This window comes from Copadichromis virginalis, linkage group LG23, assembly GCF_057382275.1.
Source record: "Copadichromis virginalis isolate Kocher_CV1m ecotype Utaka linkage group LG23, C_Virginalis_male_GT1.1, whole genome shotgun sequence".
NCBI lineage: Eukaryota > Metazoa > Chordata > Actinopteri > Cichliformes > Cichlidae > Copadichromis > Copadichromis virginalis.
The window spans coordinates 53,097,230-53,169,318 of record NC_140639.1 but is presented as its reverse complement, the minus strand read 5'-3'; the positions used below and the strand labels follow the sequence as shown (position 1 = coordinate 53,169,318).

The 72,089-nt window shown below is 42.9% G+C and overlaps 1 protein-coding gene and 1 long non-coding RNA gene across 2 annotated transcripts; both read right to left on the bottom strand.

Annotated features, from left to right (window-relative positions):
- Positions 1 to 18,281: 18,281 nt before the first annotated feature.
- Positions 18,282 to 19,310, bottom strand: LOC146682263 (uncharacterized). Its single transcript, XR_014918206.1, has 3 exons — positions 18,907 to 19,310; positions 18,640 to 18,788; positions 18,282 to 18,503 (listed from the first exon to the last, which is right to left on the bottom strand). It is a non-coding gene; the product is annotated as an uncharacterized LOC146682263 (long non-coding RNA).
- A 12,085-nt stretch (positions 19,311 to 31,395) lies between these two features.
- Positions 31,396 to 68,608, bottom strand: prkx (protein kinase X-linked). The gene is made up of 8 exons (XM_085447311.1): positions 67,941 to 68,608; positions 55,820 to 55,988; positions 54,618 to 54,881; positions 48,663 to 48,782; positions 41,046 to 41,141; positions 39,164 to 39,221; positions 34,137 to 34,214; positions 31,396 to 33,297 (listed from the first exon to the last, which is right to left on the bottom strand). Exons 1-8 carry the CDS (start codon positions 68,086 to 68,088, stop codon positions 33,172 to 33,174), a joined length of 1,059 nt encoding a protein of 352 aa, XP_085303437.1. The 5' UTR covers positions 68,089 to 68,608; the 3' UTR covers positions 31,396 to 33,171.
- Between the last annotated feature and the right edge of the window lie 3,481 nt (positions 68,609 to 72,089).

The window sequence follows — 72,089 nt, the reverse complement described above, 5'->3', positions numbered from 1 at the left end:
TAGTATTTATGCTTAATAATAGTATTTCTATATATTTCTGCCAGGTCCCCAGGCAGCCAATCCTCTGTGAGGACTGAGACATTCAAATTTTCAAATCAGGGCCTGCACAGTTTCCCAGCCAATCAAATAAGTGTCCTGAGGCATTCAAATTTGCATATTGGGGCCTTCGTGGCTTCTAAGCCAGCCAATCATATCTGAGGGCTGAGGAATTCAAATCCACAAATCAGGGCCTGCACGGCTTCCCAGCCAGCCAATCACATATGTGGTCTCAGGCATTCAAATTTGCATATTGGGGAATTCGTGGCTTCTAAGTCAACAAGTCATCCATGTCATATATCTCTAAAAATTCATATTTTAATGATAAATTGTCAACACTTGAAGATTCCCCCATCTCTTCTGAACAAAACGGTGTAAGAATGACCGTTCTAGCTCCTACGGTTAGAAAATTATGGTCATTTGTTTGAGGGGAGTCGTCATTATGAGAAATAGACTGCAATGATCCTGTGTCTCTCTGTGCTGCGTGTGTAAAAAGGATGCACCTGTTTTGGAGGGAAAGAGTGCACAGGCTCTCTGATTGGTGGATTCAAATTCAGCAGCTCCCAGGCTGACCTAGAAACTCACTTTTCTCTCCCTGTGTGTGTGTGTGTGTGTGTGTGTGTGTGTGTGTGTGTGTGTGTGTGTGTGTGACAGAGAGAGAGAGAGAGAGAGAGAGAGAGAGAGAGAGAGAAAGGCTTTTAATGGGATGATCTCATTCTAAGATTCAAATTCAATATATTTAGACTGGTTGACTGAATTGGATCTTGTGTGTGTGTCTCTCTGTGCATGTGTGTTTTCTTATGTGTACATATTTGTGATTGTGTGGCTGTTATAGATTTTTTTGCTGATTTTTTTCATTTAACAAGTATAGTTGAGGGACCTTCAGCATGTTCATCATTTTTTCTGTTTAAGTTATTACTATTGTGCTAAATCATACTATTTCTGCTATTTTATAAGATTTGTGCCAAATACCGTATTTCTGCCAAATATAGTATTTCTGATTAATTATAGTTTTTTCTACCAAATCATAGTACAGTATTTCTGCTTTTTATAGGGTTTGTGCTTAATATAGTATTTCTGCTAAATTATAGTATTTCTGCTTTTTATAGTATTTGTGCTAAATTATAGTATTTCTGCCAAATTATAATATTTGTGCTAAAACATAGTCTTAATTTAAAATTACAATATTCATAGTTCATCACAGTGTCTCTGGTAAATCACAATATTTCTGCTCTGTTGTACTATTTTTCTAAATCATAGTGTTTCTGTAATGTTTAAGTATTTTTGACTAAATATATTCTTTCTGTTATCTTATACTATTTCTCCTAAATTCTTGTATTTTTGAGAAGTTATCATGTTTCTGGTAAGTTACAATATTTCTGCTAAATTCTGCTATGCTATTGTATCTCTGCCAAGTATTATGTTTCCTCTAAGATATTGCAGTTCTGCTAAGTTATTCCATTTTAGCAAACTTCTTTTGCTTCTGCAAAGTTTTTACAATTTCTGCAACTTTTCAGCTTTTTCAGCTACTTTTTGCATACAGCTTCAGCTTTAAGCATCCACACTGCATTTTCGCAGGAAATGCAAATTTTTCTAGTTATTATTATTATTATTATTTTATTTTATTTTTTTACTATTTAATTTGTAAAAATGTGTATACACACACACACACACACACACACACACACACGTAGGAAAATATTTAGTATACACATCCAGGAATGCATACACTATTATATATTGTACATATATTTATTAGTTTCAGGTTGGCCATTCTTGTATTTTGCTCGTTTGTGTTGTTGTGTTTGCACATCTCTGTTGCTTGTGGGGCTCGCACACAAGAATTTCACTCGCATGTGCTGTGCCAGTGTGCCTGCACATGTGATGTGACAATAAAAAGTGATTTGATTTGATTTGATTTGATTTGCTGAGAGCCCTGCGGACAGGGGTGGGACTTTATTATGATGGGCAAACCATGCGGCCAATCACATGCAAAGACAGTCTGGGATCGTACCATTTTGTGAAAGAAGGAAGGGGGGCAAAGTTCTGAGGACAGATAATGTAGTGGTACAGGCCAGGTCCACAGAGAGACGGGGAGTCGGGTTTAAAAGCATCGCGTCGGGAAACAGTGAAGAAATGAGTGAAAACATGAAATGATGTTGGTGAGTGCAGAACTGATGCAGTGATGCCCGTTTTTATTTTCAGCCACAGGTCTTAAACCTCGTGTGTGTTCTCCGCTGTAGCAGTGAATCCATAAAAGTAAGGCTTTTATGAAAACACTGAGTAAAAATTGCTTCATTGAAAAAGCCTAAATTTATAGTTGAGTGTTGAATATTCCACAGTCAGCATGTACAAAGTGTTTGAATGGCAGAGACGCAGGAAGCACAGAGGCTCAGTGTGAGTCTCACAGGTCTGAATGTGCCGTTCACACTTCTTTGATCTGCTGCTCACTAGTTTTTATATGTTTGACACCTTTTCCTGCCTGATGGCCGTTCACACTACACACAGTCAGTAAGCAATAAACAATTCAAGGACAGAAAAATGTCTATTTTTCGCTTTCTAATATCTAAATTTCAGGCTTTTAAAAACTACAGTTATTAAAAACAAAAACTGGACAGTCGTCTGAGCTCTCAGAACGTTTTCTGTAATTTTGCACATTTATTTCTTACAGTTTAAGTCCAAAGAGTCGTGCTGACAGATTTCTTTCTGTGTCACAGCAGCTTTTTCTTTATCACGTAGAGAAACAATTAAATATGAACTGACAGAAAGAGGAGTTTCACTGGTCCAGCCTACTCAAGATCAAACTGACCAGTAGAACCAGTGCTGCCAGCATGCTGCAGCTCGCATAACTGAACTGGTTCTTAGATAGTGCTTTTCTACTCTACTTTAAGTGCAACTGTGTTACATGCCAAACGTACTTGTAGAAACTGTAGACTGTCACAGTGCCAGCAGTAATCCCTCTTCCCCTCCAGTGTAAGGAATTAGGAGTTAGGCCAGTTCATTGTGCATTATTATAAACATTTCAAATCCAATTGTTTTGATTAGAAGTCGAAGATAACAGAAATTTTGATGCAGTACTGAGCGTCTGGGTTTAGCTGATATTTGCATGCAGAGACAGAAGAACCGAAAGGTGGCATTACTGCTCGGTTTTCCCTAAACTCAAGCTGAATATAAAGAAAATGTAAACTAGTCATTCACACTGACTCATACATATAGGGCACAAAAAAACCCAGCAAACAGACAGACACGCATACAAGGCCTACTAAGAATGGGCCATAAACAAAAACACATAGAGAACACGCTGAAGCTCAGGCTTTGTAGCGTGGTGGAGAACAGTGGAGGTGATGGAGCTCCCTCTGTTCCTGTTGCTTTTCTAACACAGTTGAGCTCATGGTTGATTCTTAACACCGGTGACGTTTTACTTTTAGGTGTGTTTCAAGTTTTCTTACAATCATTTGCAGCAGAGATTAAAAAAGACGACTTTTCACTGCATTAGAATAAATAATCTGACACTGTAAGTTCTTCTAAAAGAAACTGAGAATCATGTTTAGGCTGTACGTTTCTTTTTATTTTAGGGCCCAGTGTTTTCTGGTTTGATTCAGTCCTCTCATCATTCATTAACATTCAGACGAACTACACTGAGTTAGCTCATGGACACTGTGAATTGAGTAGAGCGGTTTTGGCCTCTGTCACATTTATTAGTATTTTTGCATATTTGTCACACTTACATTTTTCAGATCATCAAACTAATTTTAATGATAGATAAAAAATATTAAATCCTGGTTTCAGTTACTATTAAAGAAAAAACAAAGCCATATGTATCCAGCCCTGTGTGAAAGAGTAAATCCACATATGAGGTCTTTAATAATCAGCCAGCATCTTATCCTGTTATTGTAGAAGGTTTTTGCCCGTTTCTTTACTCGAGCTGGTCCCTGCTTGTTTTTAAGATTACGCTTGGCCCTGCTCTTCTTCACAATTACAGAGCAATCTCCAAATCATTGCTACGTTTATTGCTAAGATTTTAGAAAAGGTTGTTGCTGAGCAGCTTACAGATGTTTACTTGACAAACCGTCATGTTTTGTAGCACTCATTCTACTGAAACTGTCCAGTGACATTTTGATGCAAAGCGATGCAGGCGAGTGTTCAGCTCTGCTCATGTTGGACCTGACATCTGCTTTCGATACCATTGACCACCAAATTTTGCTTGATAGGCTGAAATATTGGGTGGGTGCATCTGCTTTGGAGCGGTCCACATGTTATGTGCGTGAATGATGCTTTAAAGTAAAAAACAATATATGCAGCGTTTTCTTCATTCCCAGTGTTTTCTTTTGCGTGGAAACCGGGTCAAATGGCTCTTTGGGTGTTAAAGGTTGCTGACCCCTGAGGTAGAGTATAAAGATGCTATATGAGAACAAGTCACATGATGAAATGAGCATTTCTCTCCCAGGTCTATGTCACTGCTGCATGGAATCACCTTTGATCAACACTCTCGATCCTTTTTCTTCTCCTCACCATAAAGCAGCTGCTGCCCACCCTGGAGCCTGGTTCTGATTAACGTTTTTTCCTGTTTAAAGACTTTTTCTTTCCTGCCACCAACAAGTGGTCGCTCATATAGGAGATCGACTGGTTGCTAGCATTTTCATTCTAATATCATAAGGTCTGCCTAACAGTAATAACACAATGAAGAATCTGTTGCTGTGAATTGTTGGTATATCAGTACAAATAAACTAAACTGATCATACAGGCTCACAATGATCAATGTTCAGATGTTCAATATCTTGATTAAAGACAGTGCAGCATTCAAACTGAATACTTCAATCAAACCAGACAGGCGGTCTTGGAAGGTGAAGCTGGTTTTATGGTCGGCGTGGTGCACTCCCTGCCAATTCAGGGACTGCCAAGCTGCCTGCAGCGAGCTGGTGAAGGCAGTGTAGAAAGTGTGTGGTACAATGGGTGATGCTGCTGTTGGTCTGTCAGCCAGCCACCGAACGGTTCTAACATATAAAGAACTGAAGTGAAATTTAGTGGTATAAAACAATGCAATACCTCTGTATAGTGCACGCAATAAATTAGATTTTGTTTCCTTCAGTTAGTTGGATAATACACGTTTGCATTGAAACTTACAAAAAAATTACAATATGTACCAAGGTGAGCTGTGCGGCAGGCAGGGGTGGGACCCAAACGCAGGACTCTGACAAGAAGAATTAACTTACAGTTTCAGCTTTATCCACTGGGAACTTAAACTCAAAAACAAAGTAGAAAGAAGCAAACAAAGCAAAGACTCTGGACACTACAAGCTCATCACTATACATAAACAAGAGCCCATGAAACACTCACTAAACACAGCTAACGTGGCAAACAGGCAAAGACTGAAGACTTAAGTACACCTACAGGAAAACAGCGGGATGGGAAACACAGCTGGAGATAATCATGAGACAGAGGAAGCAAAGCTGGATACACTGACACAGGACAGCAGACTACCAAAATAAAACAGGAAACACTAAGACAGAAGATAAACAGAGCAAGCCTGAAACAATAATACTAATGCTACTATTATTCTTGCATAAGTTTGCTAAACAAGCCAGCTGTTTGTTCAAAGTGGGAATACTGTTTTAAGTCTCTCCTAAATAGCAAATTACCCGTCGTAACAAACATACACATAAAAGTGAAATCTGAGATACTTTGACTCGAGTAAATTTGGATATTTTTAAGCTTTAATTAATGTCAAAGATGAACCATTTTGGTACGTAAACTATATTTCCTAGTTATTCTCTGTGACTGCATGCAGTGTACTAGTTTGGCATTTTTCCCTAAAAACATCTGTCATGGCTACAATTTTACTTTGAAAATAGTGAGTGAGAATAAAACTCCTGATTGTGGACTGAAAAGCTATAAACCTAGAATGAAAGGAAACTTACTCTAAAAGTTAATAAAAAGGAATGATCATGAAAAGACCAGAAGTCATGTTAGAGAGTTGTGAAGTAAACTGCTATAAATGTCACAGCTTGAGTCGCCTCCTCCACCCCTCCCATTTTAACTGTTATGGATCAGGATCTTACACGAGGTTATAACCAGTCTACTGAAAAAGACAAGGCGGAGAGAGAGAGTCAGACAAGGTCATGCTGTACAAGAAGACATGTGTTAACATTTGAAAGTATGTGTGAGGGTTACGAGGTCCTAGAGAGTTTTCCATCCAGCAGTGAGTCACTTTTTCCTCCCCTCTCCTTCCTGCAAAGCTTTTTTCTGCAATGACTTAAAGTTCAACCAGTCTTATCTATTTCTCTACATTTTTTCTAATATCTGGCTTGGTTGTTGGAGGACAAAATCTTGTGGATGTGTTAATAAATCTTCAAGGATCCTGTTTCACATTATGCTGCTTTTCCTGCAGAAAGAATGATGAAGAACTTATCCCTTTACCTTCTGTTGGCTAGTCATTTTTGAACACAGGAAGATGGGATGCCGTGGCAGAAATTGAGGATTTCATCTTCTAAATTTCCAGCCATTAGGTTTCCCTTGGCGTTTACATAATGGCAAAGTGTCCAAATACTCTTTAGCACATGCTGTGGGACTGTTTTCTGAGGTGAATCGTCATAAAAAAGTCACCCTGAGCATATAGAGTAGAAAAGCCAAATGTCTGAGAGACATTTAGAGTGACTGTAAATGCAGGAATCCTCCTGATGCTCTTCAACTCTATCATTCTACAGGGTGGGCCATTTATATGGATACAGCGTAATAACATGGGAATGGTTGGTGATATTAAAGTCCTGTTTGTGGCACATTAGTAAATGTGAGGGGGCAAACTCCTCAAGATGGGCGGTGACCATGGTGGCCATTTAGGAGTCGGCCATCTTGGATACAACTTTTGTTTTTTCAATAGGAAGAGGGTCATGTGACACATCACACTTATTGGTAATGTCACAAGAAAAACAACAGTGTGCTTGGTTTCAACGTAACTTTATTCTTTCATGAGTTATTTACAAGTTTCTGACCACTTATAAAATGTCTTCAATGTGCTGCCCATTGTGTTGGATTGTCAATGCAACCCTCTTCTCCCACTCTTCACACACTGATAGCAACACCGCAGGAGAAATGCCAGCACAGGCATCCAGTATCCGTAGTTTCAGGTGCTGCACATCTCGTTTGTTTCGCCCATTCATTACACTAATGCCACTCTCCAGTGACATGCGGCGAGTGCTACACTGTGGGCTCTTGCTGAATGAAGCTAGCACAGCCACTGATGTTTCTTCATTAGTCACAGTTTTCTTGCGTCCACATTTTGGCAAATCCAACACTGAACCAGTTTCACGAAACTTAGCAAGCAGTTTGCTGACTGTAGCATGGGAGATGGGTGGTCTCGTAGGGTGTCTTGCATTGAAATCTGCTGCAATGACCCGGTTACTGCGTTCACCAGATATCAACACAACTTTGATCTGCTCCTCACGTGTTAACCTCTTCGACATGTCAATGGCTGTGAACAAAGAGAAACTTGTAAATACTCATGAAAGAATAAAGTTACGTTGAAACCAAGCACACCATTGTTTTTCTTGTGACATTACCAATAAGTCTGATGTGTCACATGGCCCTCTTCCTATTGAAAAAACAAAAGCGGTATCCAAGATGGCCGACTTCTAAATGGCCACCATGGTCACCACCCATCTTGAGGAGTTTGCCCCCTCACATATACTAATGTGCCACAAACAGGACTTTAATATCACCAACCATTCCCATGTTATTATGGTGTATCCATATAAATGGCCACCCTGTACTATTGCGTCTCTCTCTCTTTTATACAAGTGCATATTCAGTCAAACTTTTTCCTTCATTTAAAGCTGAAAAGTTCCTAAATCAAGAAAAACCAGGTAAATAATTCAAAGGGTTACAATAAGTTCCAACTAAGCACAAAGAATGCAGATACCTTAAGTAGGTAAAGTAAATTATACTTAAGTACAGTCAAAAAATGATTCCTACTTGTTACTGTTCTGCTACCTAGCAAAGTAAACTGCAAATAACACAAAAGGTAACTGATCTCATGGCCACTCGGGCAGGTTGAACTCAAATATTGGAGTCTAACATAAAATTTGACAAGTTTAGTAGTTCATACAAAAGGAATCACTGGTTCAGGCAAAGATAAATCCAGAGTTCAGACAGGTATTTTCCACAGAAGCTCCTCTTCATCTGTTGGGTTTAATGGCAGTTGGCAAACCAGCTTAAAGGCGTATTACTGCCACCCACTGGATCAGGAATTTGACAGAAAAACAGACACGCTTATTACAAATCGCAAATTCCATCAGTTGGCCATAGATTTCACATTATATTTATTGTAAAGTTTTATGAAGACCTGAGTCCTATCCTGAGACGGGTGACTGATATTTCTTATTTCGGTTCTTGCTCACTTCCCATGACCATCATGTTTTTGAATTTTGTATGAGTGCGTTCCTGTATCGATGTCCCAGTACTTCTGCCATATTTGCTGGATTTGACTATAACTTTTAACATAAGCTTTGCTCAGTGGTGTCTGTAAATCAAGTGATTGTAGTTTCGATGATTGTTTTGTCAGTATATCCACATCCTTGTTTCCTTCCACACGTACATGTGTGGGAATCCAAAGAAACTCAGTATTTACACACCTATTGTGCAATCTTTGCAAACTATAATATTTTTCATGTTAGCATTTTAGTTGCATGTTTTCCCAGACCCAAATCATTATCAATAATTTTATAACTTTAACTAATAACTTTTTGGATTATTTCTTTCTGCCCACTGCAAACCAAGCATTATGACCACCAGCTCTACTGTTTACACTGATGAATTATCTGCTAGTCTCTTCTTAATAGTTGAGGGATGAATACTGCAGGACCAATCCACCCAGACCTTGGATCTCGTGACCTATTTGTAAATAGGTAAATGTATCACTTTATCTGTATAGTGCTTCTTCATAAAATTCTGTGCTATATACTGAACAAGTGTATAACTGGACTTTCCTTTTATTGCCTTTTGTCCAAGGATGGTGTGACAAACACATAAGGATAAATAGATGAGTAAGTGACTGTTGATCAATACATGCTTTACAAAATATAAAGTAAACATAAGCTTAAAATAAGCATGAGCGTAAATGCAATTTGAAGTGCTGAAAGAAACAATTTTACATGCATGAACTTGTACCTGAGGCCTACAGGCAGAAATGTAGAAATCACAAGAAGTCCAGCAGTCAAACATATGCTGAGTTTGCACATGAAAACGGGGCTCTTTTTGATAAATGGTGTCCTACTAACAGAGTTAGTGATGATTAGTCCCTTTGTGAGTTAATGCTATTGGAGGACTTTAAGAATTCTTTACCTGATGGAGTAATAACGTTCTCAAACGAACAGAAGGTGATGTCAATGTCAAAAGCAGCTGTGGTAGCCGATGAGTTTCTGTTAACAGATAAAAATGTGTTTACCCCTTTTTCTCGTCCAGGCAAACCTGCAGCGTTGTATCCTGCACAGCTTGAGTCTAGTTGCCCCTCCTCTAGGCCAGTAAGACTACCCTCACCTCCACATGGTGAGCGTTAATGCTTCTACTGCCATAAAAAGGATCATCTCATTGCAGAGTGTCTGGCATTAAAGCATAAACAGCAACCCTCCTCACAACCAGAAGGGGTGGGACTGATTAAAGCCCTTCATCCTAAAAGGGAGTAATTTCACTGACTGGGAATCCAAAAGATCAGCAACTGGTGAAAATACTGAGAGACACGGGGCCTCTCAGTCCGTCATTAGAGAAGTGATCTTACCATTTTCTGAAGAGTCATTCTGTCAATCAAGTGTCATTGTCCAGGGAGTAGAACTGGGATCTCCACATTTTGCATTGCCTTTCAAAGGTATTAACTTCATCCTAGGTAATGACTGTGCTGGAGGCAAAGGCATGTCCGTTCCTGAAGTATTAGACAGACCCAACCCGAGTCTGGAGTCTACCTCGGCTCAAGACCAGCCTCTGTACTTACCCAGTCAGAAAAGTGTGACCCTGACTTGGCTGATTCCTTTAAGAGGTCAGATCCCCTCAGCACTTACAAAACATTTCTTCTGGCCAGGTCTAAAATTGGATGTCATTTGTTACTGCCATACATGACAAAACAAACTGACAAACCAAAGAATCCCTCTGGCTCCCCTCGGTCCTGTCCCAGTAGCAGAGGAGCCATTTCAAAGAGTGATTGTTGACTGTGTGGGACCTTTACCTGTCACGGGGTGGAAAGGGACAAGTTATCTAAGTTTTTTTACTGTGCATGTTTTTGTTGTGTTTTATCTTTTTAATGTTTTAATATTGTACATTGGGTTATTTTTATGAGTTTTACTGCATGTTTTAATGGTATTTATTTGTTGACTTGTCCTGGAAAGACTCCGCCCCTACCTGATAATAAACTGATCACACCTGCGAGAGATCCCAGAGAGGCCAATAAGAGGGCCTGGCAGACCACAGGAAGCAGTTCGACCGAGAGGCAAGAGAGGACCGAAGCATGAAGGCACCCATGAGTGTCACGGGAACCCACGAGAGCCTGAAGTGACACGGAGGCTTAGGAGATGAGGCCTGAGACACATAAGACGGGTTGGAGCTTGGCGTTCCAGGGCACGATACAGCACCAGTGACTAGGGACGCGGAGCGAACAGTTGGACGGCAGTAGCAACAAGAGCCCAGCTTGTGCACTGCGGGAGAGCAGAGGCGGCGAGACAGCTGGTGCCGATTTGCAGTTTTAAAGAAGCGGCGGGCGGAGTCGAGAGCTCTGCCCACCCGGGGTAAGTCTTCGACTTATCCCCTTTTATTGAATGAAAACTGCCGAAAAGAATAGTGACTGCCGCTCCCTCCCTTTCTTCAGCGTACCGGGACGCGGAACGCGGGGAGGAAGGCGAGGACTCCGCTGGGTTTCCCTTTTATATCACTTCGCTGGATTTCTTAGTTCTTTGTGACTTTTATACCGTGGCGGATGCCACTGGACTTTTAATGTTGTGTTTTATTGATTTTTATTGTGTTACCCCTTGGCCAGGGTTGTTTTAATTCATTTTACATTTTTAACTATTTAAATATAATAAATTATATTTTAATTATACAGTTTTTTAATCATGTGCTTTCCCTTGGCGGCTCCACTGCTCTGTCCGTTTGGAGGAAGGTTTCCTTCCTTTAGAAAAAACACTGTGGAAATAGAATCACCTTCCCTCCGTTACATACCTAAAACTGGATTTCAGTTTCTGTTGACAGTTATGTGTGCTTCCACCAGGTTTCCTGAGGCAATCCCACTACGGAGGATTACGGCTCAGATTGTTGTCAAAGCTCTGGTGAGATTCTTTTCAACCTTTGGTCTGCCTAAAGCTGTGCAAACTGACCATTGGTCAGTGACCAAGGCACCAACTTTAAGTTGAGTGTTTGACCAGGCCCTTAAAACATTAGGCATTGAGCACATAACCCCTAGTCCTTACCGTCCTGAGCGTCAGGGGGCGCTAAAAAGGTTTGATCAGACTTGATCAGTCCATGTTGTGGAAACACTGTTACAGTTCTCAGCGGGACTGGGACGAAAGTGTTCCCCTTGTGTTATTTGCCTGTCATGAAGCTAAGTTCTTAAAGATAGGCTGGCTACTCCGGTTAACAACACCAAAATCCTCCCAGAGTCTGTCAAAATGCTAAATGACAGGTTGAAGAGAGCTTATTCCCTAACAAGGAATGCACTACCAACTTCACAAGCAAAGACGAAGAGACACTTTGACCAGAGGGCTGTTGACCGTTCATTCCAGCCAGGTGACAAAGTGGTCCTTCTCCTTCCTGTGTCTGGCTCAGCTCTTTCTGTTAAATTTTCTAGTCCTTAAGTTGTAGACAAAAAGCACAGCAAGACCAACTACATAATTCGGACCCTAGATCGTAGACGCCCTGTCATGTCAACATGATGAAGCTGTATGGCCCAAGAACAGGTGGCTACATCACTGATGGCTTCTGTTTCCAAGGTGAAATTTTCCCTGATGAAGATGGGTTGGTGTTACGGGGTGCTGAGCCTCAAAGTGCTGGACTAGGTAATTCGATATTACAGCGGTCCCTCGTTTATCGCAGGAGTTACGTTCCAAAAATAATCCACGATAGGTGAAATCCGCGAAGTAGCCAACTTTATTTTTTACAATTATTATAGATGTTTTAATGCTGTAAAACCCCTCACTACACACTTTTCTCAGACAGGCATGAACATTTTCACTTTTCTCTCTTGTTTAAACTCTCAAAGTTCAAACCTTCGTAGAAAAATAAGTCCAGTATTATAGAATGAAAACAAAGGCTCGACGGTGCAAACCGTTTCATCAACATTTTTGTGTTTGTTGGGGAGAAAACTTGCAAACATACAGTGCAGCACTTCAGAGTCACACTGCTCGTGATCGCAGATTTATATAAATTTGACAAGCTAAACGCGTTCTGTACTGTACAGGCGACACGGCAGGAGATTGACTGACAATGGTCTATACCAGGGGTCGGCCACCCTGGGCACGTGTGCCACAGCTGGCACGCGAAGGGTTAACTGCTGGCACGACCATAGCTGGACTGGCCATCGGGTATTTGCCCGGTGGGTCGATGGTGATTTTTCGTTTTTATGGGCCGATGATTTTTTTTTCTTCTAACGGTATAAACAATGAAAGGTGGTGGATTGGCCAGATGCTGGTCGATGTGTAAAAATAACTCAGTTGTTTGGTGGTGGCTATGGTGGAGCTTCCACAGAGGCCAGCAGGTGGATGAGGGAAGGGGAGACAGGAGGAGAGACTCGAGGCGGCCGCCGGTCCGAGTATCAGGTGAACTGAACTTCAGGTAAGAAGTTATGAGCTGCAGTCTATCTGGGTCAGATATAAACCAAGTTTAGGTGGAGTTTATTTTCGTTGTGCTGACTTTTTACAGTCAGTTACAATAACTCGTACTGCTACTAGCTAGCATGACGGAGTTTCTATACAGCTGGGTGGGTGCTATGATGTTACTGATAGTGAACTTTATTTTGTTCATAAGGTTAGTTAGTAGAGTTGCCCAACCGTCCCGTAAAAAAATGAAATCGTCCCGCATTCAGAGAAATTATTACGCGTTTCGTATTGAAGTGAAAAGGAACAGTTTGTCCCGGACTTCAGCTACAATGGAAAAGACACAAAGCTGGAGTTACTCTGTGTCTTTGCTGCACAGCTGCCTCTTCTTCTCTCATTCTCCCCCCTCCCTCTCCCGTTTCTACTTCAATCATGAAACTGATCAATGATCAGCTGATCGTCTCTCTTGTTTGTTTATCGCTCACTTTGCGCCAGAAAGAAGAAACCAGCAGATGTCGCGCTAAACAACAGCAGCAGGTTTAAGCTTGATCAGCTGTTGTTGGAATTTATTTAATATTAATTTCTAGTATCAGCTGATGTTTGCTGGAGCCACAGCTGTAAAGCTGCTGGTCATGATGTGGGTTTGGATATGTGGTGAGAGGGAAACATGAAGATGAAACCAGGAGATGTCCTTACTGGATCATCAGAGCTGTGATGGAGAAACAGGTTTACCTTTTAGGTGACATGGATGAGTTGAAGTTATGAACTGTTTCTGAGAGACAAATAACACCAGGATCCTTTTTTAGGTAGCTGACAGCTGGTAACTGTGCAGGGGCGGGTCTAGCAAAGTGTTGCCAGGGGGCCAGGTAGGCATTAACAGGGAGAGGGGGGCACAAAGAAATACTTTTCTTTCTTATTCTCATTTAAAATGTCTGGCTGTTATTAAATAATTATCTGAATCTTACAACCAAAGTTTTTATCTGACATAAAATGTATAGAAATCACACATATACCAACAAGACTGTACATCACTGTCATAACAGCATTTTCATTCAAAGGCTTTATGGCTTTAATACCTGGGGGGCCGGTCTCTAGTCAAAATGCTGATTTTTGTCCCAGTCCAGCCCTGGGCACGACACGCAGTGAGTTAATCTGAGCAGGTGCATTAAAAAATAAATGCCCGGGCCAGCGTTGTGCATCGCAAACTAGCTTGCATAGTTGTGCCGCTTCTTAATGACAGTATCTTAACTAACAACCCCAACTACCAGATTCAACTTGTAATTGGCTAAAAATAACTTAGCTACTGGTGAGAGGGACGTTGCTAGCTGGCAGTTTTATCAAGCGATGTTGAAATTTCCATATTCTGACACTTCAAAAGCTTCAGCAGCTGTCTGCTCAGCGCAGCATCAGCACCACGGAGATACACAGATACATCCGTAGACTCGAGACAATTCACAATGTGTTTTTGAGACTTTCAGGTTTATGGACCAATGTTTTACTTTCTGATCAAATCAGAAAGCTTTAATGAGCAGCTGGTTTGTCTCACATTAACTGGCTGAGTTAATGCCAGTTAATGTGAGATCGAAATGCAGCTGACTGAACTGAAAAGCTCGACTCTGTGGGGTCAAAGTTTGCAGAACTACGAACGCAGCTGGAATCCACAGCTGTGTGTGTTCATGGAGCTGCATGTTCACCTGCTGGACATCACTACCTGAAAGTTTAACTGTCTTCAGAACATTGCAGAGGCCTTATTGACAGTATTTGGCTCTAATATCTGTGTGAGCAGATTTTCTCTCACATGAGTCCTCAGGTAGCCTCTGAAAGCTGGACACTCAGAGACCTGTGTCTCTTGTCTGCTCCTAACTTCTCTTTACCATTCAAACTGGAAATAGATGCCAGCACAGTTGGGGCAGGAGCAGTGCTTCTGCAGGAGGATAATCAGGGCATTGGCCATCCTGTGAGTTACTTCGCTTGCAAGTTTGATAAACATTAGCTCAAGCATTCTACTATTAAAAAGGAGATGCTTGCTTTGTTGTGGGCCTTGCAGCATTTTGAAGTTTATATAGGGTCAAGTCTTCACAGATCACAACCCTTTGGTGTTACTCTCTAGGATGTATAATCATAACCAGCGACGTATGCATTGGTCACTGATTATTCAGAACCATGTTCTCGACATCCATCACAAAAAGAGATCAGAGAACATTGTAGCAGACACTCTCCCGTGCTACTTGAACATGTTACCAAATCCTGAGCTTGGCTCCTAATGGGTGGGGGTGTAACATGCCACCATAAGTGGCTGCTCTTGTCTTTCAGGTGTCAAGCCTCAACCTATATACCAATTCAGAGTTAATTGGCAAGTGTCTGTTGGCTGATCTGGGCACAGTAGACCAATTGCTCGTCAGGGATCATTATAAAAGGACACCTCCATGGACAGCTGGGCTGCTTCTGACGGTCTCTGAACTTTTGTTTGTAGGTTTCTGTGTGTGTGAACAGAGTGTTGTGGTGGGAGGCTGGACAGGTAAGTTTGGGTAGCCCATATACCTGCAACAGAGTTACAGTTGTTAAAACCACTAGATTATGTAGTTGATGCCACTTTTGTATGTTTATGAGCTTTTTTGTCGAGCAGCCCAGCAGGCCTTTTGCGTATTGGTTTCGACTTTAAGGAAGCTCTTTGTGCTGTATTCATTTCTTTGATTTGGCTCGAGCCCCTAGTCCTCCTCCCCCACCTTTTTCTTTTGCTAGGTTCATTATTGTCAAGGCATGGTAAACGATAAATAGAAACTGCCTGACTATTCATCTTTCCGTTGTCCCTCTCTTTCATTAATTTTGGTTGTGTTGCTGTCTCCCCCCTGCCTTAGCCCCCACCGTGGTGACGTAACAGCCATCGAGTGAGACAGGGCCAACTATGAAAGAATCAACTGCTCCAAAAACATCTTTAAATTTGCAGCTGCCCACACAGACAAGCCAAATGCTTCCTGTCAGACAAGACAAGAATTGTTGGTCTGTTGGATTTTCATGTTGTACAGTTTTTTGTTGTCTTTGTGACCCCAATACATTAGTCACATATAACCAGATCACAGTGATAAACCAGGCTATATAATTACATTAGGATCAGGGAGTCTAATTTCAAGGCACGTCTGCATCTACTCCCTTGGGCAAAAGCCAGCGTCTCTGTTTCCTCAGCTGTGGATGTGGAATTCAGCCAGACCCATTTGTTTCTATCAGCAGAGGGCTGTATCTCCAGAGAAAAGGGTTAGAACAGCTCATAATTTTCAAAATGACATTTTTGAGAGCTGCTTCGTGTTTTAAAGCTGTGGAAAAGCTTCCCAAAGGTTAGTTTAGTTCTAGCTGAAGTGAAGGACTGAGGATTTTCTCTTTGTCTTCTTATTTCTTTTAGAAAACTGAGGGTTTCTAAAAAGGCAACAATTGCTATGGACAAGAAGTGGTGTTGTTACAGCTATCTGACAAAAATTGACCAATTAATAAAAACTGGTTAGTGATGTTATTGGCCAGTACAACGTCATAATAGACGTGATGATGGATTCCAAAGTTACTGTGATCTGGCATTAAGATAGCAATTGAGATTAAGTCAGTTCCTGTTCTTCAGTCAAGTGACCGAGTGAATGGAGAAGTGGTTTTAAACAAATGAATGAGAGAATTCTTCCACTCAATGAAGGACACAGGGCAGTGTCTGAATTTCCCTCAAGACATAGCTCACTCACCTGCAATTCCATTAGTCAAAAATGAACATTCATATACTCAGGCAGGAAACAAAAATCTAGAAGGTGCCCGCGATGTAGTCACTTAGAAGCAGCTGACAAAACTGTCAAGAATAAAAGGCACTGCTGAATATCATGTAAGTGCGTTTTACATCTTGGCCACTGAGAAGTCTGCATTTTGATTATTTGAAAGATGTGGAATTACATTTAATGAGGATAACAAAGTGTTTGTTTTTGTAGCTTTACATGAACGTGACTAAACACAGCAGCTGAACATCAGCTAAAACCAAAAAAGCTTTTATATCCTTGTACTTGTACTGTTGTCTAGGTGAATCTTATCAGTGAATCCTTGGTCAGTTTATAACAGTTCTAATGTTCAACAGGACCTACAGTCGAAACCACAGTATTTTTGTGCAAGGTAATAAAGTTATTGTCATCACTGACAAATATCAGTCTTCCTGTTGACCCACTGCTACATCTTCTGCTTTATGACTCTAGGCTTCCAATGACAATTGTTCTAAAAGCAAATAAATATTGCATTATAAAAAAAACACAATATATTTATCCAGTCGTTAAGTGATGACGTGACGAATCCTACTTCCGGGTCTAAAGTAGTCTGCGTTTAATATGGCTTTTGTGTTGTTAACATGTTTGTTTTGTATTTTCTTCTATTTGATCTCAAAAAGCTCCTAAAACAGTCAGTGATCCCTGTTGACCTCCCTCGGCTTTTATTACCACTAATCATTTATTTAAGCTCAGTTTTTAAAACCTTAGGATGTAGCTACAGCCCAGCCCATGCAGCAGTATATGAATGACTAGGGCAGGGATAGCTCAGTAGGTAGAGTGGTTGCCCCATGATCGGAAGGTCGGGGGTTCGATTCCCCTTAACAGCTACCTTGGGGTACCCCTGAGCAAGGTACCGTCCCTACACACTGCTCCCCGGGCGCCCAATGGCTGCCCACTGCTTCACTGAGTGAATGGGTTAAATGCAGAGAGCAATTTCCCCACGGGGCACAATAAAGTACACTAACCTGGTATTGTGGATGGATTATCTCAGTTGTTCTCCTGGCTGAAGTTTGGTCCTTTTACAGCATCCTGCCATGCGATTACATTTGTTCCTGACCACCGAGAACACTCACGTTAACTTTTATCGAGTGGAAAAAAGTTAGCTTGTTTATATTATGCTAACATAGCTGTGTCGCTAGCGGTCACGTAGCACATCATTATATACCAGCTAGCCCAACTTCAGTGACCCTACAAACGTCACTGCTGTTTAGTTTTCTGTCTTCATTTATGCTGGAAGTGATAACAGAGCTGTACGTTTGAATTTGTTTCCAAAACCCCGCAGTCAGGACATGCTATATTGTATTTAGATAGAAGCTTCCTGCTAACTTCTAACTCCGTTAAATGTCATAAATTCCGTTTTCATGGATGCCTGGATGTTAAACTCAATTGTTACACCTGGTAGAGCAGAACGCTGATCATTTTATTAAAGATGAAAGACTTTAGACAGTTTTTCAACTCTCAGTAATGCCACAGTGATCGTTTGATATATGGACCTGCAGCGGAGTTTAGGCCCAGACACGGCTAGTGACATCAGACTGAACAATCGGATTATCCTACGTGTAACAAATCTGTTTAACAGTCATGATTGTCAGAATGGATAGGTCAGTTGTAAGTAGCACATTTTCACAGATGTTTGTTTTGGACCCAAGAATTTGAAGAAGAAGTCCCTCCAGTATGTGATAGGATGACCTTTTGGCAACCACTCCAAGAAGAACTAAACAGAGTCTTGGTTGAAAAGTGTCAATACAACTTGGACCCAAATGCAAGACACAATACAAAGGCAAGAATAGCTTTCTGTACTTTACTGTGTATATACACAATATACAGTGACATGGTGTGACTGTAGGAGCCCTGGTTCGACTATGAGAGTGGCAGCAAGTCTCTGAGGTGATGGACACTGAAACAGAGGAGAGATCGGTTACTGATCTGAGTGAGAGGAACCAGAAGCAGAGTAACACTGGCAGGGTTAGTGGTTTACTTGAGTATGCGAGGAGCGTTTCTGAGTGAATGTCCAGATGCAAACAAATTCCAACCTGTTTTCCAGGTGCAACCAGAGCCGGTGGGCAGGAGGACAGGCAGGTAAAGACGGCATGAATCCAGAGAAGCGTGAGCAACCTTAAGCTGAGCTCAGCAGCTAACAGAAGAGAAGAGTAGTTCAGCGTGGCATGGACTCGTGGTGTGGCTGCTTGGAGAGAGAAGAGAACAAGGTCAGTACAAAGAACAAAGAATTATTATGTGGTCTAGTTACAACCATAAGGTAACTGACAGGCTGGTGGAGACAAACTAGTGGTGATGCTGACCTTAAAATACAGCTCCCACTGATTGCTGGCATTGATGAACAGGTGGACGCCGCAGGACCAGGCTGGAGTGGAAAAACATCTTTTTTTCAGATACCACACAAGCCCTTGAAATGCTTGTTGAGACCAAGTCTTTTTGACCTAAAACTGGTTTAGTGACATGAAGAGGGCCAACAACATAGTAGAAGTTAGTTTTTAGTTTGACTCCACAAGACAATGTGTGGGCAGGGGGCCTGTGTATAAGGAGAATTCAAATCTCAACGTTAGAGTGTTCTGGCTCTAGATATGATTGAATACTGAGTACTGCCCAACATTACATTGGTCTGTTTTGTGCCCCCTGGCCTGGTGAGTGTCAGGGAGGAGTGTGATCCTAAATCCTGGCTATGCACCACCAAGTGCCATAGATAGAACATTTGTAATGTGCAGTGAGGTAACCAGTAAATAAATACATAATAAACACAAAAAAATCTAACTGACGTGTCAATTTTTTAAACTTGTTTAAAAACATGGACTGAACTGTGATCCCCATGAACAATGAATTAGTTAACTATATGGCAAGTTAACTATAGCTATTATTTTAAACACATTTAACTGTTCATATTCTCAGTCAAATTACTTTAAATTTTTTCAAATATGTATGAAAAAGCAAATAGAAATGCATACTTTCAGTTTTGTGCCACAGCTAGTCACCCAAAATTCCCTTTCAATAACATCCCAAGGATGGTGTATTGTACTGAGATATGGTAACTGTGGAGGGATGCATCCAGGTGAAGGAGAGAGGGCGCAGCAAGTCCGCAGCCCCGGTAAGCAGCAAATTCTGGGCGAGAGTTTTCTTTCCAAGCACGTGGAAACACTATTATTAATGGGACAATTAATGGTTTTTATAATAGGAGGAAATAATGCCTCCTTCTGAGTTTTGATAAATACTGTGTAAGAGGGTAATGTCATTTGTAATGGAAATTGTGTATTCTGTTTGAGTGTTTTTTATAATTTTTAATATTTACATGCTTATATTTTCAGAATTGTAAAACCTTATTGTGGAAGTAAGAGCCAAATTATGTGGATATTTTGCATCCAACTCATTGTGTAACATTTTATTCGGTGACATTTGATGGTTTGGGCCCCAGGAAGACTAGCAACCACTGTTGTGGAAGCTAATGGGGTTCCTTATAAATAAACAAATAAACAAACTTTATCCATTCCATGTTCTTCCATTTCCCTTGAGTACTTGACAGAACAAACTATCCTACGAACTTCTGAATTAGTCGTTTCTCTAAAAGTCAGAATAGGAGCATTAGTACAGAGGAGTCATTATAAAGCTGCACATGTGCAGTGTTGGGGGTTCTTAGTAACAGAAATGTGTTACACACTACTTGCTACTGTTCTTAAAAGTAATGCAATATGTCACCAAATGACTCGCTGAAGACAGTAAGGCAGTTTTTTCTGTCCTGAATGCAGTTTGCATGTTCCCAGTGCGCTCTCCACCTTTTACAAAAACACTTCATCAGATAACTGATGAACAAAACCTGAAAACATGAGCAACAAAATGATGTTAGCTTGTCTCCACCCTGTTGCTTCTCTGTTGGATAGAAATGCAGAAGCACACAGAGTAGTAATGAGTCGGTGATGATGGACCGGGCATTTCAACAGCAGACTGTGAATGTGACGTTACCAAATCTCCATGATAACACATAAGTGATGAATCTGGACATGTTGAATAACCTATTCATGATTTCACAGACCGGGGCATGAATTGAATTCCTGGAGCTTTTAAAGATGAAAATCAAAACACTGTCCCTGCTGAGTGGAAACTATTCTTTTGTGATTTTTCACTCAGAATTAGGCCAAGCGATGCACTGCACTCAGTCAAACATAGCTTTGAATATTCTGGTTTATAAAGAAGACATATTAATCATCAGGACGATTCATTGACTTGCCGTTGCTCAGTGAGCTAGGCGGTGGTGTCTGGATGTGTTCCTGGCCTGCAGGGTGATAAATCTCTGAATCCCTCTCCCAATCTCTTGTGTCACAGCCATCAGCCTGTGTTTAATGTTTCCCTTTGCTGGTGCCAAGAATCTGTCCCCCGTGGTGTTGAGTCCCACATCATGCTTAACAGCAAAGCGCTCACCAAGAGGCCGGGCAAAGGCCAAACATTTATTCTGTGTCAGGAAGTGAGGGAGTTAAGTGTGGTTAATGTGCCAACAAGCATGGCAGGACAGCTTAGTAGCATCTGGGAAAAGAAGGTGAAAGCTAATATGAAAATACATCAATAAAAGTAAGTGCTTTAAGGGATACGAGGGAATGAAAGGTCGGGCATGAAGCAGAAGGGAGATATTTGAGGCAAGCTTGGATGATTGTGCTCCTACTAGTGCCTGAAAATGATCTTTCTTTAGAGGTTCCCTTAAATATGGGAGACAAAACTTCACGTTCACATAAACAGATGACTTTGGGATGGAGTGGAGACACTCAATTGCATCCAGCTGTTGTGCTGATGGATGGGAAGCAACCATTTACTGAAAAAGTGGTTCTGGTGTGATGTGCACACACAATCATGTGCAGCATGGAAATGGTAGCTGGCTTTTGGCCTGTTATATTAGCAATAGGGAGTGGGAATGGAAAATTACAAACTGCACTTCTCTGAAGAAGTCTTTGCTCACGCAGACCAGGAAAGTGTTTTTGTGCATTCACATGTAATGCCAGAAGCTTAATCTATTTTGCTTAGAGAGAGCTGTGAACAATGAAAAGCTGAGCTCAATTTCCACCACAGTTAGGAGGTGGCCTTAATAAAAATAACTCACCGCTGTCTTTGTGTGTGTTAAGCACATATTTAATGTGCAGTTTCATTCAAGTGCAGAAACCAACACTATTCATTATACCCTCAGGATTTCAGGTTTCCACCTGCAGTAAAAACAGGAAAAGTCCTTATGAATGCGCGTCACAAATCAACAGATAGTAACCGTTTCATCTTTTATCCTGTTGGGTCACAGTTTTCACTTGATTTTAAAAGCTTTGCACATTACAAAGTTCAAGCACATCATCGCCCAGCTCAATGAAAAGGAAACTTTTTTGTGGGGCAAATAATGTTGACACCAGTCATTTTGTGTTTTTATGAAATAATTCTGTTATTGTGTACAAAATATAAAAATAAGCTATCGGGAAATCCATCCATCCATCTTCATCCGCTTTATCCAAGGCCGGGTCGCAGGGGCAGCAGCAGAGGCCCAGACCTCCCTCTCTGGCCGAACTTCTCACCCTATCTCTAAGGGAGAGGCCAGCCACCCTTCGGAGGAAGCTCATTTCTGCCGCTTGTATCCGCGATCTCGTTCTTTCGGTCACTACCCACAGCTCGTGGCCATAGGTGAGGGTAGGGACGTAGATCGACCGGTAAATTGAGAGCTTCGCTTTTACACTCAGCTCCCTCTTCACCACGACGGACCGGTGCAGCGTCTGCATCACTGCAGCTGCAGCCCCAATCCGTCAGTCGATCTCCGGCTCCCTTCTCCCATCACTCGAGAACAAGACCCCGAGATACTTGAACTCCTCCACTTGGGGCAGGAACTCATCCCCGACCCGGAGTGGGCACTCCACCCTTTTCCGGCTGAGAACCATGGCCTCAGATTTGGAGGTGCTGATCCTCATTCCCGCTGCTTCACACTCGGCTGCGAACCGTTCCAGTGCGAGCTGGAGGCCCTCACCCGATGAAGCCAACAGAACCACATCATCTGCAAAAATCAGAGATGAGATTCTGAGGCCACCAAAGTGAAATCCTGTCCATAAAAATTATGAACAGAACCGGAGACAAAGGGCAGCCCTGGCGGAGCCCATCACCCACCGGGAACGAGTCCGACTTATTGCCAGCAATGCGAACCAAGCTCTTGCAACGGTTGTATAGGGATCGAATGGCCCGTAGCAATGGGCCAGACACCCCATACTCCCGTAGCACCTCCCACAGGACACCCCGAGGGACACGGTCGAATCGGGAAATCCTCTAGTTGAAAATCCTGTTTAAAAAAAGCATTTGGGACAATTGTGTTGGTGACAGCTTTTGTTATAATATCAATAATATTTATATGAATATGGGATGTGTTACATGTTTGCATAGACTTTTGTGGAATATGGAGAGACTCCTGGCAACGGAGTGAGCAAAGTGAGACTCATATTTTAGGGTTTATGGAGATGAGTGTGAACACCCAAACAATCCCTGTCAGTGATGGAGAAGCTTTGATGAAAAAATTTGGTAAAAAGTTCACCAGCATGAAGGAAATGGGGGACCCCAGCACGCCTGCTTAAAGAAAAGTAACCCTCTACTGCATGACCTTTTCATTTTTGGGGAAAAAAAATATTTCTCCCTATTTTGGGGGAGCTTTAGGGTTCCTAATAATATATCAATCATAATATTTGACCCCCCCAAAACAGATATTGGTTTGTTGCTTCAAGGCAACACTGTGTGACAAGAGTAGTAAAACACCAAGTTATTCTATAATAAGTTGTATTAGTACAACAAGGATGAACAAATAAACAACAAAAAACAATGTAAACATTTCACAGAACAATAAAACACCAACATTTGACCATAACCCCATGCACGCACACACACACACACACGCACACACACGCACGCACGCACACACACACACACACACACACGCACGCACGCACACACGCGCGCGCGCACACACACGCACACGCGCACACACACACGCGCGCACACACACACACACGCACGCACATACACACGCACGCGCACACACACGCACACACACACGCACGCACACACGCACACACACACACGCACACACACACACGCACACGCACACACACACGCGTTGTGTTTCCATCACTTTTGGAGACATTACATTAACTTACTTTCATTTCCTGGAGACTTATCCTCACCCTACCCATCATAGGTCCCTGCCTGAACCTCACCCTGACCCTGACTCAAGCCTTCACCCTAAAATTGAATGAATTACTCTGGATACTGTAGCTCCTGTGAAAACTAAGGTCTCTAATCAGAAGTACCTGACTCCGTGGTATAATTCTCAAACATGTACCCTAAAGCAGATGACTCGTAAGCTGGAGTCACAAATTTAGAGGATCATCATTTAGCCTGGAGAAATAGTTTGCTGCTTTATAAGAAAGCCCTCCGCAAAGCCAGAACATCTTACTATTCATCACTGATTGAAGTAAATAAGAACAACCCCAGGTTTCTCTTCAGCTCTGTAGCCAGGCTGACAAACAGTCAGAGCTCTGTTGAGCCAACCATCCCTTTAACGTTAACTAGTAATGACTTCATGAACTTCTTCACAAATAACATTTTTATCATTAGAGGAAAAATTACCAGTAATCATCCCACAGATGTAATATTATCTACAGCTACTCTTAGTACCATTGATGTTAAGTTAGACTCTTTTTCTCTAATTGATCTTTCTGAGTTAACTTCAATAATTACTTCCTCCAAACCATCAACGTGTCTTTTAGACCCCATTCCTACAAAACTGCTCAAAGAAGTCCTGCCATTAATTAATGCTTCGATCTTAAATATGATCAACCTATCTCTAATGATCAGCTATGTACCACAGGCCTTCAAGCTGGCTGTAGTTAAACCTTTATTCAAAAAGCCATCTCTAGACCCAGCAGTCTTAGCTAATTATAGGCCAATCTCCAACCTTCCTTTCATATCAAACATCCTTGAAAGAGTAGTTGTCAAACAGCTAACAGATCATCTGCAGAGGTTTATTTGAAGAGTTTCAGTCAGGTTTCAGAGCTCATCACAGCACAGAAACAGCTTTAGTGAAGGTTACAAATGATCTTCTTATGGCCTCTGACAGTGGGCTCATCTCTGTGCTTGTCCTGCTAGACCTCAGTGCAGCGTTCAATACTGTCGACCATAATATCCTATTAGAGCGATTAGAACATGCTGTAGGTATTACAGGTACTGTGCTGCAGTGGTTTGTATCATATCTATCTAATAGACTCCAGTTTGTGCATGTAAATGGAGAGTCCTCTTCACACACTGAGGTTAATCATGGAGTTCCACAGGGTTCAGTGCTAGGACCAATTCTGTTTACATTATACATGCTTCCCTTAGGCAGCATCATTAGAAGACATAGCATACATTTACACTGCTATGCAGATGACACCCAGCTCTATCTGTCCATGAAGCCAGATAACACACACCAATGAGTTAAACTGCAGGAATGTCTTAAAGACATAAAGACCTGGATGGCCGCTAACTTTCTGCTTCTTAATTCAGATCAAACTGAGGTTATTGTACTCGGCCCTGAAAATCTTAGAAATATGGTATCTAAGCAGATTCTTACTCTGGATGGCATTACCTTGGCCTCCAGTAACACTGTGAGGAACCTTGGAGTCATTTTTGACCAGGACACGTCCTTCAAAGCACATATTAAACAAATATGTAAGACTGCTTTCTTCCATTTGTGCAACATCTCTAAAGTTAGAAATATCCTGTCTCAGAGTGACGCTGAAAAACTAGTTCATGCATTTATTACTTCCAGGCTGGACGACTGTAATTCATTATTATCAGGAAGTCCTAAAAACTCGCTGAAAAGCCTTCAGCTAATCCAAAATGCTGCAGCAAGAGTCCTGACAGGGACTAGAAAGAGAGAGCAGATTTCTCCTGTTTTGGCTTCCTGTTAAATCCAGAATTCAAAATCCTGCTCCTCACATACAAGGTCTTAAATAATCAGGCCCCATCTTATCTTAATGACCTTGTAGTACCATATCACCCTATTAGAGCACTTCGCTCTCGCTCTGCAGGCCTACTTGTTGTTCCTAGAGTATTTAAAAGTAGAATGGGAGGCAGAGCCTTCAGTTTTCAGGCCCCTCTTCTGTGGAACCAGCTTCCAGTTTGGATTCAGGAGACAGACACTATCTCTACTTTCAAGATTAGGCTTCAAACTTTCCTTTTTGCTAAAGCATATAGTTAGGGCTGGACCTGGTGACCCTGAATCCTCCCTTAGTTATGCTGCAATAGGTGTAGGCTGCTGGGGGATTCCCATGATGCACTGGGTGCCACTATGTATTAATAGACCTCTCTGCACTGAATCGCACTTGTTATTAATCTCTGGCTCTCGTTTTGTTAAGAAATAATACTTTTTCCTCGGTGCTTGGACTGAGTTTCTCTTTTTGGTAAAACAACCTTTCTAAAACCTTTTCACATGATACTTAGGATGTAGGAGTCTCCCACAGTTTAATAATAGGCCAATTATTAAACCCCTTTCTGAACCAGTGAGGCTTCAGATGTCATCAGTGATGTCACCCTTAAAGAAGCATGCCTCGATACAGGCTTCATAAAAGACCTCCTGAATTTCTCAATACATGCTGCAAAGCCTTGGGACAGTGCATCCCATCACTTACTAGCAGTGTGACTGCAAGACTCAAACTTTTTTGTAAATATCATTTAAATTTTATGTGTGAATATTCAGACACAGGAGCAAGAAGCCTTTTGCTGGAAGCCTTTTTCTCTTTTAGCTAGAGGCTTTTGTTTGTCCTTAATTTCAGTTTAGGAAAAATAGGAAATGTTAGAGACTTAAGTTAGTTTTAGTATTTCTCGCAACTCAAGCCAATAACTTGCAGCTTAGCATGTTCATTTGTTTGCCATTGGCTTCCTTCGGTGTGGTTGGAGTGTCATCACTTAGCCAAGCAAACTGGAATTCCAGACAAAACGTGACTCACTTTTCTATTGGAAACATAACAGTTCATGAAACACTGCGTTCAGCACATTAAGTCCACTCCTACATTTGGATTTAAGAGATCGAATGAAGAAATTAAGACTAAAGTAACTAAAGTAGGATTAGGCTTAAAGGGTTATAGAACAACATGGTCACACCTTTGCTGAAAAACATTTTGACTGATTGTCAGATTGTTTCCTCATGAAGCGGTTAGCCAAAGTACCACCACCAACTCTTTTTGTCACAAAGCTTAATTCTCAATGGACACGCTCAGGATCAACCACCTGCATCAGTCCTACAGCAGCAGTAGGAGGGTAGCAGCATACACTGGCAGCTGCTCCAGTCAGCAGCACACATATTCAGTCTCTAAGGAATAAATAGCAATACGACTCAGCGTTGACTCATGACTTTCCGTCTCTGCCACGAGCAGACTAAATCTGCGGTCAGAACCATTCCTATGGCACTTATTCAGCAATAAAGTCATTCCTCAGTTATGCACGAGAAGAAAAACACTTACCTCTTCAAGCTGGAGTTGTTGAGAAACTCTCTTAACAAGTTGTGGGAGATTTGCTGCAACAGTCATCATTCATTTACTTGCTGCTCAAATCTTTAGAGACTTCATTTAAAATTTTAATGAATAAAACAGAACAAAAAACTATGAACTGTAAATTATTTGATTAAAGGCAGATGTTAAAACACTGGAATTTTGGACTATCGCACTCCGCAGTGTAAGTACTAAAATAAGAAACGATGTACTTGAGGATCACATCCATGCACTCTGAAAACTTTGAAATACAGTATGCTGGATAATGCAAGGCAAAGGCTTTCCATTATACTGTACTAACACCTACATTAACAAAGGAAGTCAATCAGTATTCACTGTGGGCAACATTTTCTGGTCTGTCCAGCCATTTACGTGAAAAGGGAAAAACATCTCTGGATGGAGGAGGGGCCTAAGGGTACATCTGTCACCATCGTACACTCTCTGAGCATGGGACTCATGGACATTGATCAATGAGCTTTGATCAGTGGTTGTTGATCAATGGTCATGAGAATTTGCATATTAATAATCAAGAACCTGACCTCACAGCGTGTTGGTCAGATGTGTTAGTTTCAGTCATTATGCAAATGTACTGTTTATAAGACTGAAGAAGATGCTTGGATGAAGGATGAAACGTCCCATAATGTCAACTCAGGAAGTTACCGTCACGGCTATGATTCAATAAAAAACAACAAGCAGGTAGTAGTGCAGGAGACAGCCAAACTGCTTTTGGAAATGTCCTGAGAGGAAATGAGTTTGTGCACATTTAACATTAACATATAGGGAACGCTGATGGTGGGTAGGCTTCACAGTTGATATCAGAACACAAACCAATGTACTACAAATGAGCTGGACTGGATTTCTATTAAGACTGGAGCTTTTCTTCCTTTACACTATCACAGTGTTCCTGCTATGACAAATATGCCCGACAAGAAGCGTGCACACATCACACATACCAGCCGTAGCACTAGAATGTCTCCAGCTGAGATTCTGTAAGAATGGGATAATAATAAATTGCAGTACCTCGCTTCCTTTACTTTGTCTTGAATCACCGAAATGTGAACAGCCTGAAGAAAGGATGAGGGGACTATAGCGTTCGACTCTTCCCAGCACCAAAAGAAATGGCAGTTCTGTCAACATTTCTGTTGTCATCAGTCTTACTTAGAAAAACTCTTCCAGGTAATAAGTTGCAACAGAAAATTCACACATGTAACAATCCCACATCCTTAAAGTTCACACACACTTTAACCAGACATAATGTTTTATAACATAATTGTTTTTTCCAACTACTAAGAAAAATCTAATGTTATGATGCTCAGTTAAACTTTTGATGCAGTAGCACCCGTCTGTAGAAGTAACCCCTGCATTTCTCTTCTGTGGCTCAAACGATCCTCCTGGTTTGTCCATGTTTACTTTCATGTACTGACATGTTTCAATGACCAATTTCTGTGGCATATGGGCACCTATTAATATTACTGCAGGAACGGTTAGGACCAAGGAAAAATATGGCAAGAAAACACTTATTAAACATAAAGAATCAAGTTTCAGTTCAAACGATTCCATTTAATATTTTAAATCAAACTGGAGTATGTGTGGCGGAGGTTTGGAAACGAAAACACTGACTGTGTTGTCTGCTTTGTTCTAGATGGATGCTGGTGTCTCCTGAGTGGACTGACGGTATTTTCATGAAGGCCTGGACCCGAGAAACGTCAAACAGCAATGAAGGCTTCACTTCCCAAATGTCAGATTTCCATTTTGTGAATGCAAAAGGTTTGCTTGACTACACAGGCAGGCGACTAACCTTCAGAGGCTGCTGGGTGGCTGAAGGACGCCGCACAGGTGAGTGTAAAATAAACCAAGCAGGACAAAACATGCTTCTTTATAAACTCCACTTGTTTCGACAGTTTAAAACTTCACTCAGGCTTCAGAGCTAAAGGTATAACTAGAATTCATGGAAATGAAAAGGCATTGCTACGTATTGGGTAGAAAACAATGCATATTTGCACCAGAAAACATATTTCCAAGACAAAGGTTGACATTTTAAACAATATATTGCTGTGTAAGACACAATGTCCCAGGACTGGACAGAACATGTACACTCGTCGGGTAAGAAAACAAAGCTTGAAATGCAGCAGGGGTACAGCAAAGAGAAAAACCTGTGAATACAGATTAGTGTGACACTTCAGGTATTTTAAAGCATGCGGATGTTTCTATTTAGAAAAACTACTTAACAGGACACAAAGCTCTTTGTAAAATGATGCCCATAAACAGCATAATTCAATCATACACTCTGATAAGTATCAAGACAATAACACAAATGTCAACAACACATTTAAGCTCAGGTGATTACAGCACAGGCGTGTCCATAAAGGTAAAGGTAAGGTGCCAGGTTACAGCATGCAGTCGCCGATTCTTGAATTTTCTGGCATCGTCCCGGAGGGTGGACACTACTTTTAGTGTTGTTTAACAAGTGGACATGTTAAGATCTGCTGACTAGGACCGTCAAAGAACATGATCCTTATCATTTTAATCAAACCATTCACTGAATGGGAGCTCTGAGTTGGTTTGCAGTGGTCCTTCCCTTCAGCGGCCTAACAGAGCTGCTTCTTTATTATGTGGCTCAGGAGTTTGGGTTTTCATTCATCCATAGCTAACAGACTGTCACTGAATCACTAAGAGTCTCCTTTAAAAGGTCCACCTCAGAATTCATCCATGTGTGATAATGTTCTGGAAAACCTTCAGTAGATCTATGTGCAGTCTTACAGATGCAGTGACCTGAGTCTGAAGGATCTAAAGTTAGATTTCAGTTCACTGAAGTTAAATCTCTGATGTTTCCACTTCTCTTGAGGACTTATTCACAGGAATGAGAATTTCTCATTTATTTTAAATAAATAAATGTAAGCAAACATGTCATTTTATAACTGCAGGGGACAGGTGACGCAGGGGACAGGTGATGCAGGGGACAGGTGACGCAGGGGACAGGTGACGCAGGGGACAGGTGACGCAGGGGACAGGTGACGCAGGGGACAGGTGATGCAGGGGACAGGTGACGCAGGGGACAGGTGATGCAGGGGACAGGTGCTCTCTGCCTGACAGCAGGTCTCAGGTGCTCGAGACACTTGGATCCAATCATTTTCTTATCAGTTTATCTAATTTAGAGTTGCAATGTCTGGAGTCCACTGCAACTGACATTGGACTGATAAACAATGAATAAGTCATCTGCGAGCTTGAAGAGCGGACTTTCGTCTACTTCTGTGAGGTCCTGAACCACATAACGTCGCTGTTACGACAGAAAAGCAGCTTTGTTTGTCCGTATAACACAAAAGTGCAACGAGAAAAGCTTACCATCATGAGATACATGGCTCGCCAACAGCTCCACTATTCTGGTATCCTTCTAGCTGTCTGGACTTTTGCAGACCTACGTGGACATGAGGGGGTATCTTGGCCTTATCTGACAAATGACTCTCGCTAACTCATTTCACAGGAGCTACTTTTCACCTTTAAAACGTGTTTTTAAAATGTCTTCAGGGTGTGCCACAAGCTCTGGAACAATTTGAGTTGTAAAAACAAAAACAGCAATCAGAAAAAAAACTTGTTTATGGACAGTGTGGCTGCAGCTAGATCCAAATAAATGGATGAGGAAAACCTGTGTAATAAGGACACTGGGTGATTGTTTCTGCAGCGAGACACAGTCCACCCAGAGTGTTTTAGATGAATTGATGCTGGAGCCAAGTATCAAAAACAAATTCCAGTCAAAGGCATTGATAGGCTAGGATGTTTCAAAGGTCCAGTAAGGTTGTGTTCAGAGCAACATCTGCACAGCGAATTAGGAAAAATAATTCCAGTGTTTACAAAACAGGATACAGACACGAGGGACGAATGAAAAAAGGAAAATACTCTTATGTCATCCTGCGGACGGTGGATAATAAAATACAACCCTTCTATCATCGTATCCATCTGAACAAACATCATGGCTTCCATCAGGTTGCTCCTGCTACTTTCAAAGTTTTTTTCACAACAGCCTAAAAGGTCAACTTTCAAAGTGGAGTCAGCACTTCTGAAGTCAGCCAGTGATGTTTGACAAGAGTTCAACATCCCTTCTAGTTCATCCTGGAGGTGTTCGGTAGGGTTCAGCTTCTTCACCAACCCCATCCACCCATCCTTTTACGGATGTGCACTGGAGGCAGGGAAGAAAGCTGTGCTGATTTTAGTTAGAATGAGATGGATCCAACTCATAATGAAGCATGAGGCACAAAACCCGTGATAAACAAGGTTTATTTTGGAAGGTTGATATGGTTGTGATATTCAGCAAGCAACAGTTCACAGAAATGCTAATGAATACTGACTGTACGAATGCTAAGAATGGGAACTGATAAGATCAATATCACCGATTGATTTTCACTGGCTCCGCTTTTAGAGTCATCACCTTCACTAAGCAGCACATCAACAACATTATAGTCGTTCAGAGTAATTGCATGCTGTGCGATCAGTGCTGGGGTCATTACTCAAAAATATATTAGTCAGAACACCGTTCTTAAAAGCAATGAAGTGCTTTAGTTTACTGTTCCCAGGAGAAAGTCCTTTGTGACCTGAAACTATCATCTTATAAGCATTTAATAACATGAGGCTACAGTCCCAGCACACACCGACACAAATCCCTGTCCTGACGAGGACACGCATGGGATCCTTGTCTTAGTATTTAGGTATGAACACGAAGCAAAGATGAAAACCAGCACAGAGACTTTAAGCGATCGCCACGGTGCCTCTACTTTAGAAACATGAACAGGTAGAGATGAAGGCTTCATCGCTGGCTTCGATGCCGGTCAATGTTCAGGCTCTGACCGCTGGGCTGGCGTCAGATTCACGATGCTTTCATTTAACTCTGGGTTCTTGGCTAGCTTAGCGTTAGCACGCTGTGCTGTCTGTGTAAGCGCCTCCAAAGAGCTGTTGTGTTAGCGACATCATTAACAGCTGTTTCTGTCCTGACACACTTTCCTTTGTACCACTGCACTCTCACGGTTTTGTGCAATAAAGATAACTGTGCCACCTCATCGGCGCATGAACTGAAATCGGCTGACTGTAGTGCAAATGCAAGGGGATAAGCAGGGTTGATGGGCAGGCAGACTAACTATAACTGGGAACTGGTTCTTCTAGAGAATTTAGATTCGTATCCCTACCAACTGCACATTCACTCTGTACTGTGATGCACTAAATGAGGCTCTTACATAACATCCTTGGCTTTAAATAAAATACGACAACAAGAATGAAAATGAGTGAGGTGCAGCAAAGCGCCTGCAGAGCAGCTGTGGCTCTACAGTCATGGCAAAAACCTTGGGCTGTGGAGACCTAACGCAGAGATGTTACACAGCTTTACATTATTAGATGTGACAACAGTTCAGTGGTATGTTGTCTCCAACAGCACCTCACGTTCCACGTCCACTATACTTTGAACTCCATTGACACAGCACAGAATTCAAATGTGTAGCTGCGAGACATCAAACAGTGATGTAAGGCACTTTCTTTACAAGTGCTACTGGTTTCCTGTCCAAGTGTCTGACTACATATAGAATAAGTCATTAATGACTGCTGATCAGAAGACTGTTACAGTACCAGTCTGCAGTCACATTGAACATGACTACATGAACATTTTAAAAAGAGAGAAACTATAAAACACGACTATATAAAAGGACCTGATTTTTTTTCTGTTTTATACCCAGAAAGTAACAGTCTTTTGGTTTCAGATGAACCAGATATTTTTGCATATGAATGGCTCAGAGAATAAAAACAAAAAATAAAATAAACTCAAAGTAGCAGATAAATAAAAGTATAAAAAGCTAACCATGTCTTTAGTTTCATACATACACGTCACAGCATCTGTCCTTTGGAAGTTCATTATTACAGATAAGATGCAAATCCCCCAATTTGATAAATAAGTGTTTTCTCCAACAGAGTACCTGCAATAGTAGTTTTACAATGTGTGTTGTTAGTTATCCACATAAATCAATCGATTAATAAATAGACACGGCTGAGGGATCAGAAGTTTTTGAAGACCTCCAAGTCTTTCTCGGCCACGGGGGGGTCTTTTTTCCAGTCGTCCTCTGGGTAAACATCAAAGTTGGAGGTGTCGCCCTCATGGGAAACCTTAGGAACTATAGGAGGCTGGAAACAAGGAGGAGGAACGTGTTAAATGGAGGTGTGGACCTGCAGGGCAATGCTAGTGAGTATTCACATACAGGCAGTGTTCTTAATTCATCCAAAGTTTGATCCATAAACATCCGGACAGGGACACAGTTCTCTATTCTGCACTACAAAAATAGATCGCGATAACACACAGACTTAAATTCAGTTCAAAGGGTTATTCATTTCATTCCGACGTGTCGTCCCTTGAAGCCACACAGAGGCTGTAGAGCTGGATTGTTTCCTATCGTTTCCTCGTGACTGAAATCCTCTGTATTTACATTCCTGAAGCCACCTCTCGATTGAATATTGCCACATTCTTCTCCACTCAGCCAACTGAGCCAAGATTTTTTCTCTTTGCGTGGGTTTTCCCTGAATTCTGTAGTTACTGAGCTCACCACAGCATTTCGTCTGTAAACACCGAACCCAACAGTCGATCGAGCAGTTTTCACCATGTGTCCCGTAGCTTTGGTTTTTCCACCGAGATCTCTTTGGATTGCAAACAGTTTGCAAATGCAAAGACATCATCATCATCATCAAAGCATTCGCCATTGAATAATTAAGAAATAGAGCAAAAACGTCCAATTACTCTATGCACCTGTAGAAACTGAAGAAAACAGGAATGTCTGCAATGTGAAAGTCCTTAAATGAAAGTCTACAATTCAATCACAGCATTATTGCATCATTCGAAACCATCGGTGTACTCGTGCACAAAAGCAAAATTGTGAAAATGATTCTAATGTCCAAAATGTAAGCAGATTTTTTACCATCCTGATGTGAATGTAGCTGAACAGGTGAAAAATACACCGAATCAAACCCACCTTTAGTTTCCTCAGAGGAACGGCCTCCCAGTCAATAGTTTTAAACCATCGGTGCTTTTTCACGTCGTCGGCTCCATTCTGAAACAGACAGCACGATGTGTATGTACACACAGTGTTGGGAATATGTATTTGCCCCCTTTCCTCACTTCACAGTTTTTTGTATATTTGTCACTCTTTGATGTTCAGTCGCCTGAAATATTGTTCAAAGAAAACCAGAGTAAATGCAAAGTGCAATGTTTAAATAATGATGACAGAAAAATGCTAAACCAACCTCGCCCCGATACAGGAGATGCTCTGTATCTCATTGTACAACTGTATAGTGACAACAAAGGCATTCTAATCTATTCTACAGTAACTGTAACATTTTGTTGCACCCAGGAAATTCCAGCAGTTGTAACAAAGTAAAATGTTACAGTTACTTTATTACAAATGATGGAATTTCCTGGGGAAACGTCTCACATTCATGGCTCCTGATTTTTAAATCTTTATAGAGTTTTGAAGTGCACTACAATCACAAAAGGATGACGTTATTATTAATCCACACATTCAATATTCAGATAAAGTCGGGCATTATTAAAGTTTTGAAATGAAAACATAGGACTACACATTGTCAAAGGGAAACGGTAAATCAGCGGCACTTTTCTACTGTGAGCAGTCAAAGCGCTTTATACAACTTGCCTTATTCATCCATTCACACAATCACTTTTTTCCACGCTCCTTCAGTCCAACATTCACACTCCACTGGAGGCATCGCAGCAACTCGGGGTTACCATCTTGCTCGGAGATAATATTCGGCACGTAGACTGGAACAAACTGGGGTCGACCCACCAAATGTCCGATTAGCAGGTGACTGGCTCTACCTGAGCTACAGCCAAGTCTACACCGAGGTCATGATTACAGAAACAAACCTCCAGCAGAACCTCATTTATTTCTCTTTTTTTCAGAAAAACACACCATCACCCATGGGGTTTTTTGGATCAGAAAATTGAAATAAACTCCAAAAGTGCACCAGCAGGAACTCTGATAGGCCAGGAACAATACTCATCTCCCACTAATATGCCACATTTGACCAATCAGAGCTCCTGCTGCTGCTCTGTGCAGACTGCACTCAACTGAAATTTGATCTACTTGACTTCCTCAGCGCATGTGTCTGCGTGAGTGAGGTGAAGCCGTGCGAGTGCACTGACCCAGACGAGGCTACAGCTGGTCGGCAGTGTCGGCTGATGTCTCGACTCAACAAAGAGCAGGAGCAGGAAATCAGCATTTGATTTGTCCCTGAGCTTAAGACTGGTTTTTAATATCACACAGCTCAATTTGTCAACTTAAGATGGATGTAAAAACACATTGTGAGGCTTTTAATTTGAAAACATTGTTCAAGAACAAAATTGTCAAATCAGTAGCAAAAATATAAGAAAAAAGTTTATCCATCATTGACCAGGATTATTGGGGACTTTAATGTTTACTTGACAAACGTATCATTTTTTGGACAAAAGTAGTTCATCAGTTTCTTTGAAAGAAAAACTCTCAGTGTGTCATTATTCTAGTGCACTGTTCAACCTCCCAACATCAAAATCTGCGTTCTGTTAATGAGCGATGAGGCTGAGGAATACTGGCAGCCACAGTCAATATCATCATGTGTGGAATTATGTGGCGTTAATCACAGAGCTCAGAGAGGCAGCTGTTTCACTGAGAGCAGCTCACAGTGTCACACTGACTTCACTGATGTTCACTGACACACTTCAGTTTGAATGGAGATCTGCACTGCGCTGCCATACTGCGTCACACTCAGTGCATTTCAATCATTTCCCCAGCGAGTTTGACAGTTAGCAAAATAATAATCATAATTTTAAAAAATAGCATGTGTAACGTACACGTACTGGAAAATGATTTACTAGGACTCACCTATCATGCGACTGTCGTTTTCCATCAAACACTCATTAAAACAGCGACCAACAGGTATGTTAGCGCAGCGGTCTCCAACCTTTTTTGCGCCACGGATCGGTTTATGCCCAACAATATTTTCATGGACCGGCCTTTAAGGTGTCGCGGATAAATACAACAAAATAAAAGTAGTACCGGTACCGAAAAAAAGAAGCTTTCTTCATAACACACATGAAAAGACCCAGGAAAACCGAGTTAACGATAAAAACGATAACAAAATAACGCTGGAAACCAATAAAAACCCTGAAAACTATACATACAACTATATAGTTTGTATATACACTTTCAAGCACTTTTAAGCACCACATCTGAAATTCAAGCACTTTTCAAACCTTGAAAAGACAACACTAAAATTCAAGCATTTTCAAGGATTTCAAGCACCCGTACGAACCCTGCTACTAAACTTGGACACAATACAGCCTGTAATCCTATCAAGGACTCATTAGAAAAGAGGAGGAACATATTCTTCTGCTGTGTTCATGTTCTTCATCGTGGCTGCTGCGAAGGCTTAATTGGTCGTGGTCAGGTTATTAAAAACTATTGTTGGTATTCAAATTTGTTACGGACATATGAATGCCTCAACACCCCGACTTGAACTCATGAGTTCTTAAGCTTTTAGAAGTTAATGAGAAACCCAAAGGTCACTAATTTACAGGCTAACAGTTCAGGAGCACAGCAGACGACCAGGTTTGAGGAACTCGAGCTCGTATCCAAGCTTTTACATCGTCCTTACAACTAGCACGCTGTTGATCATGAGGGTTTACATCTCTTGCACGCAACGTCCAAGAATCAAACCAACTAAATGAAGTCAGAAGGAAAATCCACTTGTTTGAACTACTAGATGCAGCTTGAAAGCAGCACCAACCACTTTCCTGGGTGTAAGTCCATCTGGCTCTGACAACCCTGCCACATCCAAAGTCACTAAGTCACTTCGCTTCTTAAATGTTTCTTTCAACTTCAGTAGGTCATCTAAACAACCCCTACATGGGCTGCAGTCAGCTGATTGACTGATTAGACATTTCTGTTAACAAGCAGTTGAACAGGTCTAATGAATGCGTCACATGACCTCCTGTTGTCATAAGACGCAGACACACTTCTGCCACATGGTGAGATTTATTAAAACATGCCAGTCTCAGAGTGGGATCCACCAGAACCATCAATAATGAAACAGCTGTGAGGAACGGGAAGGACATCAAATCAGAAAGAAGATCAACTAAACGAACACACGGCTAAAACTGGAGTAGATTACTCCAGAACTTCCTGGACGTTGTTGTGAGCTGGAAAAATCCCAAACAAAGGAACAGAAAAAACATCCAAGAGAGAGCGGGAAGTCTGGTCACCCAACGGAGAGTGACCAATTTCAAATAAGTCATCAATGCAGCAGCTCAAATGCACAGTAATACAATCCTGGGTAACTGACTGTAACAAACTGGACATTTCTCTGAAACGAGCTGGCGCTCATTAAGCAGAATGGCTTTTAAAACCATAACTGTAAATTGCATCCATCTGTTTTAAAATCTGTGAGCATAAAAAAGAGCCGCCCTCTATTAACACTCGTGTAGTATAAGAAAAAAAAGAATTTCAAATGATTGTTGGTCTATGGAGCGTTTCATACCTACACATAGGGCTGCTCAATTAATCGAATTTTAATCACGATTACGATCTGGGCTTTCAACGATCATTAAAAATGACGGAGCCGATTATTAGCCCCTCCCTCATTTATCCGCGACACCTTAAAGGCCGGTCCGTGAAAATATTGTCGGGCATAAACCGTCCGTGGCGCAAAAAAGGTTGGAGACCGCTGATTAAGAGGACCCGAGGGAAGCTCGGAAAGCTAAGCAGAAGTTATTTGGAGAGGAGAGTGACTGCTGTTGGTTGAAAAGAGAGTTTAAAAAAAAAAAAAAAAAACTTCAGTGGTGTTGCACACTATTTTATATTATTTTTTAAAGTCATTGTTAACCCTTTAAAGCCGGTCAGAGCAGCACGCTCCGTTTTGCGTAACTATTTTTAAATCCCTGTAGAACCTGAACCGTGTAAGCTAGCGCAATAATTTGTTTTGCATATGAAACCGGAGGAGTTGTACTTACATCTGATGCCATCAGCTTGTCCTCGGTCACGGTTTCCTTCCACATATAGCTTTGCAAAAATTGCATAAAAAGCGCTTGCAGGAACAAAAACATAATATTCCAGAAACACGCTTTGCCGATCTGATCAGCTGTTCGTAACACTTCCCACAGTGAAATGATGCACATGCTGTTTTCTTTGCAAATTTGCATCATAGGATTGTTTTTTGTTTTTCCTGCAGTATATAAAAACTGTATCTCCAAAATAAAACTATGAACACACTCAAAATAAATTTCCTGTGGTGGGAAACTATTTTTTGCAACTTTATTGTATTTAAAGTTTTGAGGGATAAACCTCTTAAATTTCTCCAAGTAGAAATATATGTAAACAAAACAAAAGCGATTTTCAATTTTTTTTGTAGTTTATTGCACTTTTTTGCAATTTATGTAGTTACTATGGACTTAATGCATACATATTATTAAAATATGGGCTATAACAGTTGTATTGATGTATAGCAACTTGAAATGCTCCCACAAATGGCTCTATAACATGTAAAAATATAATATAAGCTCTGGTGGACTTGGTTCCATAGTAGGTCTTAAAGGGTTAAATAAATATCGTCAAATAATCGTGATCTCAATTTCAGTGAAAATAATCGTGATTATCATTTTTGCCATAATCGAGCAGCCCTACCTACACATCAAACCTACGTATGTTTGAAACTCTGTCTTTGTCCTCAGAACTCTCCATACTTCTGTCTGAAATAAATGTCTCCAACTTGACGTTCTTCAGAAGAGTGAAGCGGCTGCTCTCACTGGAGAATATTTACATTATAATTCAGACGTATTACACATGTACTGAAAAACCACAATAACTCCAAAAACCCTTCTGCATAAGTCTATTTCTTCAGGATTACGGTGCTCCAGCCGGACCACGGGCTTGTGCTAGTCATCAACTGCCTACTCAGAGTAAGACATACGGTACCACGTGGTTACAGGAGGCAGGAAATCAAACTAACTCACCTTCATGTTGCCTAGCCGTCTGGCTCGGTCAATCACGAGAAACTTCTTTATGAGGTCTCTGAGGAGACAAAGGAAAAGTCAGTGAATCCACAGCTTCACAGTATAGTTGTACAGCACTGTCTCTGTGGGACACAACCACTCATGTCTTTCCAGCGCTGTCACAATGACAAATATCTCCTCATTAAAGGGTGACTGACGGCCTATTACAGGTGACAAAGTGAGGTGTGTCCATCTGACAATCTCCAACTGAAGCAACTGAGAACATTTTTCAGCAACACCTTCATCAGACTATAAATCAGAACATGTGATATAAACATCCACAGGTTTTCTCTCACAGGTGGCTGTAGCTCAGGAGGCGGAGCAGGTCACCTACTGATCGGAAGGTTGGAGGTTCGATCCCAGGCTCCTCCAGTCTGCATGCCAAATATCCTTGGACAAGATACCAACCCCAAGCTGCTCTCCGATGCATCCATCGGAGTGTGAGTGTGTGTGAGTGTGGTTAGAAAGCACTCAGTATAGCGGTGGTGTGACTGGGTGAATGTGGCGTGTTGCATAGAGCGCTTTGAGCACTCCGGGAGAGTAGAGAAGCGCTCTATAAGAATCAGTCCATTTAACAAGTCCTAAGGTAGCAGCTCATAATACTCGTTTCCTCTTGTGCTGGGACATTTCTCCAGTCTGTCTGCTTGTCTACATTCAACAGCAGCTGCTGGAGAGACGGCGGGTGTCCCTCTGTGCGGCCTGTCACAGTTTGATGGATGGGACACTGTGGTGTAAGAAAGATATTCATAATTGTGGGAATATTAAAAATCCCTTCCTCTGTTGGCTGCTAGATAGATGGCTTAAGAGTGGGAAGCTGTGACTTTGCTGAATTATCAGTGGAAGCTGTGACCTCTCCACAGTCACTGCATTAGAACTTAGTGACACACACTCCCACCCAGAGTGCCTGTAATCATTCCTGCTCCTCAGGCTGTTGTGATGGGTGTTGTGCACTGGGTGGGGAACCAGTCTAAAAAGGCCAGGTGTGTCATCAGTGACTGCAGATCCACCCAAAGTGCCTCTTTAACCACAGGGACCCTCAGGAAACGGCCCCAACAGCCGTTTGAAGTTTTACACTGAGTCATGTTAGTGTGTCAGTCAGCCTCAGTTGGGATACGACTGGCCACATCCTGCAAACAGGTCCACCTGCAGGCCTTTTTTGAGCAGCTGTACCACCATCATGCATATATCTGCATATCCAATAAGTACTGAAGTACATATTGGGGTGGTTGTGGGTCAGGAGGTGGAGGAGGTGGCCTTCTAATCAGAGCGGGTGTGAGTCGACCTGTGGCAGCTCCAGTCTGCATGCCAAAGGGAAGGATGCTAACCCGGGGTTGCTCCCGATGCGTTCACTGGAGCACGACTGTGCACGACAATTCCTAAGGTACACACAACGAGTCAACATGTTTCTATGTTACAATAAAGTTTAAAGACATTTCTAAAGTTTAAATGAAACGAGCCCTCCTGAGCGATGAACACTTCTGCTCCAGGAGTCACAGCGTTTGATGGGTTTACTGTCAGCAATCACAACCTACTCCAGTTTCTAGTGTTTCATAAATTACAATTGTTTCCACAATGTCTGTGTTCTTAGCAAAGTCTCACTGTACAGATGTTTTCCACTGTAAACACATTCATGCAGTGTTTCTTTCTGCTTTCACTCTGACAGAAGCATCACAGGACACCTCGACATACTGACAAGGAATGAAACAGCCAACCTTCCAACTAGATGGCCTGTTCTACCTAAATAACATTCACAGCCACTCCTGTGGTTAACGATAAAGACCAACATTGGCAGACCGATTGCTGGGTTGTGTGTCTGATCCCCTGCATGATGCCCACATCTTACTTGACATAGAAATCCAGATGACGTGGGAATTCCAGTTTTGCAGCCAGAATCTTCTGATAGATTCCAAATGGATTGTCATCAAAGAAAGGTGGATACCTGTGGAAAGACAGAAACATCAGCCCAGCCTGCTCATCTGAAGCTACAGACACACACTGACACACAATCACAATTCAGGATCATGATGCAAGGAACAGGTAACAGAGGCAGGAGCTAAAAGGCTCGCGCTCACCCGAGTCACTTAAACCTATGAACGAACATGTGAGGGGTCACCATTCTGGTGCAGACAGTGCAGTCTTTGTCCACAGCTGATGATTGTGTGTGTGTCTGTGTGTGTACGCGCCCTCTACCATCCATCCACTGAATGCTTTCCCAGCTCTCAATTCTTCTTTTGGCCTGGACAAGTCATTACCCACAAATTATATAATGGCAGCTGCCTCTAAAGACATTGCACACGGAGCAGCGAGGCACATAATAACACAGTTTGTCACACCCTGCTTGTGTTCCCAGTGAAAAGTTGCAGCCATAAAACGGTTGGATGTGGGGCCTGTGGGAGCTGCAGTTTCTCTGAAACTGATGCTGTCACAGCTGAGGAATTTAGGTCAGATTGAGAATGCAAGTCATCCACCTCAAAACAGCAAAGGCCTGACTGCAGTGCGTCCAACATCCATTTACCCTGTGTGAAGATCAAGCTTCACACACGACTATGCTGCACTCCAAAGACAAGCTTCTTCAGTTCTAAAGACGTCTTCAAGCAACTTAAAGGAGTCCAGCTGCTTTCTTTCCAAGCTCCTTAGACGACATGACCTGGATGACTGAGGACCTACACGGTTACACACACATGTACTGGTTGTTTGAAGCCAATATACACATACTACATATGTATATGATTTTCTGTAGATTAGTAGAATGACAATCTTCTCATTACCGTATTTCCCGGACTACAAAGCGCACCTGAATATTAGCCGCACAAGCTAAAATCAGGGGAAAATCCTGTTTTGTACATACATTAGCCGCACCTGACTAAAAGCCGCAGGTGTTTCAATATTGACTTATCATATGTGAGAGAATATGCACAAAGCGAATTGTCAGGAAAGAGATGGCTGTTTGGAGACACACCCCTTTTATTAATATTTTGAAAAACAAGTTATGGATACATATTTGCACATGTGCTGTGCTTCATAAATGAGTAACAAATGTAGTACATAACAGTAACCTGCAGCACACCAGAACAATAGATTCGGACTACCTTTTAGGCTCAGGTGCAGCGACACGGCTTTAACAAGAAGAAAAGTCAGTCATTCACCATCTTCCTGCGCACTAAAACCACCAAAGTCCTCTCCTCCAGTGTCGGATACGAACAGGCTCAGGATGGCTTCGTCATCCACTCTCCGCTTCTTTCCTTCGTTGTCACTTTCAAAACCAAAGAAATCCTCGTTGTCAGAGTCGAACACCCTCAGAAGGGCCGTGGCGGTGTCCTCCTCTCCATCATGCAGCAGTCCAGCCCTTCGAAATCCGTTGGTGATCGTGGATGTTTTCACACTTTTCCACGCTGTCAGATTCCACCGGTGGAGTTGAGCATAACTTGCTTTTCGCAAGTTTATCGCCGCTCATCATCCACGCCTCCCGCTGAACGCGTAGCGCTACTTTGAAGTTTGTTTTTCGCGCTACTTCGTACGGCACTACGTTGCCTGGCGGACGGACATGTGACCAACATACCACTCTTGAACCCCGATCCTTCCGCCAGGCAACGTAGTGCCGTACAACAGCGGAACAAACAAAACAAATCGTCTTACGATATCACAAAAATCATGGAAAATCCATAGAAAAGCCGCACCTGACTAAAAGCCGCAGGGTTCAAAGCTGGTGCAAAAAGTAGCGGCTTATAGCCCGACAATTACGGTAAATATCCTTTTTTTGTTCATTGGCATTTTGACATAATTTGGCTTTTGAATGAAAAATAAAATTCCCGGCTCGCCCCGGGAGCTTGAGGGTCCTGCACAGTATCTCAGCTGTTCCCAGGACTGCGCTCTTCTGGACACAGATCTCCGATGTTGTTCCCGGGATCTGCTGGAGCCGCTCGCCTAGTTTGGGAGTCTCTGCACACAGTCCCACAGGATCTTAGCTCGGTCATTCTCCACCACCCTTGGGGGCGTCTCTCATTTTGACCTCGGGACGTCCAGGCTGCATTCGGCACAGATGTTCCTGTACACTATGCCGGCCACTTGGATATGATGCTCCCTGCACGCCCTGCCTGCTGGCATCTTGCACCCTGCTGTTATGTGCTGGAGTAGGGCAGGGTTTTGATGATCGATTTATCGATTAAAATAGATTCTGGCTTGGATAACGTGATATCGATTCATCAAAATCCTGAATCGATTTTTAAATATAAATTTATTTTGGCCGAAACGCCAGAATCTCAGGTGAAACCTCACAAAATTTCAACAACCACCAAACAGCTGAAACAGTGAATCAGAGCAGGAACACGGACTCTGCACAGAGACGTGAACACAAAGCTCGATCCGCTGACGGATCAGGATCAGTGAGATGTGACTTTCTCGCCGACGGCACGGACACGGTCCGGGCTGAAAGCCGACAGCTCGCTGATCCTGATGTGTCGGCGGGTCGAGCTTTGTGTTCACGTCTGTTTTTGTGCTGATTCTGAAGCTGCAGGTTTGATCTCTCTCCAAACAATATTGACTGAACCAGCAGCCAAAGAAGATCCAAACTAAGCTTCACATAAACATCGTCATGGATTCACTCTGACTTTTGCTGTTTTGCTTCCACCACACCACTTCCTGCACCTCTCTCTCTGCATTATTCACTTGCTCGTTACGCACCAGTCTGAGCACCAGCGCTGTCAGCCGCTGCTTTGTTTTACTTCCGACAACAGAGCCTCATTTCTGCCGTTCAACACTAATCAAATTAAAACTTCTTAAAATTATGCAAAACTGCAAAACGCCGTGTCTGTAATAGAGATGGCACGATACCACTTTTTTATGTCCGATACCGATATCATAAATTTGAATATCTGCCGATACCGATATGAATCCGATATAGTGTTTTTTAATCAACAAAACTGTTTTTTTTAAATATCTTGCTGCATTTTGTATAAGTTCATACTCAAGTTTAAAACAACAACTACACTAAAGCTATTCTGTTATACCTGTATGCAAAAAAAAAAAATTTCATAGTTCAGCAATACTGATCAATCTAATAAACTTAAACCTACACCATCCTCCCTATTCTGGTATTTTAAAGAGTACTTAGCATAAATATTAAGCAACCTAACTAATAGGGTTCCAACTCCCAGCAACAACAAAAATAAATAAATAAAAAATAGGGAACCACCCCTCACGCTCCACCTCATGATGCTTAATCGATGTAATCAACCTTAATTTGATGCAGTGTGAAAAAAAATGCACAGAAATCAATTATTTTTCAAGAAATATTAAATAGATTCAACATCTTTCTTCAACAAAATTGCAGACTGCACAGATGGTACCTTCCCAAAGGAAAAAGTACTATAGCTTACTAGGGTATATTAGACTTAATAGTTACTATATACAGTAATTGACTTCTATTCATTTTACATCAAATTAAAACTTTGGGTGTAAGATAATTATTTATTAAAAGCTCGACATTTTAAATGAGAATAAGAAAGAAAAGTATGTCTTTGTGCCCCTTTTCCCTGTTCATGCCCTATCGGCCCCCCTGGCTAAACTTTGCTAGATGCGCCCCTGCACAGTTACCAGCGTCAGCTACGTAGAAAAAGATCCTCGAGTAGAAAGTAATAATAAATAAATTCTAACAACAGCTGATCAAGCTTAAACGTGCTGCTGTTGTTCAGCCGCTGGTTTCCTCTTTCTGGTGCAAAGTGGGCCAAAAACAAACCAGAGAGACGGACTCGTGACAGAAAAGCCGATCAGCTGATCATTGATCAGTTTCATGATTGAAGTAGCAGCAAGAAGAGGCAGTCGCTCCATATATCGTTTGTTAAGCTTAACGCAGGAATGCTTTACAAACATTCAGAGATGGACTTACACACTTGCTTTACTTCTCTCGGGATAACTTTGTCGGAGATGAAATGCCGGGTTGCTAGCGAAGCTCCACATGCTATCCAGACCACCGACAGGTCCCGCATGCCACAGCCGCTCTATCACGTGATGCATACTGCTCCGACGTGCTAACGTTCTGAGGTGAGTTACGGCGTGTTGCAAGTTTTGTGAGGTGCTTTCGTGATATTTAATGGATCGGATTACATTTTTTATTTTTCTCCGATATCCGATCCAGTAATTTAGGTCAGTATCGGACCGATACCAATACGTAATATCGGATCGGTCCATCTCTAGTCTGTAATCAACCCTGTAACTCTGCTTCACTTCAGCAGCATCAGGTCATGTTCACATGTTGATTCATGGTTTTCTTTCGTTTTCGTTCTACTGCAGAATATTTTTAAGGTTGTCTGCTTTACAAAGTCAGGCCAGAAAAATCTGCTTCATGTTTTTCTGTTTTATCCTCAGTTACTTTGATCTGCTGTGATGCTCACACCTGTGATGAAGTCTCACAAGCGTCAGCTTTGTTTTGATATATAAAAATATGGATGTGTGCTGTGATCAGGATTACAATATTTCTGGCTGTCTGAGGCAAAATTTCCTGATTCAAATCGAATCGATTCCACAAATCAGTGATGACACCCAGCACCATGCTGGACTGTCTCAGGGGCATCTTTACACACCTGGGGTCTTGCCTGGTGTATAGACCCCAGCCTCTATGGATCTTGTACTCCGAGCTTGTTCCTGTGCTGCCATGATTAGTGCTCTGTGCTGTCTTTCAGTCCAGCTTTGTCCAGCCTCTGGTAGGATTCTGGATGGCAGCCACCTCCTCTATCTGCCGTTCCATGATGGTTCCTCCTCTTCCTCGGGTCTCTGCTGCCTGAGGTACTCCCTAAGCATGCCGTCATGTTTGGCCATCTTCCTGATGTACTCGCAGATGTTCGTTGTCTCATCCTGGACCGTGCTGCTGACGCTCTCCAGTCCCCGGCCTCCTTCCTTCCACTTAGCCTACAGCCTCAGGCTGCTGGACGTGGGGGGAAAGCTTTCCTGGCAGCCTCTTCATGGTTAATGTACACATTACTTTAAATTTGAATATTAGCGCTGCAAAATAGAGCCTCTGCTGATTGCAAGGGAATGTTACAATAAAGAAGAATTCTCCAGAAACCAGTTGCATCCACAAAGCTAACCAATGTGAGGAGATCATGAGCTTTTCTAAAGTAAGATCCTGTCCTTGTAAAATGCCCTCGAATGAGATTTTATGTCAGCTTCATGAAACAGCCTCAGGGGAACCTCTGAGGTGTTCATTCAATTACTAGAAAGCCTGAAGAATCACTAAATGATCATGCATCGTAGGTTTGTCCCAGCATTTTCAAATCAGATTGTATTGACGGCTGCAGTGTGGAGGAACTGGAGTCCAGACCAGCAAGTGTCCCCTCCAGCAGCTCCATGTAACCACCAGGCTGATGCTCTGCTGAGCTGAGGTGGAAAATCAGGTACTGCAGAAAAGTAAGTTGTAGAAGAAATAAGGTTTCATATACACGGCCACATGTACTGCAACTGCAAATACTAAAAGGGTACTGGTTTCCATTAAGGACAGGAATATGGGCCCAGAAGTAAAATTATAAGGGAGACTTTCCCCCTCATCCTTGACTTGATGTTTTTCCTACACAAGCTTTGGCCCAAAGCAGGATGATCTACTGATGCTGAGTTCTCAAAAACAGCTGCTGCATTCTTTGGTGGAGACGTGTGACAAACAGCTTCACGGCGATGCTGAATGAAGAGTCTTTGTCCGACTGTGGAAGTGTCCCTCTGCTGGGAGCAGCACAGCCTGCAGCTTTTCCCACATACACCAACACTTCAACGCCTGCTCACACTCATACTTGGAAAAAGGTCACATTCCTTCCACCAATTCAAAGCCATGGAGCTTTTCCCAGCAAAACACAGAACCTAGATGGAGGAGGAGGACAGGCCAGGCTCACAGAAAGGTGGCATTTCAGTGCAAGTGGAGGAGGGCGCTCCACGGGGTTCAGCGTGATTGATGTAAGAGCGTTATGTAGTCTGGACAGGTGTCAGTGGCACATCAAGGGTCAATATGAAACTCTGTGAAAGCTTTTTTCCTTTCAGACTGGAATGTGTCCGAGTCACTGCTTCGTGTGTCCCTCCAGACAGACGGTCTGAAGATTTTGCACTGAGACACAGAGTCCACAGTTTAACTCTTTCTTCCATCCTCAGGCAGTTTTTACACATTTGTGTTAAGCCCCGCCCCCCGTCACTGAGGGACATTTCAGTTAAGATCCTCTTTCCTCCGTTTTGCTTAGTTGCAGAACAGAAAGTGATGCAGTGTGGGATGCACAAACAGACGACTCTGAGGAAGCCTAAATCCACAGAAACACTGTGGGAAGTTCTCACCGATGCTAAACCAGCTACTCGCCAGTTGGCTTGAAGACCAGTTTTTCTGTCTTCACTCATTTTGTGGTAACGACAAAGTACTCCTGCCATTACTTTCAAAGGGTCTCTGGCATGTTGTAGTGCTTCCACCCTTTGCACAGTGCTGTACATAATGCAACATGCACTGTGCAGTGAAATCATTGCTGGATTAATGTCTCTGAAACAAGCCAATCACAGCCTTCAGCACTGCTGGAATGCCACAGACGAATGGAAATCCTTATTGTTTGTGAGCACATGAGAACAAACAGAGGTGCTTTCTATAAGGATCAGTGCTGTTGTTCTTCCTGTGCTACAATGAGGCCCATTCACAGATTAATTTGTCCCAGCTCTACAGCCTCTAATAATGACAAGATTTCCCAGCATGAGACAATAACAGCAGTAATGCAGGTCTCTCCTGGAAATGAGATTTTTACCTGTAAAAACAAAGGACTAATAAGTCAAAGTACGATTAACTGAATAATTCTTCTGCTCCATGAACACAAACCACTGCAGTGGTCTGCTCTCTCCGTGCTGCTTTATGTCTACCCAAAAGCTTATTTCAGGCATGTGAGGGAGACCTCGGTGGTTGTCAGTGTGTACCTGCCTTATTGTGTGTATCTGCAGATATTTCTCTGAGCTGTCAGACTGTAGATTTCAGCACGTCTCCCTCCACATATCAGCCGTGGCCTTGGGCCTGACTTTAACCTCCTAAGACCCAAAATCTTCCACAGGATACATTTTCAATCTCTCTTTGATATTTGGGCTGATTGGGTCCTGATGAATGTAAAAACAAAGAATTACCAGATTTTTTTCTACCTTATTTTTGTTTCTAAGAAAAATGAGAGCCACATATGAAGATATTCGTTTAAAATGTTGATAGAGCAGTAGCAGCATTACGTCCTCGTCAGTGGACATCAGGCCCTTGTAGAGCAAAATTGAGTATTTTGGTCTAAATAACCCAAAATGTGATGCCCACATATGTGGACGCAGGTCCTAGGAGGTTAAAGGTCAAACAGGTTCGACTCTGACTGCCTTTTACAAAATGAAGGAGTGCAGATTTACCCCAGTCGGTCTAATGGAGGAGAGTGCCCTCTAGTGTTTACAGCAGGTGTAGAGATGTTTAGACTGCACCACTTACCCAGCCAGCATTTCAAAGATGAGGATGCCCAGAGCCCACCAGTCCACTGCCCGGCCGTGACCTTTGCTTTGGATGACTTCAGGGGCCAGATACTCAGGAGTCCCACACAGAGTCCAGGTCCTGATTGCCAGAGAGGACATCAAATATTTATTCCATCTCCTGCTTCTTCAATCCAAACCTACTTGTGTGACAGCTGAGTTATTATGAATAACAGGTTTCATTGTAATTTTCTTTCTGTCAAAGTTATTGATTCTTTCCATATAACTAGCAGAGTAAGAACAGCTTTGGTGTGAAATGGCTTCATGTTCAGATCATAAATGAATGTTATTAATTCATCCAGTGGCTAAACTGGCCACAGAAGACCAACGTGAGCCTTTTTAGGATGAAGGGTTTCAGGTGATTCTAACATCCTTCTCATCACCATGATGCTTCTGCAGTTGGTCCAGAGACAAGATGCAAACACAAACAGTTCTGTGATCCCCGTTATCATTTCTTTTTGTAACCTTTACGTTCCACACTGCTAATGTGATCTGCACTTGCATTCTGGCCCAGCTGTGTCATCTTCAGTATTACCATGAGGATGTGGGGCCTCAGTGTGGACGTGGGAAGAGTAATGGATCGATGTCTGCCTGAGTGTAATGTGGGCGGGCATAGGGCTGTTTGCTATAACCATATATATCTGATGACGATATAAAAACGTCCGTCGTTTCATTTTACGCTATCGTTTGTTTCGTGGTGTCGCAAAATAAACTGTTTACGGCAATATTTGTTCATGTTCTGATGTCACTGTAGCGGCTGTGTTCATTTCTTAAAGTTCTCTTTCTCTTATATTTAATATAACCACACTACGGACGGACAAGCGCCTGTTTTTATGCGTTGTGGTTAGCAACAACGACGGTAACAGCATCGCGTGTCCGCTTGTTTATGTTCCACATAAATCTTTCACAATAAAGCTCAAGATCCTGTTGAGACTTTTCAAAATAAACTGAATCACGTGAAAGAGCAGATTATTTACGGATGAGAAGTAAAAAAGACGCCAGGTGCTAAAAAATAAACCGTAGATTCAAACGTTAGAACAGGCTTCTCCCCGCAGCACGCCGTGTAAGAAATACTCACAAAGAAAACGGCGCCGTTACAACTTATGTCTAAAAACGTATCGTTTCATGCATCGGTTAAAACACTCGACTCCAGCTACACGACGCACAGCTGGAAACACTTCACGCAAGTCGAGCTGCTCGAGATTCACAGAATTTACAGAAAATGTTACATTTCTGTGATTTATATCGTTATCGGACGATAGATGTCTGATATCGGGACATGAGGTTTTGGTCATATCGCACAGCCGTAGGCCGGCAGTGAAATCAAATACTGAGCAACAAATGAAGGAGGTGCGAACAATAACGGGAAGCAGGAGCAGCTTTAGAGATGCTGTCTGTGTACACTGCCTTACACTTAATGCAATATGCTGCTTTAGTCAACTCTATTCACATTTGTAAACCTCCTTTCAGTTGGGTACACACGATGATGTTACCTTCAGAACAACTTACGCCCGTTCTAGGGTGGACACAGTCTGAGACAAAGGCTCAATCGTGTCGACCAGAACTTTTCAAAATAAGTGAAATGACAATTTGTGAGGTGAAAGAATAAACATGCACAACACAAAGAAGAAGTCCATCAAAGGATCCAATACTTAGAGGAGCCTTGGAAGATCGTCCTGACTCCACACAGCTAAACAAGCACGCTGGTGAGAGCTGCTTTTGATGCATACAAACTCTCCTGTTATTGTGCAGACTCACATGATCACATGTTCCAAATCCGAGAGTGGAGAACAGATTTATAGACTGTCACGTTAATATAGTGGCAGCCATGTTTAGAGAGACAGCAATCCTGTCAAATGCTACTATTCATGTCCATAAATGCTTTACAACGTCCACAGTGTGCGAATGGAAAACACACAAAGCTTCCATTAAATGCATGTACCGACCGAGAGGTGGGACACACCCTGGACAGGTTGCCAGACTAACACAGACACACTCACACCTACACACAGTTTAACCCCTCCACCTGCATGTGTTTAGACTGGCAGGAAGTCGCAGTAACCTGGAGAGAACCCACCTGGACACTGGGAGAAAATCATCAGTGAATATGGGCAGAGGCATTTATAACTGCTGCTGTTGACCCCGCCCACATGTCCACTCTAGCATGTTTAATTGTCTCTCCCTCTCCGTCCTCAGAATTTACAGACCAATAAAAGGCTTAAACTGATCTGTATTCAGACTGGATACAGGTGGTGCTGGACACACACCCACACTCTGCTCTCACCTGGATCTGAAGCTGTGCTGTGAACCATGAAGCGCAGAACAGGAACACAAATCTGTAACTAAACTAATAAAGTACATCAGCTGCTTTGCTGCAACTGGTGACACACCAGCAGACTAATGGAACAAAGAAAAACCAGCCGACACTATTAGTCACAGCATCGCTCCTGCACATTTCAGTTAGGCGTGTTTTAAATGTGCATCACCTCTGCATCATCTTTCTGCCACAGCAACCAAAGTCTTACTTAGTCTATTACTGACAAAGCAGCCACGCCAGTGTGTGAGCGCACTGCAGCAACACTGGGCAGGTTTCATCCTCCAACACAGAACATTAGAGGACAACATCAGAAGATCAGACTGAAACACATCATCATCACTACAGCTGTTTGTCCAGGTGCTGTGATGAAATGCAGTCTAGAGCAGATTACTTACATGTGGCTGTGCATGCTCCTGTCTAGCTGATTGACACTCTCTGCATGTGCCACGCACACGCACGCACACATGCACGCGCGCACACACACCACACACACACACGCGCGCGCACACACACACACACACCACACACACGCGCGCACACACACACACACACACACGCACGCGCGCGCACACACACACACACACACACACACGCACGCACGCACACACACACACGCACGCACGCACACACACACACACCACGCACACACACACACCACGCGCACACACACACACCACGCGCACACACACACACACACACACACACACGCACACACACGCACACCACGCACACCACACACGCGCACACACACCACACACGCGCTCACACACACACACGCGCACACGCCGCGCACACACACACACACACACACACACACACACGCACGCACGCACGCACGCACACCACACACACACACGCGCACACACGCGCACACCACACACACACGCACACACACACACCACACACGCACGCACGCACACACACACGCACGCACGCACACACACACGCACACACACGCGCACACACGCGCACACACGCGCGCACACACACACACACACACACGCCTCTGTCAAAGCCACTTGTCCTTTGTTGAAGAGCACTTGGTCCAGTGCCAGCCTTTCATCATTTGTCACCAATATCACCTAGGTAATGACCTCTTTCAACCAGTTACCATGACAACAGTAATTTGTATGGAAATCACGTCGCCCCGGCGGAGGAGGAGGAGGCTGCTGCTGTCGGTAGAATCATACGTGGGGTGCAGGATGGACATAAGTGTGATATGTGATGATATCGACAGTTTCGTGTCGTCACGTTTGAATGTGCTGATGAGTGTATCTGCCAGCAGGGGGCACTGTGGAGACACTGGCAGCTCTGTGCTTTATCACAACCTGAACGTGGAGAGCACAACAAAGCTCGTGGCAATCAGGCAGTTGTCTTCCTATTCCAGGCAATTCTGCTGCCCTCCATTTATATAAGAGGGTCACTTGCACATCAGAAAGGTATCTGCTGTCCATCTGTTCTGCTCTCGCAGTCTGGGGGAAATGTAATCTTACACCATTATCTTTACATGTACAGCTCTGGGCGAAATGCAGAGAGAAACTGAGACCGCAGTGCAGACATAAAGCCATCTCTTCCTTCACTCTGCATCTTCGACATTCTGCTGAGGTGACCGGGAGATCTCGACTACTGTATATCTAATTCAGGCTAAAGGACGCCAGTTTCTCCTCCAGTGAAACATTTCCTCCATCTCACAGGAACATGAAGCTCTCTATGAGCTAACTGGCCAATCAAACTCAAAACAATACAACCATCCAGTGAGCAGCATGAGTCCAAGCCAAAGTGCTTTTACCTGTTGTGAACGTCCTCAGTCAGTGAAAAGCCATCAAGCTGCCTCTGTCAACTCTCCCCTGTGAACGCTTTCGTGCATCTTTTAAATTTCAGCTAAAGCCGTGACAGTGGACGTGCACCGTGTGCACAATCCAGCAGAACCTCACAGTTAAAACAGTCCTAAATAAAAAGACAAAGGGCGGCTTCTGCCTCACACGAGTGCAGCGGCTGTTTGTGTCCAGGGCTCCTGACCGATGGTCGTTTGTGCTCTTTCTCAGGCAAAGCTGCAGAAAAACAGAATTTATGCAGCAAAAATACAAAATGCCAAATTTATCCAATCACATTCAGCCCAAAATCCCACGCTTCAATCAACAACATCCAACATGTTCTATTTTATTGGATCATTTAAAAAATAATGTCACCAAATGACAGCAGATGCTGTCCGAGGTCATTTACTGTGCACGCATCCCATCCATGGATCCCACAGTAGTTGCATAAACACGCAAACAACAGTAAACATTCAGATCTGTTCCCACAAAATACTCTGTTATGAGGAGAACAAACTTCACTACTGTAAACGTAATGAAGTGCAACCTGAATCCTCACAAACCAGGACATAACCGGGTATAGACGCAGCGCAGTAGCCTGTGGGGCACAGTGAGACGCAGGGAAGGGACAGCCACCCATGTGTGCATCACATGATGCTAATCTGGGCTTTTTTCTTTGGTAACATATCTTTTAATCAGATTCAGTAAAACACACAGCAAATAAAGTCTGTGCATTAAAACTTGGACACATTAATGTGGAACAGAAAGTTCCTTCTTTCATGGTTTATTAAAAGTACTGTCAGCCTGCGGGCGCACACCTCTATGCTCTCAAAATCTCATGTCGCCTCGTTTTCAAGTTATTGCGTTTGTAAGATTTTCAGAAAACTTGACCTCCGATCTTGAGGTCATAGATCTCGTCAGTTTTAATGCGACCTGTGGTGCTGTTCTCCAGTTGGTGGATTCACACCACCTGACCATACTTCACGAGCCTCTGACGGCTGAGGGGTGACATGAAGTTCTGGTGTGAAAGAAACATGATTGCATTAGAAAAAGCAACAAGCCCAGGCTTATTGGACAATAACGTATTATGAACATAATGTTCAATACATCTTGCAGCTGTATGTACTAAATGTTTTACTATAAACAGGCAAATGTGTTGGAAGGACACGTCTGCCGTGGATCAGACGAAGCCTTCCACTCAGTTTATGAGCACGTCTGGTTAGAATCAGCTGCTTTGTTGCTCCTGGCTTTGTTTCTATAAATACATGATATCATTTGTTATCTGTCATCTGGCTTTACAGATCATTTCAGAGACTATTCCAAATTCCTTTCAGCTCTGACAAGCAATCATCTACTTTCTCCACCAATCACAGAAGCTAATTTTCTGCAGTGGGACACCTTCAAGAGCAATCGGAAGATGGAGTCTGTGTGCTGCACAGAGTTATACACCAAATCATTGCTACCATTGCTGCCCTTTCAGGTTAAACCTCAGTTACTCGTCTCCAACATCCACGATCAGCTTTCATTACTTGATGAGGCATCGTGACTGAGGCTGAGGGGCTCATGATGGACTCGTGCAACTGAAAGCTACAAAAGGCTTGTTGAACGAAATCCACAAGAAGCTATTTTATTCCAAAGACAGCTCTGTATCATCCCCAGCATCAGCTAGTGTCTTATGGGTGTTACTTGTTTCAACAATACGCATTCGTTACCTTAAATCTTTCTTCTGCATTTAGTTCTTACCTCAAAACAAATATCCAGTGAGCACACAAACACTGGTTTTTACCTGTCCGTGAGCTTCTTGGCAAAGCCAAAGTCGGTCAGACGGATGTGTCCTTCGCTGTCCAGCAAGATGTTCTCAGGCTTCAGGTCTCGATACACAATTTCTTTGGAGTGGAGGTACTCAATGGCACAAACGATCTCAGAGGTATAGAAAAGGCCCGTGGCGTTGCTGAAGCGCCCACGGCTCCGTAAGTAGCTGAAGAGCTCGCCGCCTGGCACGTAGTCCATGAGCATATAGAGAAAACGTTCATCGTGGTGAGTCCAGAACCTGCCACGTAACAGACAGCAGGGTCAAACGTGCTGTTAGCTCAGGCTTACATTTAGCTTTTATCATCACTGTCTTGTTCAGTCCTACAAGTTCACTGCAGGGCAAAACTGTTAACGTCTAAATAAGTGGAGAGAATCACATCAGATGAGAAGCTGCATCATTCTGCGGCTCTTTTATGTCCCAGTGGTGTTTGGGCAGGCGTGCAGGAAGCGTTTCAGCTGGAGGGCACTTCAGATGAACGAGGACAAAAAAGCACCGTCACTGATGAAGATGGACGAGGCTGCTGGCCTCTCTGACCCTCACATACGTTTCAGCTCTACTCTTGCTTTCACAATTTGTCATTTCTATCCTTTATGTAACACAGAAAACACAACGCTCCCATGTTACACGCTAAAGAGTAAGCGTGTTTTCTTATGATGCTTTGGATGACTATTCACACCAAAACACATCGAAACTGAGAAATGTTCAAGTCAATTTTATTTTATTTATATAGGTTGAGATCACAACAACAATCACCTCAAAGCAAACCATAACCCTGTTTGTGAAGGAGTTTCAATTCAACTCTGGATTTAACAGGAAGCCAGCAAAGAGAATGTGACAGAAACATTGCCTCTCTGCTAGTCCCTCATCATCTACACTGCCTGTAATGAAGCATGTAAGTGTAAACCGACCTGGGCCTTGCACTGAACCCTGTGGAACTCCATAATTGACCTCAGTGTGTGAACTACTCTTTCAAGGATGTTTGATATAAAGGAAGGAGATTAGCCTGTAATTAGCTGAGACTGCTGGGTCTAGAGATGCTTTTTGAGTAAAGGTTTAACTACAGCCAGCTTGAAGGCCTGTGGTACATAGCTGATTATTAGAGATAGGTTGATCATATTTACAACTGGACTACGAGCCCCCATGTGTTTGCAGATGAGACTGCGAAGAGCACTCACAGTCTGATGAGAAAGGAGTGGTTGACCTCGCTCAGCACCTCCTTCTCGTTGTGGACGTGCTGCTCCTGCTTCAGTCGGATCACGTCAGGGATCTTCATCTGCTTCAGGGCAAAGAAGGCCCTGCTCTTTTTGTCCTTGACCAGGAAGACCCGTCCAAAAGTCCCCGTGCCTAAAGTGGGAGAAACAGGGGGAAGTAGGGGGTCACACAGGGGAACTTGACCATGACAAAGGATTGTTTATCAAGCAGGAGTAATCATCAGCCTGGAACCAAGGCCGTCCTGGTGCCAGGCAGGCGCAGCTCAGGCGGGCTGCTCTTCCCAGCGTGTTGTGGCTGTTTTTAGCTGCATGTGAACGGGTTATGTGTGTGTCTTAGTTCTTATTTAATGTTTCTAATAGTACGCAGGAGCACACCAGCAAGTCTGTGGTGCAAGAGTCTTTACACCCTTCATTTTTTTAGATGCTGTTTTACATTGTGTCAGGAAAAATGCACAAAATGGATTTATTGAAACCTCTGCATACTTTTAAACATATAAGGAAAATGCAGTATTTGTGCAATTCTACCAAGCTTCACAGTCAATATTTGGTGTGACCCTTTTTTCCTTCACTACAAGCTGAACTCCTTTAATCAATCTGTAAACACAACTCAGCTTGTTTGAAGGGCGTTCTTTGGCTGCCCTTTGTTAGGAGAAAAACTAACTTCACTATAAGCAACACTTACAGATCCAGAGGGCAGACTTATAATACTTAATGTATGAAGTTTGTGTTTGGCTAGTATATATGGTCCAAATGTTGATGACCCCTCCTTTCTTCTTTCCTTCCCTTTCTGATCACTGACACCGACTCATAATAGGAGGAGACTTCAACCTAGATTTAATCCAGAAATTGACACGCTCAGTACAGCAGGAAAAAAAACATTTTAAAGACCTTTATGCAGCTTTACACTCATCACAGATGAATCCCTCCGATGCTGACACTGCAGAACTTCTTAACAATATAACTCTACTGGAACTAAACGGATTCACCATTAGCAGCAGCAATCTGACCAAACGTAGCTATCAAAGTTCAAACTGAAGACAGACCAGAAGGTGAGCCTATACGCTTATGACGTGTTACTTTCCATCACATTTTGTTAGATAGGCTGAGACACTGGGTGGGTATATCAGGGTCTGCTTTGGACTGTTTGTGTGAGCGATTCTTCTCTGTGGCTACCTCTAAGTTCAGGTCTTCCTCCACTTCTCTTGCCTATGGTGTGCCACAAGGTTCTGTGTTGGGACCCTTATTGTTTTTGTTGTATTTACTCCCTCTTCAGCACTTATTGAGCACGTTTAAGGACATTTCTTATCACTGCTATGCAGATGATATTCAGTTATATATCTCCTTTAAGAGAAAACTGAAGTCCTTGTTTATGCTCCCGATAAATTTGTGCCCTTGGTAGTGGAAAATTTAGGCCCTCTTGCTTCATTTGCCAAATCTTCTATTAGGAGTCTTGGTGTTACTTTTGACCCAGCTCTGACGCTGGACGCTCACGTTATATCTCTGGTCCGCTCCTGTTTTTACCATTTAAGAAACTTTGCTGAGTCCTACTGTGTCACGCTCTGAACTGACAATGATCATACATGCATTTATTTCATCTTGTTTGGACTATTGTAATTCTTTGTTCACCTGTCTAAGTAATGCCTTCTTGGACCGTCTGCAGGGTGCTCAGAATGCTGCCGCAAGGCTATTGACCAAGTCTTCCAGGTACTCCCATGCCACACCCCTGCTGATGCAGCTGCACTGGCTCCCCATAAAATTCAGAGTCCACTTTTTGATTATGATTTTGGCATTCAGGGCTCTGCATGGACAAGCACCAACATACATCAGTGATCTTTTACATCCTTACATCCCCAGTAGGTCCCTGAGGTCATGTCCACTACACGAGGTTGAAAACAAAAGGAGACAGAGCTTCTGTAACTGTGGCCCCCACACTCTGGAACTCCCATCTTCCATCGAGCCTGAGATCTGTGGACTCAGTCATCTCTTTTAAAAAACAGCTAAAAACTCATCTTTTTAAACTTGCTTTTGGCTGCTTTTTGTTTTTATGTTTTAGCTTCTGTGAAGCACTTTGTGATTTCATCGTGAAAGGTCCTATATAAATAACATTTTACTTACTTTACTTACAAACCTTGCTAAAGACGATCACATTTATAGATAAGTTTTAATCCATATCAGACACTCCATCGACCAGAGTAAATCAGCAGCTCTGCCTCTGAACTGTCAGACACCGCTTCAATATATCCAGGTAACATTACATATCCAGGTATACATTTTTCAGCCGAGCTCTTAAACCTGATCCAGTTGAATCATATTCCATTATTAAAAATGCTAGAGGGTGATCTCACACACTGAAGAACTTTACCTATATCACTCATGGGAAGAGTTGCCACTAAAATGATGAGTCTGCTGAAAATAAACTACTCATTTTCAATGATCCTAATAAAAAGTCTAAACTCTACAAAAACCAAAACATGAGTGTGATCTAGAACTGACAAATCTTTCTCACCATTTCTTATCCAATAGATCTGTTTTAAAATGGATTAAACCAAGCTTCTTAGACAGCCCTATGCTGGACCCAGAGCAAGCCTTCTGTAGAAAAGTGAAAATCTCCAGTCTGCCACCATCAGCTCCAGCATTGAGCATCATAAGTGCTTTAAAACCCTCAACATAAACACTTCTCTCACAGTCTGGTGGGAAGTCTCCACTTAGCCCATGAAACTAACACCGATTTGGAACAATCCCGATATTTATCAGAAAAAGACAATGCTTTGCAGTTTTTCACTGTGGCACGAGAAGGGGAAAAATCCAGAACATGTTCTACAAGATGGAAAATTTGTTTCATTTGAAGAACCTATAACACATAGAATCAGCAAATGCACATTTCTTGAATATGAGAAACTGAAATCATCATACAGGAAAGATTCAACCCCAGAGACCTGAATCTAGAAATACCTACTTGGGTGTCAAACGTTTTAAATATCTGTACCTCAAAAAGTTTGTATTGTTTAAAATTGACAAATCAATTTCGCTCCCAACCATAAACTGAGAGGGCAAAGTTCGTTCCAAATGGACCTCACTCAGTCGAACACGTGCACTTATTGCAAAAACAACTCTGCTGAGAATTATATGCATGCTATATGGTCGTGAGCACGTGTGGGTAAGACCTATGACCACATGTCTCGTTACAGCATACCAACCTCACCCAAACTGTGCAACTTCAGTGATAGAGGTGAACTAGATATGGAAGCAAATACATCATTTATACTCCTTCTTTCCTTACGAATCACAAAGAAAAGTATCCTCATGAACTGGAAACCAAAAAAACACCTTATGCACCAATCAAAATAGAAACGGGTGGAATGTCTGCCTCTTCACCAAACCACGGACGGATGAATTTGTCTCCCTCCGGCCCCCACTGATCAATTCCACTACTTAATGGGGGTGGTTGGGTGTAGTCTCATTTCCCTGTTTGACTTGCAGGTGGGTGATGATGGTCTCTGGGACTACGGGTGCCTGGTGGCCTCCTGGGGGCTGGAGAGCTGCGGTTGCAGTTTTGGAGTGTCTATGCATCTGCCTCAGTTGGTGACGGTTGAGAAGTGGGGTGGGTGCTGCCTAACGGTCTTGGGATGTGGGCACTGGGGTGCTTGTGGTGTGGGGGACTTGCCCCCAGCTGGGCAGGGGCGAGTGCTGGGCCTGGGATCCCACGCCCGGGGTCGCCTGGTCTCTGGCTGTGTCCCTCCTTCTGTGGGGGCTGTCTGCACCTCCCTGGCCAACTCGCCGTGCAGTTTGGGCCGACCCACATTAGAATGTCCACTCTGCGCCTCGTGGGTGCCGTTAGGCCAATTGGGTGGGTTGGGGCGTCCAGGTGAGGGAACAACCGTTGTTGGGTGCAGCTTGTTTCAGACCCAGACCAGTTTGTCTCGTCCCTTTAGTGTGTGTGTGTGTGTGTGTGTGTGTGTGTGTGTGTGTGTGTGTGTGTTGTAACTGATTGGTATTGTGACACAGTGTGCAGATGAGCCCCAGTCTACTCTGTGTGGTGGGGGTAGTGGGTGCCCCAGACTCGGTGGTGTCACGGGGAATTTTCAGGTCCCTGGAAACCTGTACCAAGTACCAAGGTGGCTGGTCTCTAGCGACTGGCCGTTGCCTCTGGTCCTCTGGGACTCTCACCCTTTGGATGTGGACACCCCATCTGGGGCCTCCGTCCCTCTCCTGCTAGGATGGGCCTGCAGATGTCGCAGAGATGTGCTGCCTCAGGTCTTCGGTACTGTGGGGGCTACGAATGGCACGGTTGTCCTGGTTCATTATTTGCCTCTGGCTCCTGGGGGACATTACTGGGGCTTCCCATCCTCATTATGAAGCACATTTGTGACAAAGACGCAGTTATTATAACACTCGCTCACTTACTCCCAGTACAACTGTTGATTCAAGTATCTGCGTATTTTCCCATTTATGTGCTCTGGGAGTTGTACGTTTGTTTTTTCTTACAGGGGCAGCTGTTGGCGATACGGTGTGCATTTCCATTTGTATCCTTTTATTATTACTCTTTTCCCTGCCTGTCCTGCCTTACACGTCTCCATACGACACCACATTTAATGTAACAACTGAAATAACACAAATAGAAATGAATACATGAACAGATAAAAGATACAAGAGGAGCATGCAGAGATTCAAAATGTGCTTCACATCACAGTGCATTTAGATCCCAATTCTGATTGCAAAGCTACTGAAGCCAAAGAGAACTGAAGTGAGCTCCCATCAGCACAGTAAGGTTGCTGATGCTTAACTGAACCTTTTAAGTGCCACCCACAGAGAACTAAAGGGCTTTAAATACGTCTGATTACAAGCAGACTGTCAGCTACAGAGGAAGAGGAGCAAACGTTGCTGCGCTGACCCCAAACACCTACTGGTTCTGAATCATGACTATACAAGCAGCAGCTATTTGCTATTAGCTAAAGTAACACGAGAAAGTAGGTCATGAAACATGAAGCAGCAATCACAAAGTGTTTGACGAGTACTGTTCAGGGAGTGTACATGCACGCGCGCGCACACGCACGCACGCACACACACACACACACACACACACACACACACACACACACACACACACACACACACACACACACACACACACACACACACACACACACACACACACGCACACTTCAGTTTCGTCTCTGTTCCTGTAAACTAGTTGTGCAAGTGTTTTCATGCCTTTTGCGCTTACATGTGTGACTAGTATCCTTAATCTGATTGGACAACACCATTGTTGCTCGTGGGTCTTTCACGTCTCCTTATACTTGTTGCTATGAGAAACAACATTAAGAAAAACAGAATAATGTGATTCATTCAGACAGGGAAGAAAGGGCATGAGCAATCAGACCGAGTGCCGTCAGGTCACAGTGGAACTGTGAGAGTGGGCAGTAATGGGAGCAGGCAGCGTGTCCTCCTGTGGCCACATGAGGACAGTTTGTGCAGTCAGGTATTGGCCTGAGCCCAGAACTGTTCTCCTCCTAAAGACAAAGCACCAATTGGCATTTTATTCCTGCGGCGCTGATGGGCAGAGAGAGACGGCTGTGTGATATAACAGCTACTCTGAGTCACACGTGGAGCTGCTGCAGCTGCCTAATGAAATGCTGGCTGTCTCATTCCTCAGCTTTACCTCCAATCAACCTTTGTCTCAGTCCTGTTGCTGTTGCCACAGCAACAAAGAAACAGCGGTGCACCGTCACAGTCAGGTGAACAAGTCGTATCTAGAAAAATGTCTTTTAAAATGAAAATGCTTCTGTAGGACTGTCAGTGTGTAAGAATGGTCCAAACGACCACACGCAGCCCACTCAGCTGCAACGCCCTATTACCAAAGATTATGACCGTCTGCATCAGCCCTGCTGCATGAGCTGGTTCAGGGAGACGGCGCACACCTCAGTCTTTGTAATGAGTCATTTGCAGAGGTCTAGTCAGAGAAGGGCAGTTTCTGTACTGGTCTGTAGTTGGGTTAGAGAGGATGGCTCTGCTTCTTATAATAGGACATGAATAGTGGGTGAATGAAACGCACAGCTGTGTACTCTTCAGTTGCCCTCCATGCAGACTGTGCCAAAACATTATGGTGGGAGGATTTAACAAAAGCCAGTCTGGAGAGCTTTATTGCTAGCAAGCCGTCAGTGCATAATTAGCATGTTGTTAGACAAGCCTTTCCCCTCATCCAAGAACAGAACTGTTCTCACAGGCACTCGGCTATGTTACTAAGCACAGAGATGCTTTTCAGTGTTGTGATCAGACACCAAGCAGTGACACTGAAAGTGAAGGCCAGGTGACATCAGACAATAATGTACTTTGAATTGAAACTGATCCATAACTCTTCATCTACCTGTTTGCTTCTGAAGCAGACAAAACAACTGTACTGTATGCAACAGCACACATTCCCACTGCACCGCCAGTTACAATAAATAAATAAAAGCAGCATCAACAAATCCGCAAACTGTGAGTGATGGTCACAAAGGCCACCGCAGCATGTGACAGCAGCAGACTCACCTAATGGCACCAGAGAGCTGTCTTATGTTTTCAATGACAATTAAAGTGCACATATAAAGAGCTTTAGCTGGTCTGTTTTAGCCACCAAATCCCTCTCATCAGACAAAATGAGTTGGCAAATAGGATTTTTATGCCGTTGCTTCCAGAAACAGCGGATGAATGCGATCCCCTGCTGCACACCTGCCCAGCACTCATTAGGCTTTGGCTTGTGTGCAGCCTAATGCATATTACCAAAATGCTGCATGTTAGACTATTCATCATTTTGAAGGCTCCTTACATTGTTTCTTCATTCAAAAAGACAGCAGAGGTGACAGATGGGTGCAGTTTCCACCCTTTAGTAAACAGTGACTAACTCAAATCGTTCTGCCAGGGGAACTTTTTTCATTTGATCTTGATCCAACTATACAACAAGGAGAACTTTAAGACCCATAACAGACTGGGTGACTCACATATGTGGAGGACACTCACACACACAGGCAGCAGATGAGAAGTTCAACTTGAACCACACAGAGATACAAACAGGGCTGGGTTGAAGTGACATCGGGGGGACTCTGAGCCCCTTCTTCCTTGGACTGGCGATGGACAGATTCACAGACGAGGCAGATGAGAGTTTGCTTGGACTATGATGTTCTCAGACAACATTATTATATGCAGCGAAAGAGATGAGAGCCTGACAGGTGGAGGTATGCACTGGAGAGAAGAAGGATGAATGTCAGTAGAAGCAAAACAGAAAACATGCATGTGCATGAGAGGCAAACAGGTACAACAATAAAGACACAACAAGCTGTGAAATGCCGCAAACATCCACAGCAGTGCACAGTGCAGAAGAGAGGTGGATCAGTGTGGAGAGGGTGGAGACGAGCGTCAGGGTGACAGCAGCAACAGGAAGGTATGGGTTTGATGCACGCTCAGTCCAGGAGCGCTGATCCTGTTCATCTGGACTTTTGTGACATCAGTATAAGACATCATGAAACTCGCTGAGCTTGAGTAAACTGGTCTTTAAGTGCAAACTCTATGACATGCTCCTTTCATCCCTACAGACAGTTACACATCCAGTTTACACAATTGTAAATTGGATATCTAACGGACTCGAGCTTTTCTGAATTCAAGTAACGTGTGGCACGTGCATTTGTTTGTCACACTGATTAAAAAATGCAGTGCTTAAGAGAGATCAGGGGGTTGGGAAGCGTATCTGTAACCGGAAGGTCGCCGGTTCGATCCCCGGGCTCTCTGTCCTGGTCGTTGTGTCCTTGGGCAAGACACTTCACCTACCGCCTACTGGTGTTGGCCAGAGGGGCCGATGGTGCGATATGGCAGCCTGGCTTCTGTCAGTCTGCCCCAGGGCAGCTGTGGCTACACCTGTAGCTGCCTCCACCAGTGTGTGAATGTGAGAGTGAATGAATAGTGGCATTAGGGCTGCTCGATTATGGCAAAAATGATAATCACGATTATTTTCACTGAAATTGAGATCACGATTATTTGACGATATTTGTATATTTTATATATTTTATTATTATTATTATTTTTTTACTATTTAATTTGTAAAAATGTGTGTATACACACACACACACACACACACACACACACACACAGGAAAATATTTAGTATACACATCCAGAAATGCATACACTATTATATATTGTACATATATTTATTAGTTTCAGGTTGGCCATTCTTGTATTTTGCTCGTTTGTGTTGTTGTATTTTGCACATCTCTGTTGCTTGTGGGGCTCGCACACAAGAATTTCACTCGCATGTGCTGTGCCAGTGTGCCTGCACATGTGATGTGACAATAAAAGTGATTTGATTTGATTTGATTTGATATTTATTTAACCCTTTAAGACCTACTATGGAACCAAGTCCACCAGAGCTTATATTATTTTTATTATTTTTTTTACATGCTGTAGTGCCATTTGTGGGAGCATTTCAAGTTGCTATACATCAATACAACTGTTATAGCCCATATTTTAGTAATATGTATGCATTAAGTGCATAGTAATTACATAAATTGCCAAAAAGTGCAATAAACTACAAAAAAAATTGAAAATTGTTTTTGTTTTTTTTTTACATATATTTCTACTTGGAGAAATTTAAGAGGTTTACCCCTCAAAACTTTAAATACAATAAAGTTGCAAAAAATAGTTTACAACAACAGGAAATTTATTTTGAGTGTCTTCATAGTTTTATTTTGGAGATACAGTTTTTATATACTGCAGGAAAAACAAAAACAATCCTATGATGCAAATTTGCAAAGAAAACAGCAGGTGCATCATTTCACTGTGGGAAGTGTTACGAACAGCTGATGGATCGGCAAAGCCTGTTTCTGGAATATTATGTTTTTGTTCCTGCAAGCGCTTTTTATGCAATTTTTGCAAAGCTATATGTGGAAGGAAACCGTGACCGAGGACAAGCTGATGGCATCAGATGTAAGTACAACTCCTCCGGTTTCATATGCAAAACAAATTATTGCGCTAGCTTACACGGTTCAGGTTCTACAGGGATTTAAAAATAGTTACGCAAAACGGAGCGTGCTGCTCTGACCGGCTTTAAAGGGTTAACGATGACTTTAAAAAATAATATAACATAGTGTGCAACACCACTGAAGTTTTTTTAACCTCTCTTTTCAACCAACAGCAGTCACTCTCCAAATAACTTCTGCTTAGCTTTCCGAGCTTCCCTCGGGTCCTCTTAATCAGCGGTCTCCAACCTTTTTTGCGCCACGGACGGTTTATGCCCGACAATATTTTCACAGACCGGCCTTTAAGGTGTCGCGGATAAATGAGGGAGGGGCTAATAATCGGCTCAGTCATTTTTAATGATCGTTGAAAGCCCAGATCGTAATCGTGATTAAAATTCGATTAATTGAGCAGCCCTAAGTGGCATTGTAAAGCGCTTTGGGTGCCTTGAAAAGCGCTATATAAATCCAATCCATTATTATTATTAAATCCAGCCCACGGCTGGCTGGGCTGTAAGTCCTCTGGGTAAGAGTCCGAAGGTTTCTGCCCGAGTTCTTGTGGCATCACGTACAGCAGGTGCCAACAGTGAGGTGTCCTCACGGCAGCCTGCTGCCTGAACATGTCCAACCTCTGCCTGGGCATGTTCATGGCAGCTTTCTGATCTCTACAGCCCAGATGACACATGGGTCAGGTGACATTATTGGCCTATCAGATATCAGCATCAGAATCAGAATCCTTCCAGAGGAAATTATGTTTAAAAAGAAGAAGAAGAAGAATACTTTTCACTTCCATAACAATTCATAAATGGTGTCATCCCATAGTTTTATTCAATTGGATGCCATTTGTAGTCACTGAAATGCAAATCTGTTCAGTTCAAACTGCACCAAATCGAGTTGTTACTGAAAGATGTGACACCTTTATATTTATTGTTTACTGATAACCACGAGCCTTCATTCATTTATACTAGCTGACCTGAGCAAAGGGTAACCTCCACACAGTTATGATGAAGCACACTGACGCCCAATACTGACTGAAGTATTATTGGATGAGATACTTATTTGCAGTGTTTGCATATTAAAAGGATAAAACTATTATTTGTGTTTAAAAAGTGCGACATTTCTCTTTAAGTCCTGGACTGACGTGGAGGTGCAACCCTGGCAGGGATGGATGTGCCAGCAGTTACACAGAAACACCAGCAGCCTTCCTCACCAACTCAATTCAGTCAGCAAAGACAATATGGTGCCGAGCGATCATGGGGGGTGGAGCCTAGCACACTCCAGACAACCATTCACACCCATGGGCAGTTTAAAATCATCAATTAACCCAACCCCACCAAATGCATGTGTTTGGAGGACGCTGGATTACTCAGAGAGACGCCACGCAAACATGGGTAGAACACGCATGCAGAACAGGCCAGGTGGTGGATTCCAACTCAGGACCTCAGGACCCACCATGCACCCCCCCACTGGTGCGGGTCCTGATGCTGCTCAATGGATAATGTGTTAATAACAAATGGATGCCACATTTGATACAAATGTGGAAAAAAACTACAGTAAGCTAAATTCAAAGAGACTCCAAAAACCAAAGTGATAAACTGATGCAGCAGGATACTCCTTATGTGCCTGTATGGACGTCTGACAACATGGGGGACGCTCCTAATGAGACAAGGGACAGGGTCTCCTCGCAGATCTGGACCAGGGCATCGTTGAGGTGAATCTGGGCAGGTTAGGTGGACCAAAACATGCTGCTCTACTGGATTTAGGTCAGGCATAGTGTGCATGTACACCACACGGTGTGTGGCGGCACAGCTGAAAAACAGTGTTGTTATTGACACTGGTGCTTATATTGTTCTAATTTTTTTTTAAATGCCTCTTACTTTTTTGTACCATATCAAGTCTGAGCGCACCTAATAATCTGACCTATGGAACCCATATTATATGGATAAAGTCATCAGGAAGGCCAGCTCTGTGCTGGGATGCACCCTGGACCCAGTGCAGGTGGTGGGAGACAGAAGGACTCTGGCCAAAATAACATCTCTGATGGACAGAGTCTCCCAGCCCATGCATGTAGATGTTGCTGCAGAGCTGCTTCAGTGACAGACTGCTGCATCCTCGATGCATGAAGGAGCGTTTCTGCAGGTCCTTCCTCCCTGCAGCTGTCAGACTGTACAATCAGAACTGCTCCCAACAAACAGAGGTTTACATCAGCGCTGTAACTGCACCTTTCAGTATCCGGCTCTGTTTGCACACTACAGCCTGGGCTTGCCACTTATCTGTACTCTAATTTTAATAACTGTACAGTACTCTGCTTTGGTAACTATTGTCCATGATGTAAATATGTAAAAATGGTGTTTGTTCTGTTTGAATATGTGGTTTTTGCTGCTGATACAACCAATATGAGTATTTAAATGAAAAAAAAAAGGTAAGCTTAAAAGTTTGGTGGTGCGTACCCTGGGAGGGGTGACGGGCAGCAGCAGCAGCAGTAGTGAGCTTACACTACTGGGAAAAGTACAGATAAAGAAACGGTAGAAGATTCATTCAGACCAGAACCTTCAATTCCAACAGTTTCTATGGGAATGAATCAAAGTCAGGATTCGGTCTATCAGACCTGAGCACAGCACAGTCGATGACTCCAAACAGCCACACACTGGACACTGAATGAAAACGCAGAAGAGTGAACGTGTGAGTAAGAGTGACACACTGCACGCTCACAGTTCAGACCAACTGAGGGATCATTTTAATGAGGAAACAGAACAGATCCGATTGTTTCACAGCAGAGAACCTTTCAGTTGGCAACGACTGCCAATAACAGGAAATCACTGAACACTCCAGCAAAGCTTCTGCTTCCTTAGAACAACATGTTACGATCATAGACACCAATCAGCACAGACTGTAAAACTCTCAGCCTGCACACCATCAGCACCTGGTCCAGGTGTGACCAGCTCCAGCTTTATGTTTTTAAGGAAAAGATCTCAAATATGAAAACTCATCAATTTTAAAAAAGGTTTTCTGGCGTCAAACACCTCTGGGGAACACCCCGCCTAAGCCTAAGATAAGACACCCGAACAGTTACGGACAAATCAAATGTTGTGGTCAACTCACCGACTGTGGCGACAGTCTCCAGGTCATCAAGGCAATATGTGCGGTTATGTGGTGAGGCGTCCTCAGCTGAGCTGCTCGCGTTGCTTTTACTGTCTTTAAGGGCGTTTGTCTCACTGTTGACTCCGACCTTTGCTTTGGATGACGCCATCGCTGACTTTCGGAACTATTCTGGGACTATGTGGATCTATAAACATCCAGCCAGGGGCAAACTGAGCGAACACCACGCATTTCTGGAGACGGACTTCTTCGTCAACCTTGCACAGCACGTCGGATACCAGTGACTGGGGCTTGCCGCCCTGGATGATTGCAAAAAACCTCCTAAAGTTCACCTTAATAAGCTGAGTTAACTAACAGTCAATGGGGAAAATAACCGCAGATTGAAATGACACAAAGAAGCCGGTCACAGGTGCACTAGTCTGTAGCGTTAGCGGCTAACACAGTGTCCATGGAGAATGCAGCGCTGCACATCTGTTCAAGCATAATGAAAGTGGGCTTCATACGCCGCACAACGCAGTCCTGCATAAACCACGGGCCTCTCCCGACATATCGTCAGTAATTCTCCCCATTATTATCGCAACTACAACAACAGACCTCACCCTGAATTTCTTCTTTCTGTCCACATCGACCAGGAAGAGATTCCGGTCGCTTTTCAAGTAATTTCCGGTTAGGACTTTCAGAAGAAAAGAAAACGAACCGGTTTACTGGATAAAACGAGAACGTGAGCGAGGTCCGAGTTTTCCTTCATCATTGTCGTTTTACATCTGCACGTTAAAGAAGCGGTATATGTGCAAAGTCTGAAAAAATGCAAATATTTTCTATGTTATATTAGTCAACGTCTTGAACGTGCTGTCTTACTGGAAGTGACCTGGCACGGAAACTGGATGTTGACGAACAATCGGTTAACGAATAAAACGAATTAGTTCCGAGACGTTAACCAATCATGTGTGAGTCATGAGTCAGGGCGTGGTGATGAAGACAGGTACCGGACCCCGAGCTTTAACAAGCAGACAAAGCTATTACAGTTTTTGCCCGTTGCTTGAACACATTTGGCAAAACGTCGCTCATTGTGCCAAAACTCTAAACACAAGTAAACACGACACAACACTGGGAAATATACCATACACATCTGCACCAAATTGAAACTCTACTCTCAAAACCTAAACTCTGCTATCAAAACCTAACATTCCTTTGTCAAAATGTAACTCTGTTGACAAAATGACACATACTTGCATCATATGCAAACACTTACAGATCAGGGGGAACACACTAGTCTTCTTTACATAAAACACTGCAGTCCTTGATTTCCATTGTTTATTCAGAAGGCACATTTACAGGAGACACATTTCCAAACAACCAAAAACGCAAATAGACCTACTCAATAGTGTACATCGCAGTACCATGAATTCAGATGAAGCAAAAAAAAAAAAAAAAAACCCACAACACAATAATACTGCAATAGAAAAACCACTATACTGTAAACACAAAAAACCATGACAAGTGTGCATAAGTGGGCTCATGGATCCCGCCGTCTGTTGGGGTCTGGCCACAGGACCTCATCAACATCGCAAGCTATGTCCTCTCCCGCTAGGCACCGGGGAAAATATCCTCTTGCATGTCGAAACCATCCATGGATTGCTGTCACCTGAGTGTCGCCGCAGGCCTGTTCCATTGCCTGCAGAAGAGGCATGCGGGCATGTGGTTGGCGGTCATATACTCGCCATCTCCAAGCCGAAAAAAATTCCTCAATAGGGTTTAAAAATGGTGAGTAAGGGGGCAAGTATACCACTTCAAATTGATTGTGGTCGGTGAACCAGGCCTGGACCAGAGCAGCCCGATGGAAACTGACATTATCCCATATCACCACAAACCTGGGCTGATCTGGTCTGTTCTGTACAACTATATCATGGAGAGCATCTAGAAATGTGAGTATGTGTTGGCTATTGTATGGACCTAGCATTGCATGATGGTGCAGAAGCCCTTGAAGGCATATGGCGGCACATAATGTGATGTTTCCCCCGCGCTGCCCTGGGACGTGCACAATTGCCCTGTGGCCAATCACATTACGACCCCGTCGTCTTGTTTTGCTCAGGTCGAATCCAGCTTCATCAATGAAAATGTATTCATGAGGCTGTGCAGCTCCATCCATGGCCATGATCCTCTGAAAAAAAGGGGAACATGTCACTGTACTACAGTGCTACACATACAGCACCCTCACCCCATCACACAGGTACCTGTGTAGCTCTCAGAATAGATCCATGTGGTACTGATATGGTACATATTCAGCTGCTACTGGACTTCACCAATACTCTATTGTAAATGTAAGGGACAGTTACACGTACCCGTACATATTCAGCTCGAAGTCCTTTGACCCTGTCACTGTTCCTCTCGAATGGGACTCTGTAGAGCTGCTTCATGGTGATGCTGTGTTTACCCAAGATGCGTCTGATGGTGGTGATGCTCACATGGTCTATGTTGCTGAAGTATTGTCCGTCGTAGCTGGTGGAGACGGATGGCATTGTCTGCCCTCACTAGGTCCACAACGGCAAGTTCCTGCTGTTGTGTGAACAGGCGTTGCCGTCCACCCCCAGAAGGTCTTCGGGTCATTCTGGAGGAATACAACCACATATTGTCATCGGTTTGCTTATTTTTCATACAGTACTTTACTGTATGTACTGTGTCATCCACTGTACAACACTGTACTTCAATATGAGGAATCAGCCACTTTGGCTGCAAAAGGAGCATTAGCACCCCGTACACTTGATATGGTAATGTGATATACTGTAGAACAGTGCTATGGAACCATCTGAGTAGAGCAGAAGGTATGGAGGTGAAGACAGACCTGTTTTCTAGTCGGAATGTTCGTATTACAGATGCCACTGTGAAGCGGCTTAGATGTGGGTGGACTCTCTGCCCAGCTTCCCTCATAGTCAGGCCATGGTTGATGACATGGTCCACCAAAGTTGCTCTTATTTCATCAGAAATATGGGTCCGTTCATGGCCTCTTCGGCCTTCTCCTCCTCTTCCTCCTCCTCCTCCTCTACCTCTTCCTCTTCCTCTTGCTCTCCCTCCATCCATGCTTGCAAAGTTCTTGAAATGGCTACGCTGAGGGCTTTTTGTAGTTGGCTAATTGGTGTTCGGTTTTGCAAGTAAGTGCTTTCAGGTGTGTATTTGAGTGGTTGCAATTACCCGATGTGTTTTGTATTTTGGATACATGTGTTTTCCGAATGGCACCCTGACATTTCATTTTGTGAGCGAAGTGTCTTATGTATGAAATAGAGTGTAGCATGCAGGACCATGTGTGTTGCATAAAGGGGTAGGTGTGTTGCATAAAGGAGTAGGAGTGTTGCATAATTGGTACTGGGGTGCAAAGCAGCGCTTTTGTTTAAGGTATGGGTACATGTGTTTGAGGTATGGTAACAAAAGCTTCACGTTGTGTTACTTTAGTCTGAGCATGGGTTTATAGTGTTCAAGCAACGGGCAAAAACTGTAACAGTAAAAGAATATCATACATGTATGAAATTAACAAAGGACATCTTATTACTCTTCAGGTCCTGCATGCAATCAGCCTAAGAGATGCACTATACATTAACCTGTATAATTATTTGCTGTGAAACAGTGAGCCATCATAATTTCAAACCTACCAACTGCTGGAGCCTGCAGAAACATGTCTCAAGCAGCACCTGCCGTGCCGGCTTCTTAGTTATTACTAGAAATGAGGTAATGTTTTGGTAGCATTTGCATATGTGTGTGATCATTCTGTAAACACAATGGCATGAAAGGTTTTAGCTGAATTCTAATAAACGTTGTAGGCATGTAGAATAGAGTAATATAGATAGAGTACATTCATCCTTTACATTTTGCTCAAGTACACAAAGATCTTCAAGGTCAGCTTAATGACTTTTTGGTTAAAAATTGACAAAATGCGGTATAACTTAGAAACTCTGATTCTAACAAGGGTGATATTATTAGAAATAACCTGTCACATTTGAATTGGGACTTCTCCCTCAAGGTCAGGAAATTGATCTGAAGATCAAAATGATAGTAAATAGAACTACTTAACTCATTCACTGACGTCTATAGCCGTCAATGGCAGTGAATGAGTTAAACCCATTGACTCATTCACTGCCATTGACGGCTATAGACGTCAAT

What these genes read in the sequence shown, in the direction of transcription:
- prkx (XM_085447311.1), bottom strand. Translation starts at nt 68,088, where the DNA reads ATGGCGTCATCCAAAGCAAAGGTCGGAGTCAACAGTGAGACAAACGCC. An exon ending in CATCTGGATTTCTATGTCAA is followed by an intron (nt 39,222 to 41,045) that starts GTAAGATGTGGG and finishes TTGTCTCCTCAG; the next exon opens with AGACCTCATAAAGAAGTTTC. An exon ending in TTCCTCTGAGGAAACTAAAG is followed by an intron (nt 33,298 to 34,136) that starts GTGGGTTTGATT and finishes CCTTGTTTCCAG; the next exon opens with CCTCCTATAGTTCCTAAGGT.